Source organism: Otolemur garnettii, unplaced genomic scaffold (genome assembly GCF_000181295.1).
Source record: "Otolemur garnettii isolate 467f Iridium unplaced genomic scaffold, OtoGar3 scaffold00127, whole genome shotgun sequence".
NCBI lineage: Eukaryota > Metazoa > Chordata > Mammalia > Primates > Galagidae > Otolemur > Otolemur garnettii.
This window is the reverse complement of record NW_003852522.1, coordinates 477,670-538,570: the sequence shown is the minus strand read 5'-3', so window position 1 is coordinate 538,570 and position 60,901 is coordinate 477,670. Positions and strand designations below refer to the sequence as shown.

Genomic DNA, 60,901 nt, shown 5'->3' with positions numbered 1-60,901 from the left:
AAACCTAAGATCTTTACTGTGGCGTAGGAGGCCCTCCCTGTACAGTGACCGCTCAGGCCTCATCTACCAGTCTCCCTCTTATCACCACTCTCAGGCCCTGCTGGCTTTGTTTCCTGTCTTTCAACATGCCAAGCTTATTCCTGCAATAGGGCTTTGGACTTACTGTTCGCTATACCTGGAATGTGCTTCCCCCAGGTAACTACAAGCTTATCTCATTGTATCACTCAGCTCAAATGTCCCTTTGAAAGAAGTCTTCCCACACCACCCTATTTAAAATAGCCCTTCCTTAATGACATCAGCCTGTTTTATTATCTTATTGTGACATATCAGAATCTGTACTTAGGTTGATTTTAAACTGTGCTTATCACTTTGTTATCCCTTAGTAGATTGAAAGCTGCTTGAGAGCAGAGATCTTACCTGGTTCACATTCACCTCTTAATATATTTCCAGAGCTTAGCACAGGGCCTGGCACATAGTCTTTAGAAGATTTTTAATTATTTATTTATTTCTGAGACAGTCTGTTGGTCACCCTGGGTAGAGTGCCATGGCATTATAGCTCACAGCAACCTCAAACCCCTGGGCTCAAGTGATTCTATGGTCTCAGCCTCCCAATTAGTCCACAATGCCTGGCTGTTTTTAGAAATGGGGATCTTGTTCTTGCTCAGGCTGTTTTCGAGCTCCTAAGCTCATAGGTTCGAGACCAGCCTGCACAAGAGGGAGACCTAGTTTCTAAAAAAAAAAAAAAAAGAAGAAGAAGAATAGCTGGGCATTTTGGTGGGCTCCTGTAGTCCCAGCTTCTTGGGAGGCTGAGGCAGGAGGAGGTTTGAGCCCAGGAGTTTGAAGTTGCTGTGAGTTATGACCTCTACTCAGGGTGAGACTCTGTCTCACAAAAAAGAATAAAAGAATAAACTTAAAAAATACAAACATTTGGATCATAAAGGGGTTTGGAAACTCCCTTATCCTCCCTCACCCAAGGGTGGCAAGCATGAGTCTCCTTTTTAAAAAACATTGATTTTGGACTTGGCGCCTGCACCTCAGCAGCTAGGGCACCGGCCACATACACCGTGGCTGGCCGGTTTGAACTTGGCCCAGGCCTGCCAAACAATGATAACTACAACAAAAAAATAGCTGGGCGTTGTGGCAGGTGCCTATGGTCCCAGCTACTTGGGAGGCTGAGGCAAGAGAATTGCTTAAGCCGAAGAGTTTGAGGTTGGTGTGAGCTGTAATACCACGGCACTCTACTGAGGGTGACATAATGAAACTGTCTCAAAAAAAAAAAAAGTTAATTTTGGCTATCTTTGCAGCAATAAGCCTGAAATTGGGTGATTTACCACATGGTGAAAGTCAGAAAATTCAGTTTCCACTATCTAAACACTGCATCTCCTATAATTAGATCTACATGCTTTTTTGGTTCTGTCTTTTAACATGTGAGGGTAGAAGAGGGGGCTCCCTCTTGAAATGAGTCAAAAAATAAAATAGACTCATAGTTTAAAAGTGAAGAAGTGTCATCTGTTCTAAAAGCAACCAATGAGACAAAGGTATATAGACCCTGGGTAATACCCAGTTCCCACATCTCAAAGGGACGTATTGCATAGGCCCTAGGTTCTCTCCTCTAGCCACTTTATATTTCTTTGGTATTGTCAGAAGGCAAGATTCAGTTACTGGGTATTGAGGGAGGGGGGAGAGAGGACAGTGGCTCAGGTGCTTCCTACAAGTATAGAGTAAAGATTTAAACTTAAAATTTTCACTTTTTAAAATACTTGAAATGGGTGGCACCTGTGCTCAGTGGTTAGGGCACTGGCTCCATATACCTAGGGTGGTGGGTTCAAACCTGGCCCCAGCCAAACTGCAACAAAAAAATAGCTGGGCGTTGTGGTGGGCACCTGTAGTCCCAGCTACTTGGGAGGCTGAGGCAAGAGAATCGCCTAAGCCCAGGAGATGGAGGTTGCTGTGAGCTGTGTGACTCCACAGCACTCTACCAAGAGCGATAAAGTGAGACTCTTGTCTCTACAAAATAAAAAATAAATAAAATACTTGAAAATAAATCAAACTCCATCCTGTGCTGTACACAGCCCTTTTGACTCCCTGACATTGATTTAAAGGAAAGAAGAGAAGGTTGTCAACGTTGGAAGGGCCTCCTCACTTTGTTTCGCTGCTTTGGTTTGGCTTTTCCCTTGGGTACTGTGCTGTTAGGCTCAGAGGCTGCAGTAGCCTCAGGGCCAGGGGAGATGCTGCAAAGAAGTTCCCACTGGACATCTGACCTTGGGGTACTTGAAAGATGTGGCTCAAGAAATCCTGAAGGTCAGCAGGAGGAGAATATGGGGTGGAATTTTGTCACCCACTGGTGCCTGGGATCCCAGAAGCAAATGGGATATGATAAGGGACTCTGGATTCTTTAATGTAACCTTTCCTTTCATCAATGCAAAGTAGGTGATCTTGAGGCCCAACATGCTTAACTCTTTCCAAAAGTCTTCAGCAGGATGCAGCCTGTTACATTCAGCACAATATCTGGCACTGTTAGGTTCCCGGTTTATTTCAAAACTCCTACAGCCCAACAAGAGGATAGTTCCTTAGTAAATCCGGTTAATGGGGTTTTAATGTTAACAGTTTGAAAAGTTTATTGGTAGTTTCATATTCTACATTGCAACTGACTTTAATGTACTATAATTTCTCTGAGTTTAGGTATAGTAACAAAGTGAAATGCCAGGTTTGACAATTAAGTTTGTGAACATACCCTAGAAAAAGTGCTACATACCTTACTGCTAAATATCACTAGAGTCACCTTTGAAGTGCTCACCTTGGAAAGCTGTGCTGTGCACCAATGCCAGAGCCTAGTCTATCCTTGGAAACAGGTGGGAAGATGTCTGCCTGTTTGATGAGTGAGGAGCCTAGTGTGGCTGGAGTACTGTAAAGTGTGTGTGTAGGGGGGAATCATGGGATAAGGTTGGATGTTGTAGGACTTTGTAGGTCATGTGCTGAATTTAGCCTTTGCTCTGGGTGAGAGAGGAAACCACTGGAGAGTTGTCTTTTTTTTTTTTTTTTTTTGAGAGCCTCAAGCTGTCCCCCTGGGTAGAGTGCTGTGGCATCACAGCTCACAGTAACCTCCAACTCCTGGGCTTAAGCGAGTCTCCTGCCTCAGCCGCCCAAGTAGCTGGGACCATATGTGCCTGCCACAATGCCCGGCTATTTTTTGGTTGCAAATGTCATTGTTTGGCGGCCAGGCTGGATTCGAACCTACCACCTTAGGTGTATGTGGCTGGCGCCTTAGCCACTTGAGCCACAGGTGCCGAGCCCACTGGGGAGTTTTTACTTTTTTTTTTTATGAGACAGGGCCTTTGTTGCCTGGGTAGAGTATATTAGTGTCATCATAGCTTACAGCAACTTCACACTCCTGGGCTCAAGTTCCTGAGTCCTCTTGACTCAGCTTCCCGAGTAGCTGGAACTATAGGTGTGTGCACCACTATGCCCCACTAAGTTTTCTATTTTTGTAGAGACAGGGTCTCACTCTTGATCTGGCTGATCTTGAACTGAGCTCAAGTGATCCACCACGTTGGCCTCCCAGGATGCTAGGATTACACGTGTGAGCCACTATGTTCAGCCCATTGGGGAGTTTTGAACAGAGGTGAGACAAAATATGTTTACCTACCTCACTCTGGTTTCTGTGTTTAAAAAAAGCTTGAAGAGGGACAAGGAAGGCTACTGTTGCAGTGGCCCTGGTAAGAAAGAGTAGTGGCTTGAGCTAAAGTGGTGAGAACTAATTAATTCTGTATATTTAGAAGTTAAAGCATCATTGCATTTATTGCCAGACTAGATGTTGGGTATGAAACAAGGAGATGTGTTCAATGGAAGCTGTGAGATTTTTTAGCTTGTGTGGAAGGTTGGATAGATTCAACATTAACTGAGGTGAGGAAGTCTTTGGGAGGAGCTGCAGGGGTTGAACTGGGTTTAGGGGGTTGAACTGGGTTTAGGACAGGTTAAGTTTGAGATTATATGTGCGAGCCATGACGCCTATAATCTCAGCACTCTGTGAGGCTGAGGTGGGTAGATTGATTGAGCTCAGGAGCTTGAGATCAGCCTGAGCAAAAGTGAGACCCCGTGTCTACTAAAATAGAAAAAAGTAGCTGGGTATGGTGGCAGGTGCCTGTAGTCTCAGCCACTTGGGAGGATGAGGCAAGAGGATTGCTTGAGCCCAGGAGTTTGAGGTTGCTGTGAGTTGTGACACCTTGGCACTTAAGCCAGGGGCAACAAAATGAGACTCTCAAAAAAAAAAAAAAAAGTTTGAGACACCCAGGGAGGGATGTGGAGTAGCATATGAAAATATATAAATTTGCAGCTCAAGGTAGGAGTTCAGGCTTGAGATCTAGGTCTGAGGGATCTAGGTCTAGGGATTCATCAGTGTGTAGGCAGTGTTTAAAGCCGTGAGTTAGGGTGGTATGTCCAGGGAGTGAGAGCAGGCAGATAAAAGGTCCAAGGATTGAGCCCATAGGCTGGCAACAGTAGGAGATCAGGAGATGAGTGACCAGTGGTGGAGCTCTGGAGGGAGTGCCTGGGGGATGGGAGGAGACTTGGGGGGAGTATTGTGTCTTGCACATAGGTGTTTAAGGCAGAGGGACACTCAAAGATTCTTTTTTTTTTGGAGATAGAGTCTCACTTTGTCACCCTTCCTTGGTAGAGTGCTATATCATCATAGCTCACAGTAACCTCAAATTCTTTGGCTCAAGTGATCCCCTTGCCTCAGTTTTCCTATTTTTAGTAGAGACAGTTGCGGGGGAAGGGGGATCCTTACTCTTGCTTAGGCTTGTCTCAAACTCATGAGCTCAAGTGATCCACTCTTGGCCTCCCAGAGTATTAATATGGGCATGAGCCACTGTGCCTAACTGACACTCAGAAAGATTCTTGCACTGTGTCCTCTCTTTAAAAATTAAATTAATCTTTTTTTTTTTTTGCAGTTTTTGGCTGGGACTGGGTTTGAACCCGCCACCTCCAGCTTATGGGGCCAGTGCCCTACTCCTTTGAGCCACAGTTGCCACCCTCTCTTTTTTTTTTTTTTAGAGACAATCTCACTTTATCACCCTCGATAGTGACCTATGGCGTCACAACTCACATCAACCTCCAACTCCTGGGCTTAGGTGATTCTCTTGCTTCGGCCTCCTGAGTAGCTGGGACTACAGGCGCCCACCACAATGCCTAGCTATTTCTTTGTTGCAGTTTGGCCAGGGCTGGATTCGAACCCACCACCCTCATTATTTGGGGCCAGCGCCCTACCCATTGAGCCACAGGTGCCGTCCCCCTCTCGCTCTCTTAGTTATATTTGGAGAATGTGAAAACATGATGTAATTCCACCATGTTGAGCTGGAAAGCCCTCATTCCAGCTATGTTGTGGGAGTCTAGGAGCTCTGTTCTCATAAACACTGGGGACAGACATGGAGGCCAAGAAGGGCTTCTCTAAGACACAACATAGCCTGTTGGCCTGGCTAGAGAGATCTGGGTGTGCATCCAAGCACTGTAAGCCTCAGTTTCCCCATCTGTAAAATAGAACTTTTTTTTGGTAGTTCTTGGCTGGGGCTGGGTTGGAACTCACCACCTCCAGCATATGGGGCCTGCAGCCTACTTCTTGAGCCACAGGCGCCACCCTGTAAAATACAACCTTAATCAAAACCTCTTCCCTGGTGCATTTTATGAGGATTCAAAGAGAAACTGCTTGAGAAATGCTTAGCCTGACCCAGAAACTTACCAAGGTCTCCATTCAATACATGTGAATGATCCTGTGGTTCAACTGGCCTCTGCAGTGGCTTTTCATCACTGCAGTGCGTCAGAGCCCCAGGATACCTCTGTGCAAATCCACTCACCCATTTTTTGACTGCCACCAATGAGACATGACTCGTCATTCCAAGAAATCTTAATTTCTTTATTGTTTGACTTTTTGACTCAACATTTTTTTTAAAACTTTTTGTTTTTTTCTGAAACGTTCTTGTTATGAGCCTTTTGTTTTGTTCTCATTAAATGCACTCGACCCAAAATTGGTTTGGCATATCGAAAAGGAGACCAAGGGAGGAACTCAGGGCATGGTGGGGAGGGGGCCAAATGGACAGAGAAATTAAGGATGAGAGAAGAGAGAGAACACAGATGGCCAAAAAGACATGGGGAAAGGGAGGCAGAGACACAAGAGAAAGGGAAGGCAAGGGAAATCCAGAAGAAATAAAATTTGGAGGAAAAGAACAAGATTCAGGAGCCCAAGGAAGGGAGTAGGAGAGGAAACCCAAGACCCTTCTCTGTATTGTCCCAGCTGGGGTGGGGCATCAAGGCACCAGGTCTGGTTGGGTGGGGGGACACCTGGGCTCTCGGGGTGCTTTGCACTGGACAGCAGTGGTGTCCGGCCCTACCAGGGGGCCCTGCACCCAGCTCTGAGGCCATGGAATCCACCTTGGCAATTCCAGCTGGGATGGGAACCAAGGGACTGGCTACACCCTCTCCCCCTATGATTGCATCTGGAGATAGGAGGGCTAGGTAGGCAAAGGAAGCGGGGCTTCCTGCCCATTTTCAGTCCCCTGGGAACTCTCTCAGCCCTCCTGGTGTCAGTGGCAGCCTCAGGCTATAGCTAGGCTTGGGCCAGCTCCTCCACCTAACCTGGACTCCTGTTCTTCACAGATCTCTACCTGCCCTGCCACACCATAGGGCTGCCTCCTCCTGCCCTCCTCAGAGCTGTCTGGTGAGACTATCCCTGGCCTGACTTCTCCCATCTAGAATTCATCCACGATCTTCTAGTAAAGTGGGTTACACCTTCCTATCAGAAAAAGCTAGAGGTGGAACCCAACCCTGCCTTTTCTCCACACCTCTTCCCTTACATGGGACAAACCATCTTCTTTGGTCTGACCCCTTCTCCCCTAATTGATGGGGATAAGCCAGCCCCAGCTCTCCAGAGGACAGGAGGGGCTTTCTAGCAGCAAAAAGGGTCCCTCCAGCCACCTATCTGTCCCCTTTCCCCAGCTCCTTCTTAGAGCGCCCCTCCCCAAACCCAACAAAGTTCTTGGCAGCAGCAGGCTGAGACCCAAAGATGTTTGAAAACTCATGGCACTTGTGAGAAAAGAGGGAGGGACAAAAGAGACAGGGAGGGGTCAGAGCAGAAGTGGACCCCTGGGGACATGGCAATGAAGGGGCTGGACTAATGTGGCAATAGAGCTATTATGCTACCCTCGAGTGGAGGTCAGACTTTTGGGAAGGCCAGATGACTGGCTGGAGAGGAGGTTGGGAGAGGTACTCAGGAGACATCCTGAGCCTGGGGGTTAGGATGGAGCCCCCAGGGTGTCCTGACACCTGGCTTTGCCTCCCCTGTAGGAGGGTGGAAGGTTGGGAAGGTGATTCTTTGCCCCTTCTCCCCCAGAGAGAAAACAACCTTACCACTCCCAATTTCAGCCATTTCACCATCAAGCCCTGCTGCCATTCACTGTCCCAGCTCCCTGTTGTCCTTCCTCCATCAACCTCTCTAGATGGTAAATCAACCCCTTCTTCCCTTGGAGTCCCAGAAACAATATACAAGAAACAGGAACTCAAAGGGACAGTGCAGCCATCTTGGCAAAAGCATCTTTGGGTGTGAGGGTGTCTCCCCTGGGCTGGTGGGAGGAGAGGAGACAGGCCTCTGGTCCTGGGGCAAGCAGTGAGGTACACGCCCAAGGAGGGCCAATGATGCCAGGGGAGAAAAGAAGGGGACAAATGGTGCCAGGAAGGAAACGGGTTCTTTGTTTCGCTGTTGCATCTAGATTTTGTTTTCTGTCTCTGGAGTGTAAAAAGCTGCTCTGGCGGCCTGCCCACCCCGCTGGAGCCGGGGATGCGCAAGTACAAGAAGTCCTGGCTGCCAGGGTGGCAGCGCCGCTCTGCTCCGAGGAAAGCCTGGGCTGCAGGCTCCCAGTGGCTTCAAGTGATGAGATTTTCTTTTCTTTTTTTTTTTTTGTCTTTTTTTTTTCTTTTCCATTTTGTTGAATTATTTACAGCAATGGGGGAGGAAGAGGAGAGAGAAAGGGGCAAGAGGGTCCCCTAGGGAAAGATCCAAGCCCAGGACCCACTCCCCAGGGAGATCCAGACCCAAAATCTGCTCCCCAGATAGCCAAGCCCACAGGACTGGGAACTGCCCAAATATGGCCACCCCTGTGGGCTCGGGGCCCTGCGGGGAGTTGTGCTTCATCAGGAGTCGCCCCAAGGGAGGGGGTCATTGGGTGCACTCTTGGAGGGCTGAGGGGCAGGCTTGTTTGGGAGGCAGGGACCAAGAGCAAGGGGGAAGGAGCTTCAGAAAAAGTTCGGCCTTTAAACCACCAGCCACAACTGCCCATTTAGTGCAGAAGAAACCTATCTGTCTGTCCCATCTCATCTTATCTCACTGCTCTCTTGCAGTGCAGCTGGCAGCTTTTCTGGCTGTGGAGAAGAGCAGCTGACAGGTTTGATCCAGTGTCTGGAGGGGCTTTGGCAACTTCAAAAGCTGCCCCTCCCCCCCCCCCAGGGAAACTAAACCTCTTACTTCCCTATAGGGGGTAGGAAGCATGAAGTGGGGAATCAAGTGGGCTGCACCCTTCCAGGTTCTCTCTTCTTACTCCACTGGGGACCTCTTGGCTCCTCCTCACTGAACTTCCCCCAAATAGAGCTGGTGTATGTGGCTGGTGGGAAACCCTGTCTGTGAACCTGGGCACCTTGGGCCCCCAGGTCAGAACCCCATGTAGGGACAGTAGGGCCCATGGCTAAGGGGTACCTGGAGAGAGTGGCCCACCAGCCACTACCTCCATCAGTCTTCCTCTCCCACCAGAACCCTGCCCAGGATTCCCTCCCTGGCTTGGGCCACCAGCCCTGGTCTATGAGGTCCCCTCAGAGGCTGGTGACCAGCTGCATCTGCCCGTCGCCATCGGGCCCTGGCCCCTCAAGGCCTGGGGCTGCCAGGTAGCCCTCATGGCTAGGCCGCCGCACCTGGTAGTAGCCCTGTAGCGGGTTCCGCGCCACCAGGGCTGGTGGTCGCGAGGTGTAGTAGATTTCAGGGGGCCCAGGAGGTGCAGGTGGGGGTGGGGGCAGAGCCTCACTGGGCCCCTCAGGGCTGCTGTCCGGGTAGGAGGGCGAGTCCCGCAGGTTGGCCCCGCTGGCATAGAGGGAGTCCCGGCCTGGAGGGGAGGAGAGGGGCCGGCTGGTGGCACCATCCTCTGCTGTGCAGCTCTCTGACTCGTCCAGATCACTCTGGTACAGCACCGACTGGGCCCGGGGCAGCAGCAGAGGCTCCTCCAGGGCTTTATAGAGAAGTTCAATCTCCGCCCGGTCAGCACCCCCGGGACCGCCTGCCTCTTCCTCACCACCGCCCCCTGGCACGGGTGGCACTGGTGGCTCAGGTGGCGGAGGGCCCTTGGCCCCGCTGCTGCTCCCCCGCAGGTTGTTGTGTACCAGCTCTGAGATGATCATCTTCTCAAAGGCAGCTGCGTCTGCCAGGTTCCGACCTCGGGGTGGCTCAGGGGCCCCATCCCCTGGAGGGAAATCCCCACTTCTCAAGGAATAGCTGTTGTTAAAGTTGCCGTTCAGAGGCAGGGTGTCCATGCCGCAGGCTTCTCGGCCTCCCAAGGGGTGCTCTAAAGGACAGAAAAGGCTAGTCAGGATGATGAGAAGGCCTAGCTACACTGAGGGGTAGTGGGTAGGGTGCGGTCCACGTGGAGAAGGGGAGCTCCACTCAATCTGGTTTTCCCTGCCTTCTGGGGACTCTGGCCTCACATTTTTTTTTTCTTTTTTGAGACAGTCTCACTATGTCGCTCTTGGTAGAGTGCAGTGATGTCACAGCTCACAGCAACCTTAAACTCTTGAGCTTAAGTGATTCTCTTGCCTCAACTTCCCATGTAGTTGGGATTACAGGTACCCGCCATATTTTTGGGTTGAACTGTCATTGTTTTTAGCAGTCCCTGGCTGGGTTTGAACCTGCCAGCCCTGGTGTATGTGGCTGGCGCCCTAACCACTGAGCTATGGGCACTGAATCTCACATTCCTTTTCTTCCTCTCTGGCAGTGGAGACACCAGCCCAGTGGCAGATTGATGGAAGCACCAGTTCCGCCAGGGTACCCGCCCCCACCCCCTACCAGATGGGCATTTAAAATCTCAGCAGTGAAAGGAAGCCTGGGCAACCAGATCCATTTCTTCTGCTCAGATCCTCAGGACCTTCATTTTCTTTCTTTCTTTCTTTCTTTTTTTTTTTTTTAAGAGACAGTTTCATTTTGTCACCCTTGGTAGAGTGCCGTGTCATCACAGCTCACAGCAACCTCCAGCTCCTGGGCCTATGTGATCCTCCTGCCTCAGCCTCCCGAGTAGTTGGGACCACAGGTGCCTGCCACAATGCCCAACTATTTTTTTTGTTGTTGCAGTTTGGCTGGGGCTGGGCTGGAACCAGCCACCTTCGGTATATGTAGCCAGTGCCCCACTCGCTGAGCCACAGGCACCGCCCTCGACCTTCATTTTCCACCTGAAGGCCCAAACTCAACCAACAGCACCTAGCCAAGCCAGAGACTGGGGGAGGGGGGGGCGCGATGGCGACGGGACATTCCCAGTTCTCCTTGTCCCTTAATGACACCATCTGAGAAGGCTACTATCTTGTTCCTCTTCCAACCTTAGCAATGTTACCAGGTAAGAGTCACACTTACTGGGTTCCCGGTAGCTTCCTGCAGGTGCCGAGCCAGGAGAGAAAAGAGAGAAAGTGAGAGTTAGCTTAGAATTCCAAGTCCAGGCTCCAGTTCTGGGGGTATAAGGACACAAGAAGTGGAAAGCTGGTGGATGCAAACCCATACTTCCTGACTTGGGACATCTTCCCAGGGGGCTCTCACCTGGAGAATTGAAAACAGGGGGTGAGGAGGGGTTGAAGCCCACTGACTCAGCAATGAGGGTGTTGTATGGGCTAGTTCCTCCTCGGGGCTGCAGCACAGGGTTGGTCAGCAGGTGGTTCCCCATGGTACCTGCTTAAGGGATCAGTGGTTACCAGGTGGCCTGGAGACATGGGCCCAGGAGACCTGAGTGACTACAGCCAGTGGCAGAGACACAGTCTCACCTCGGTTCAAGGTGGGGGTGCTGTTGATGTCGCCTGCCATGAAGGAGGACTCTGTCTGTTTCCTCACGGTGTCATTCCACATCCTCCTGATTCGGCTCTGGGGATACAGCCCAGATGTAAGGGGGTCCTTGGGCCATTCCCCCGCTTGCTCTGGGACCTTTCTGAGACCACTCGCCTCATCAGCCCCAACAGAGACCCGGCTGAGCACTCCTCTGCTGCTCAGGCTTTCAGTCCCAGGAAGCCCTGCCCAGCCCTGTACCTGGGTCCCTGTGTAGTATCGGGTGTTGCTACGCATGGCTGAAGTCTTGAGGGAGCCGTGAGTACCCCCGGGTGGGGAGCGGATGCAGCAGTAGGAGTGACGCAGGCACTTGCTGTACTCCTTGTGCACCTGAGTAGCAATGAGGACAAGCAGCTCGCTGGGATGCTGGCCTCCCAGTGATTCAGCCATCCACAGGGCTGGTCAGAAGAGAGGTCAGAAGAGAGAGCCCAGAATCCAGAGTCCAAAATTCTCCACTTCAGTGACTGGTAGGCCACCAAAACCTGGTTGTCACCTGCCCCCCAGTACGTGACTGCTAAGGCTGGCTCTTTTCTCACGTTGCCTATCTTCTTTCCTACCTCCACTGACAGTTTCTCATTCACAAAGCCAAAAGAACTTCAGTAAGCATCCGCTATGCTTGGGCTTCGGGGACAAGCATATAGTAGAGAGAGACAGAACACATACAATACAAATGTGTTACATGGGTAGTCTGATAGGGTTAGGTGCTGGAAGAAAACAATGGTTAGGAAGAGGGTTCGTTAGTCAGTGCTAATGGGAGCGCAAGAGAAGGTGTGACTTTGAAAGATGAGGGATGGCTCGGTGCTCGTAGCTCAGTTGTTAGGGTGCCAGCCGCGCACACCAAGCCTTGGTGTGACGCTGTGGCAGTCTACCGAGGGCAACATAGTGAGACTCTGTCTTGAAAAAAAAAAAAAAAAGATCAGGGAAAGATGGCAGTCCCCAACCTTTCTGGCACCAGGGACTGATTTCACAGAAGACAATTTTTCCATGGACAAGGGAAGAGGGGCGTTAGTTTCTCATAAGAAGCTGCAACTTGGATCCCTCCCTTGTATAGTTTACAGTATGGTTAGCATTCCTATGAGAATCTAATGCTGCTGCTAGTCTGACAGGAGGCAAAGCCCAGGTGATATTGTGAGCAATGGGGAGTGGCTGTAAAGATAGAGGAAGCTAACAGACCATGGACTGGTTAGGGACTACAGGACAAAGACACATTTTGACCAAGACCCCCAAAGAAATAAGGCAGAGGACACTGAGGCTGGCTCTTTTGGCTATCCCCTGTGGCTATCTGGAGAAGAGCAAGACCACACCCTAAGGAGGAGCCACATCTAGGTATCTGAGAAAAACAGAAGTGAGAGAAGGGGTGCTGAGGGCCCAGGTCAGCCTGGGTGTCCCTGTAAGGATGTTGCTGACACTGTGTTTGAGGTGAGGGCTGTATAAGGATATTGCCTTTGACTGTGTGTCCAAGGGGGGGCCAGGACAATTTAGGACAGAGTAGGGACATGGTCTACCTTTTCTACAACCAGAATCCTTCTGATAGCCACCTCTGCCATCACCCTGCCTTAAACCTTACCCACATTCCTCCTAGGTCAGCAAGCACCTGACCACAGTCCTCACTGCCTCTAAGACTAAGTCTGCAAATGCCACAGCTTTGTCTCCTCCCTCCTCTCCACCTTTCCCTGCTTCTGATGCCTCTTTTGTGTATAGATTTTGGTAAGATTCAGATTTTAACATGTTTATTTAAAAATGAATCTTTTCATCACTACAAAATTCACAATTCAACATAGGAAATGTTCACTTAGGGTGGTGCCCAAAGTCCTCTCCCTTCTGCAAGGCCTCCCTGATACATGGCCCTTGTCTTGGCAAGGGCACCCTGTCCCCCATCTCACTCTCTATCCTCTAGGCTACAATCTCTTGCTTTTTTTTGCCAGAACCCTTTTACCCATGGCTAAATCTTCCCAGACTTTGAGCCAGACTCCCTTCCCAGCAGCCACAAGTCTGCCCATAAGAGGTTAGCGCCTGTAGCACATGCTGAGGGCTTGAGGGAGCGTTTGGGTCCTCTTCACCCTCACGTCCCTCTGCTAAGTGCTTAGAGAATGTCTCCAAGAGAGGCAAGGTCTAGGCCCATGCCCTAACCTTACCTTCTTTTGTAAGGCGCAGTGAAAGACGAAGATGAAGACCCCCTGGAAGGCGTTGAAGGTGGTGAAGAGATAGGCCATGACCACAGATTCCTTATTGATGAATAGCAGCCCGAAAGCCCAAGTGAGACCCAGCAGGAAGAGCAATGCGATGGCCCCCAGGGCCCAGGATCTGGTGTGGGGGGACAGACATGTCAGAGCCCCCACCCACCCAAGGAGATGACCTCAACAGTCCTGCTGTTTGCCTCTGTATGGAGCAAGGGGTTCTCTGAGTGGGCCTAGTACTGTCTGCAGTGACCCAGCCTGGGCTGAGGGGGAAAGATACTGGGTTGAGGGTTTTGTGAACACTGGTCATCATTCCCCTGCCAGCTTCATCCTTATTATTTTGAGACAGAGTTTTACTATGTTGTGGAGTGTCGTGGCGTAATAGCTCACAGCAACCTCAAACTCTTGGGCTCAAGCGATTCTCTTGTCTCAGCCTCCCAAATAGCTGGGACTACAGGTGCCAGCCACAATGCCTGGCTTAGCTTCATTATTTTTTCTTATATTTCCAGATCATTTAACCTACATTTTGGGGGGCCATTTCTCCTTAAGTTGCCCTTAAATGGCCTCCCCTTTTGAATTCAGCTTTACCCAACACAGTTATGCCCCCCAAACCACAGAGTGGACATGCTAATGATATGCTTTCTAATTCCCATTAAGTAGGTGCATAATGAGTACAATAAAACACTCATCTTGATCCTTACAATCAGGTTGTGTGTCACTAGAGGCAAAAGTATCACCTTTTAGGATACCCTGGGGAAGCTGGCTTGGGGAACACAGGGCAGGGGCCAGAGGCAGGGCTCACTTAATGTTGTCAAGGCGGCTGGAGTCAGGCTTGAGCACAGATGAACTTCGGATCATCTTGTGCAGGGTCACCATGAGGAATACCAGGTTCACCTGGGGGTGGGACAAGGGGAGGGGCTGGGCTGAGCATCTCCACCTCCTTCAGTGAGTTTTTTTTTTTTTTGAGACAGAGTCTCACTTGGTCGCCCTTAGTAGAATGCCGTGGCGTCATAGCTCACAGCAATCTCAAACTCTTGAGCTCAAGTGATCCTCTTTCTTCAGCTTCCAAGTAGGTGGGACTACAGGTGTTCACCACAATGCCTGGCTATTTTTAGAGATAGGGTCTCACTCTGGCTCAGGCTGGTATTGAACTCCTGAGCTCAGGCAATCCACCCACCTCAGCCTCCCAGAGTGCTGGGATTACAGGCGTGAGCCACTGTGCCTGGCCTTCAGTGCCTTCTAAGGCCAGGGTGCAGCTTGGTAAAGTGTCAGCTTTAGTTCCCTCCCTGCCTGCTGTGCTGTGGTTATTGACTAGCATACCTGGCTGTTCCATGTTACTACTTGCTGCTAAGAGGACAGGGCCCACAGTCTGATACACAACAGAGGCTCAGGTCACAGCTCCCTGGCCAGCAGCCCTCAGTGCCTGAGCTCTACAGACCCTGCCTGCTATCATCCTCTTAGCTGGCAGCTCAGTGTGCCTGGAGTGGGGTTACAGTCAAAGCCAGCCTGGATGAGGAAGGAGACACAGTGCTGGGGTGCTACCTTTCAACTTACCACGATAACAAAGGAGACAGGCCCTATGAAGCTCCAGATGAAATAATTATCCACTCGAAGCCAACAGCTGCAAAAGAAATGAGGCTGAGGCAGAGAGAAGCTGAGGGGTCTTTTCCACAAACAACCCAGGGAGGCCAGGGACTCTGTAGGCTGGCTGCAGCCTTAGGGAGCAGAAGGAGAAAGAGAGGCCAGCACCCCAAAGGGCTTGGACCAAGGAGTGGTGCTGAGCAGGGAGCCAGACAGGAGGGAAGGGAGTGGAAGGCAAAAAAGGGGACACTCACGCCTTCTCAGTGCCATAGCTGCGGTAGTCAATGGCAGCTGCAATGCCCACCACCAGGGCTGGGAAGCAGTAGCCGCCCAGGTAGTAGTACTTGGTGCGGGAATACTCGCTCTCAAACACCTCCACCAGCAGCAGGTAGAGGTGGACGCCCTCTAGGCACAGCCAGGAGAAGGCTGCCAGGAAGAAGTAGTGCAGCAAGCCAGCGAAGATGGGGCAGGCGATCTGGGGAGAGTGCCCACAGGTAAGAAGCTGTCCCAATAGCAACCACTTCCCCCTCTCTACTTCCAGATAGTCACTGGCCCCGAAGCCCCAACTCACCTCATACTGAGTCTTGTCAATCCCAACCAGGAAGAGCAACTCAGCCAGGAAAAGGTTGATGCACAGGTTCTTGTGAATGGTATTACGGTCAGTCTGTAGCCCCCGCAGGAAGCAGAAGGTGGAGATGCAGATGGCCAGACAGACCAGGGAGATTACGATGCCCACCCAGGTGATGACAGACAGCAACAGCTCATTGATGCGGCCCTGGTACTGGGGACAGGAGTAGGGGGTACACTCAGGGGCTCTGGCTTTGCACTCTGGGCTTGGCCAGGTGCCAGCTGCAGGCAGCGCCCTTGGCAAGGCCATGGGCCACGAGAACCTCCAGGGGCTGCCCACCCGGCCAACTTGCTGGCCCCCACCCCTCTGCAGGCGGCGTGCTCACTTCTTCATGCTCTGAAAGGCTGTGGAGAGATGACAAAGGTGATGCCAATTTGTTTCCGTCTCCAGAATGCCTTGGGAGAAGGTGGGACCACGACCAGAAAGGACCAGAGAGGACCAGGTGTATGGCTTCACACCACAGGCAAGACCGGGGACTCCCACGCCCACGAAGCTGGCCTTTTTGCCTGCACCGCCCATGCTGTGTGCACTCTCTAGAAAGCCATGCAAAGCAAGGCCACCAAGTGAGCCCACCCAGGGGTGCAGAGCGCTGGCTAGCTTACGATCTCACGGTGAGCCATGAGCACAGCGAAGTTGGTGAGGTGGCTGCAGGCACACGTGGTATGGGTCTTGTTGGACTCCACCAGGCGGCAGCCCTGGGTTGACCAGTAGCCCAGCATGGAACGTTCCGAGTAGTTCCAGAAGGAGCAGTTAGCATTGAAGTGGTTCTTGTCCTGTTGTGTGGTGGTGGCCAAGGTATCAGAATTGGGGAGTCCCATCTCAGCACCGCACATCCAGAGATTGAGATAGTGAAAAGTATTGAGAGGAGTGCCTGAGGCTTGGGACTCCATGTTATAGTCTGAGATCTCTGGGGGACAAGCAGCCCATACTACTAAAGTGGGAGAGGTGGTAACCTGCTCTGTGGGTGAACATACAGTGAGAGTGGATGGAGATATGCAGCCTGGAAGCGAAGAGATTGCTGGGACCCCCAAGGTGGGAGGGGGATGACTCAGCTCACCTCTAGGTGGGCCACGGTGAAGATGACAGGGTCCATGAGGAAGACGCGGCTGGACTCCTTGTTAATGGATGCCGCAATGACCTGTGAATTTACCACCAGGGAGGCACCACCCTGGCCACCTGCACCTGCTTCACTTGCCAGCTTCACTGTGGCATTCTCCGTGGACAGGAAGAGGCCCAGGTTGTTGTAGAGAATGAATACAACTTTGACCACCCCTAGGGAAGATAGGCACAGTTGGATGGGCCAGTAGTCCCCAGCCACTGGGACCTCTGAAACCATGCCACAGTCTAGGGAAGGGGGACTTGAGAACTTGAGGAACCCTTTCTTTCTTTTTTAGACAGCCTCATTCTGTTGCCCAGGCTAGAGTGCCATGGCATCAGGCCAGTTCACAGAAACCTCAAATTCCTGGGCTCAAGTGATCCTTCTGCTTCAGTAACTGACTACAGGCGCCTATCACAACACCCAGCGAGTTTTTCTGTTTTTAGTAGAAATGGTGTCGAGCTTCAGGCAATACACCCATCTCAGCCTCCCAGAGTGCTAGGATTACAGGTGTGAGGCCACTGTGCTAGGTTGAGAAGCCCTTTCCATGAGACCACTGCTTAGTTGTGAGCAGTGGGCCAGGAAACACAGGAGCTGGGTCTTTGACAAACCCTAACTTGGGTATGACCTTGGGCAAATTTCTAACCTCTCCGAGCCTTTGTCTCAAATGGCACAATCCTCTCTTGAGCTGTGAGGACCCACTGGGCTATTGCAAGCAGTAAGGCTCACCCCAACATTCTGCAGGGCTTCAAGGGACCCACAAATCTCCTCTATTTTTCACATTAGTTCGAGTGGATAAAAGCTGACAAATGTTCAGGACTACTGCTCTCCATAAATGGAGCAGAGATATCAGCACAGGACTAGGGGCCTGGGGGGACACTGACCATTGCGGCTGTTCTGCTTGATGGTTTTGGCAGATAGCTGGATAGAGTTCTTTCTTGGGTACTCCTCCTGGGGGAACACCAATTCCTGCACCTGGCCCTCTGTGTTCAGGACTGTGACCTCCAGGACTGTGGGGACAGGGATGGCAAGGCACAGGCACGTGAGGTCTATACCCCATCCAAGGACTCAGGCTAAAGAACGAGGCCCAAGGTTGAGGGCAAGAGGGACCAGGGCCATCCTTTGTGGTCTCTAGGCCAGCCCCCCTCACAGTTTAAGATTCATGCTTGACCTTCCCCAGGGGTGACTGACAGTAGCACTCACCTACATTCTCCTTGGCAGCCAGGAAGCGGGCAGGCTCCCTGACATTGTCAGCCAGGAGAAAGGCACCCTCCTCCAGGACATCCAGGAGCATGGTGGCTGTGTGCACCTGCTCTGTGGCATTCATGTCCTTCCAGGACTCAAGAGCCTCCGGCCGGAGCAAATTGTCCACTGTCTCTACCACAGCCTGTATGGGTGGGGGACAGCAGTGCTATGAGTCCCCCAATATCCTTTCATTCCTTGGAGCAGGCTCTGGGGCCCCACTCTCAACCTCCACCTCCCCAAGTGCCTCAGTGAACTGGAACCCATGGTCCTTATGCTGGGGACTCTCTGGGTCTCACCTTGATATAATCCTTGCAAGTTCTCTCTCGCTTGTGCATCTACGGAAAGAGATGCAGGCAGTGTTAGGCTGGGCCTCTGGGCACTGCCCCCGGTAACCCCAGCACTATCATATGTGGGCCCTGGAGAGCTTGCTCTTCTGTGGCTACCACCAGTCTGGGGCTAGACCCTCAGCAGGAGATATTCCTTAGGGATCTCCAACCCCTAGGACCACCCAGGGCAGCACAGGAACAAGGCCCAACAGCCCTTGGGGTCCTGCCTTTCTTTTCTTTTTTTTTTTTTTTTGTAGAGACAGAGTCTCACTTTATCACCCTCGGTAAAGTGCCATGGCTTCAGACAGCTCACAGCAACCTCCAACTCCTGGGCTTAGGCGATTCTCTTGCCTCAGCCTCCTGAGTAGCTAGGACTACAGGTGCCTGCCACAATGCCTGGCTATTTTTTTGTTGCAGTTTGGCCAGGGCTGGGTTTGAACCCGCCACCCTTGGTATATGGGGCTGGCGCCCTACCCACTGAACCACAGGCACCGCCCAGGTCCTGCCTTTCTGATGAAGCACTGTGTGGGTGGCAGCCTGGTCCCACCTTGTTGTAGTTCTTCCCAGCCGACTCGCGTTCAATGGGCCGCAAGGCTTGCAGCTGGGCATCCAGAATGTCCAGAAGCTGCTCCATCAGCTTCACAGATGATGAAACATCCCCCGCATAGATGGAGCCCCGAGTGTGGCGGGCCAGCTCACTGGCGATGTTAGCTGCATTCTCTCCGCTCTTGATCTGCATGAAGTTATGGGAGGAGGGGGGACCCCAGCTCTATCAGGGACCATCCTGTTCTCCCCAATGTTTCCTCTCCCCTTCCCTGTACATCCCCTCCCACCCCTTTCTCTGCTCCCCCTTCTCCCTATCGGCCCCTTCCCACCCCGTCTGTCTCTGCTCCCTCTGTAGGCCGGGAGGGAGGGAGGGACCCCACAGTCCTGCCTTCCAGACCTGCCAGCCCATGTTTTGTCTCCCCAGTTGCTCCACTACCCATGCTGGGCCCTGGGCCCAAGCAAATGTGCCTGCCTGCAGGGGGGCTGCGGTGGCTGGTACCTTCTGGGCCACCTGGTTGACCCAGGGGGAGGTGCAGTTGCTGAGGTCAGGGCCCCGGGGGTTCCAGAGCCCCAGGGCTGGTAGACACTGGAAGGAGGCAATTCCTGCAGGGACAGACGGACAGGAACAGACAAGGGAGCCAAAGGGTAGGAGAGAAGGATGGGCCGATGGAGGGGAAAAGGATATGACAGAGAGCAAGGGACATGTGGGCGAAGAGAGAGGTGAGGGGAACATGGAAAAACAGACATGAAGCAGGCCAGACAGTCAAGAGAGGTGTTGCTCTCTGGTGACATAAGCCACCCCTCACTGGTGCTGAGCTCTCTCTCTTGGCTCCCTTTTTGTCTTTGACTACCAGAATTAGAACCTTCCAGCAAGGCCCATCAGAAGGCTCCCTTTCCACAAAGCCTTTTCTGACCCTCCCCTTGGACTCTAGAGCACTCAGCCCCCATCTTCCAATTGGCTGTTCCCAGTGCTGTCCCAGGTCAGCCTGAGGCTGGGAGTCAAGTCACTTCATGTAGGCTCCCTGTAAGCTGTGCAGGTACAGCCTGGGGAATTGACTGAGTCACTGTGCTGGGAACTCTGGATGACCCCTGCTCTCAGAAAGTCCCCGCTCCAGCAGGAAAGGCCACCTGTATGTGCATCTGTACTAAGCTGCTCATGGAACATGCCCCCCACGTCCCCTGGCAGCCACAGTGAAGATAGCCCAGCTCTGTACTCACCTCGTGTGCCCTTGGGGCAGGGCCTTTCCACCAGCATGCCCTGCTGGGTGGCTGGCCACTGGACCCGCCGTACCTCTCGGGGCTCACAGAAAAGCTCAGGAGACACATGCAGATTAGGGGCTGGAGGCCGCCGTGTGCTGGGAGCTGGGGCTGTGGCTGGTGGCAGGTCAGGTCCCAGCTGGTTGATGGCACCCACTGGGTGCGTGGTGAGGGGTGCCCGGCGAAGCGGGGTGGTGGCTGCAGGTGAGGCTGTGCTGGTGAGAGGTGTGGGCCGGACTGTGGTGGTTGTGCTGAGGGGTGGGGAAGTAGCTGGGCCTAGAAGGGAGGGATATATGAGACAGGGTCACCCCCATGCTCTGGGCCCTGCCAACTAAGCATGTTTCTTGCCCCCTGAAAGGGAAAAGTGTCCTGAGAACCCCTGGGTCTAGGGACAGATCTGCCCTGGCCTCTCTGTGCCCATAGAATCCCTTATACCCAAGGGACCAATAAAGTATCAAAAGATGGTAAAAATCTACTTGTATGTCCCCTGAGGTCTGAGAGCAGTCCAGAGAGCAGAGGCTGCTTAAGAGGCATCCAGAGGCTTTGAACACCACAACCTCCCACTCTGTTCTAGCTCATTCTAGTCTCTGCAACCTCTCTCTGGGATCTCAGTTTCCCCCTTTTGCAAATGAGGTGCTATGACAGCAGCCTTGGAGACCTGAGGTTGCAGAGAGCTGGATTAGGGCAGCTGAGGGGGTAAAATGAGACTATGGGGGGGCCTCGAGCAAGGCAACAGCAGCAGCTTGGCTTTTCTGTTTTATAGACACTGGGCTTCACCGGAGAGTTTGGTGGATTTAAGGGCTAAAAAGGACTAAAGATGCCTAAGCTCCCATAAGTGGCAGTGTATGTCAGTGGTTAGAAGCCAAGTCCTGGCTCGGCACCTATAGCTCAACCGGCTAAGGCGCCAGCCACGTACACCTAAGGTGGGTGGCGGGTTCGAATCCCCAGCCCGGACCCGCCAAACAACAATGATGGCTGCAACCAAAAAATAGCCGGGCGTTGTGGCAGGCGCCTGTGGTCCCAGCTACTTGGGAGGCTGAGGCAGTAGACTCGCTTGAGCCCAGGAGTTGGAGGTTGCTGTGAGCTGTAATGCCACGGCACTCTGCCCAGGGGGACAGCTTGAGGCTCTGTCTCAAAAAAAAAAAAAAAAAAAGAAGCCAAGTCCTGGGTTAATCCCCTACCTGCCCAGTAGTACCACGGAATCTTTTGGAAAATAGGCAGGTCTAAATAGAGGTGACAAATTAAAGTCGCCCTACCCAGGCACCCCCCCCCAATGGAGCCATCCTCACCAGCGCTGGGGTCGGGTGGCCCGAACTCCAAGCTGTAGCGCACCACAAAGTAGTTATTCCACACATAAAGCTGGTTGTCACGAGGGTTATAGTCAACGGAGGAAATGAATTGGTAGGGATTGGGGAAGGCAAGGCTGACAGGTTCCTCGCGGTTGGCATTGGTGTTGAAGGCGTAGTCCACGCGGTTGCCGGCTGCCTCACTGTCATCATCCACATATACAGAGCGTAGCACGTACAAGACACCGCATACCATGAAGGCGTTGGATGCCGAACGCTTGTCATAGCCTGTCTCCCATGTGCCCTCAAAGCGCAGTGTGTAGGGGTTGAGCTGGCTCACCACTAGTCGCCCATTGTTGCCCTCGGTGGCGTAGATGACCCACAGCCCATTCTCATCCACTGCCAGGTCGATGTCAGTCTTGCCCCCCCAGCGGTAGGGTGAGGTGTCGTGGTAGTTGGCGGTGTTGATAACTGTCTCCCCACTCTTGATGCGCGTCCGCAGGTCATACTTGACAATGTTGCGCGTGCGCTCCTTGTTGTAGAAGACAGCACCATCGTAGACCACGAAGCCAGTGCCATCCACACGGTTAGGTAGGCGGTAGGTGGTAGTGTGGCGTGCTGCCACGTAGTCCTCCCAAGAGGCGTACTCAGTCAGAGTGTCCGTGCGGTAGGGGATCCAGGGCATTACGTAGATGCGGTCGCCCGCCTGCAGTGGGTCCTTGCACCAGGCGCCAGACTGGTGCTCTGACTCATGCGTGGATGTGGGCTCCAGCACCTTCTGCAGGGTCCCTGGGCATACGAAGACTGGGCAGGGCAGGAGGGCAGGGAGGGGGTAACAGAGGAGAGGTAGAGGCAGACAGGGAAAGAGAGGGGAGAAGAGGCAAGTTGATCAAGCTGCTGAGGGGGGACCCAGGTTGTCCCCTCCTGCTGCTGCAGTCATGGTTGCTTGGAAGGGCTGGTGATGGGAAGGGGGTTTCCAGATTGGGACCCCCTCCCCCTGCCCAGCCCAGCTGCCCCTCTCCCTGGAGATGTGAACCCTGGAAGCCATTAAGAATGGGATTAGTTGGGGTAGAGTGGTGCCCTTCCCCTTCCCTGGCTGCTTAGAGACCCCACAGGCTGGGAAGAGGGAGTTTGGTAAGAACCCTCCCAGAGATGGTCTGGTGTGATTTAAGCTAGGGTGGACAAAGATTCTTCCTACTGCAGTCACTCCTAGCTTTGGTGTCCAGGTACTCAGCACCTGGTCCCTTCTCCTTCCTCTTGGCCCCCTAGGGAAGAGCTAGGAGTCCAGGGTCCCATCCTTCACCAACCAAACCAGGATAGAGATTTTTAATTTTTTTTTTGTTTAAACTCCACTCTCTTCCTCCTGCAAAAATTGCAAGATAGTGATGTTCCCGTACCCATTGTGGGTGTCAGGAGCGTCCCCTATTCCAGGGTGGGGAAGGTATGGGGCATCAACTCTCTCCCCAGGTTTCTGATTATCTGTATCCCCCGATACCCAGTACCCACAAAGGCAGTAGCTGAGGAAGGGATTCCTAGAGGCAGCTCCCAGGCTAAGATAGGGAATGGAAGAGTCCAGCCCCTCCGTGAGGGCACCCAGTCCTGCCCCCAGCCGGCAGGGTCTCTCATGGGGTCTGGCTCAGCAGTAGACACTGACACTGGTGCACAGGGAATGGGGGGTGGGGACATGGAGAGGGATAGGACTCCCAGGAGAGTTGGGGAGGGGAAAGGAGAGCTGCGCGGAGGGAAGAGAGACAAGGGTCGGGGGGCTCGCGAGGTCCTGGCTCCAAGGGCTGGGTGAGGGCGTGCTGGAGACCACCTGGGAAGAAAGGGTTAGTGCTGGTGGAGGAGAGAGGGGGGTGAGCAGAGAATTCACTCCAAGGCCCAGGCCCGACTGAGGGTCCCTCAGGGGGGCAGTCCCAGGTCCGGCTCAGAGGGGGCAAGGGAGGGAACCAGGTGCTAGGATAAAGACCCAGCCCGCCCCAGCCAGGTCCCCCCACCTCCCCTGCCCGGATCCCGATTTACCTGCGACCATCCCCGGCTCGGGAGGAGGGACCAAGGCATCGCTGATGTCAGAAAGGTGGGGGGCCCCGCCCCACCCCCCCATTCCCTGAAAAGGAGGAAAACCTCAACTGCATCTCGTTGGCCGCCGCTGGCCTGCCCACCCTTGCCCCGACACATCCCAGCGCCACCTACTCCTGGCCTCCCCTTGATGATCCAGTGGGGTTGGTGTGGCCAGGCCCCCCTCCATCCAGGATGACTGGGCCTCCCTCTTATCTTTCTGTTAGCAGAACCCACAGGCAGGCTGGGGCAAGGTCTCCAGGGTAGGGGTGGGAGAGTCTGCAGTGAATTCTCTGCTCCTGCTTGGCAGCAAGGGGTACAGGGAAGGCTGGGACCTGGCACCGGCTTGGGCGGCAGCCCTGGTGGCAGGAAGGTCTTGGGCAGGGACCACTCCTCACTTCCAGCAGGCCTGGAGGGTAAGGGAGATACACAGCCCGCCTTTTACAGCATGGGGGCTGCTTGGCTTAAGGATCTCACGGCACAAAACAGCCAGAAGCATGTCCCATTTTTGTAGGGGAAAGGGAGCCTGGGGCACAGAGGTGGGCAGAAGCCACCATGGATCCTGGCTTAGACCCTAGGGCCTGGCCATCTCCCTGTCCCTGGCACCCCCAAGGGGTCAGCCTATACCCTTTGTCCAGCACACTGGTCTCTTCCCTTTTCCTCTGTGCCCCGGGTCTCCCCTCTGCCCAAGCCGGGGCCCCCTGCAGGTGTGTGGCATATGAGGAGATATGTCTGTGTGTGAAGGGGACAATGGGAGATCTCAGAGCCTGACCTGGTAAGAGGGTGTCAGGGAAGGAAAAATGTGGTTAGGTCACCCTGGGGGAAGGGGGAGAAGATGAGGAAGGGTCTGTCTGGGGCCTTGGACAGCGAGGACCCCTCCCCAGCACCAAGCTCCCAACACCTCCTCTTCTTCGCTCCCCTGCCCCCCACCTGCCCCACCCCTCCTTGAAGAGAAAATCTCCAATGCTGCTACATCCAAACCACCAACACAGGCCTGCAAGAAGAGCGGCTGGTGCCAGGAGAGAGAGAGAGGGAGAGTGCAGGGGTGCAGCGAGGGGCAGACCTCAGGCTGGCAGCCCAGGCCTCTCTGAGATGGGGATGGGGGCAGGATGGGGAGGGGAGCAGCTCAGAGGAACCCCGCCCCACGCCCCTCACAGGGGATGCTCCACAGACCACCGTAATTTCAAGTCAAAAAGGATGTCCTTGCTGTGGCCTCAGATCTGTCAGTTTCCCAAATCTTCTGGGGAGGAGGTTACAATCCCAGACAGATATCCCACCCTCAAATCCCTTCAGCTGAAACACCCACCTCCCCCAGTAATGGACAGCCCCATTTGCTGTGGAGTTCTCTGCAAGAAATTACGGTATTTGTGGAAGTCCCCAGACTGTGCCTCTCCCCCGCCCCTCTCCCTGGTCCTCTAACCACAACAGCCCAGAAGAAACCCTGACTGCAGCTTTGCAAGTGTGAAAGAAATAGAGAAAACGCTCCCCCACCCCACGCTCCCCCCACCATCAGGCCCACCCGCGCCCCCTCCCTTCATTTTTTTTTGGTAGGCTACCCCCACCCAGGGCTGGGGACAGCTGACACCCCTCCCTGGGGCCCTCAGCTGGCCAGGAACGGGGGTTGGGGTGGGATTGGGGGGGCTGGTGCTCCATGTTCCAAAACAGCTCTGGGAAACGCCAAACCACAAGAACTTAAGCCACCAGGAGCCCAAGAGATAGGAGAAATCTGCTCCCCCAAAGGAAAACGAAGATGTCCCCTCCATCCCGCCTCCCTTGAACCAGAAACATGTTATAAAAAGGTGCAGGGAAAGAGGAAGAGAAAAGAGAGAGAGACAGCTCACCCAGTGCCCCCCCCGCCCTGGAGGGAGTCCCTCCCTCCCCACCCAATTATAAACTTCTCCTGAAGGAGGCAAAAGAAGGATGAGAGAAGGTCAGGTCCCCTGCAAGGGCAGGGACCAGGAAGGAGGGACAGGGAGAGACAGAGAAAGAGAGAGAGGCATAAAGAAAGAGAGAAAAGCAGGCAGAGGGAGAGAGAAAATCCTGCCCGAGCTCAGAGAGGAGCTTCCGTAGATATCTGGAGGGTGCAGAGGCCCGTGGCTGCACTGGGGCTGGCCCCACCGGGGAGGACACCCCGGGGTGGGGAATAGCAACTGGACCAAGTGGGGGTTGGGGGAGAAGAAGGGGCCAGGAGAGTAGGGCGGGTGACATAAGTATGGCACAGGTAGAACAAAGTGTGAGTTAGGGGTTAGCATTGGTAACAGTGCGTTTACCTTTCTGCTCCACTTCTACTTTAAGCATCGGAAGAGAGAGAGAAAACAAATTGAAAAAAAAATGTGCAAGAAAAAAAGAGAAAAAAAAGAGATTAAATTGCTTTTGTTTCTTTTCTGGCAACATGCCCCCTTTTTCCTTTCCTTCCTCGTTCCTGCTTCCCCAACCCCTTCTGTAGTAGTAGCATCAGATTGTCCCCCACCCCCAAGTCCCTTCCTCTGGGGTAAAGTGGGGCGAGAGGGTACCAGGGAGACAGTCAGAGGGACGGGGCCACACAGGAGGGAAGAGACAAAAAGAGACACCAGGTGTGTGGGGAGGGGACAGGTAGGCAGGTGGACAGAGCCCTCAGGTACAGAGGAGGCAGGGAGGGGGGACCCCCAGCTAGCAGCTGGGGTCTGGTTGGGGGGACATCAGGAAATGGTGGGGTGAAAAGGCCAATCAGCTCCTCTCCCACCATGCCTGCTGCCCTCCTGCTGCTAGAACCAGGGGCCCAAGGGGATGGGGTTCAGGGTCTCCCAGGGCCTGGGTACCCCCCTGGCTTAGAGAATAGGCTGAACCCCTTTCCCTTTGTGCTTGCTGCCCCAAGTCCCGCTGAGTCACCCCCAAACCCTTATAACCCAGAAAAAGCAAACACAGAGAGAGGGTGGCAGAGCCAGACACAGAACGACAGAGAGGCAAACAGGCAGATGCACCTGGGGCTCAGAGAGAGCCAGGGCAGGGGAGACAGGCAGAGAGGTGTTGGGGCAGGTGACACAGACTGGGCAGGACAGCTGATCGGGGCACAGACACGCTCCCACGCTCCCCTGGGACAAGGCAAGGAGGCTCAGCTTCTCTGCTCAGCCCAACCCAGGGCCCAGGGCCCCCAGAGCCAGGAGCACTGCACCTGCCTGCTGCCCAGTGGGCGGGAGCACCTGGGGGAGGAAGGGGAGTGGTTAGGCTGTGCTCAGCTGCAAGGCAAATCCAGCGTTAGTTTGGCTTCTCCAGTGTGGAGGGGTCCCCACGCATCCAGTGCCCCCTACCACCCACCCTCACCAGCACTGGGGTCACCCCAGCCTCTTAAGCCCCGGGCCAGCCAGCTGCCCAGGCCGCTCCCCTCCAAGCTTTGTGTCCTGGCCCCTCAGGAACCTCTGGCTGGGATGCCTTTAAAGGGTTCAGCAGGGAGCTCCGCAGGGGCAGTCTTTGGCTCCCTTCCCAGCGCCTCACCCAGGGCCTGGCACTCAGGAGGTGCTCAGCAAACATTTCAGGTACAAGTGGGTGCCCAGCCTCCCTATTCTCTCAGCTACCTTCTGTCCCCCACCTCATAACTCCAGCCCCTTTCCTCTGGAGGATGAGGAGCCAGCGAGGTCCCCCAGCTCTGCCCCAGATATCCACCATGTGCATGTGTGCACATGTGTGTCCTGTCTTCCGGAGGGCTCAGTCTAGCTCTCCCCCTGTCCTGCCCTCTGTCCCCAGAGCCCTCCTGGTCTCTGTAGGTTGTGCCTCCTGGACCACTTTCAGGGGCTTAGTTCCAAGGTCTCTCAGTAGCTCTCCTCTCAGGCCCTCAAGATTTTTTCCTGCTTCATCATTTGGATGCTATCTACTTGCTTTAAACTATACTTGGACCAGGGAATTTTTCTTGCCCTTTATCTTGCTTGTCCCAAGGGCATTAGGTTCATCATCTGTTGCAATTTTTATTTTGATAACCACAGAAGTAAAAATATTTAATGAGAGACACTATCAGTAGTCGCAAAATATGAAATGAGTAACAAGTGTCCCATGTTTACAAGGTGCTGGGACCTATGCTAGGCACCATACAGGCAATCTTTTGAGAACTGTCAATAGACAGGAACTCTGTCTATATAGGCCCAATGAAGTGAAGCCAGGTGGCCAAGGCCACATGGCTCGCAGAAGCAGGAAATGTCTCCTTCGCACCTATGGCTCTGGGCACATGCAAACTTTACTCACATTGTCTCTACCTTCACAGAATCCCTGGGATGGCTTTTGATTTCTCCCTCCTCATCACAGGTAAATGAACGGACTCAGCTGGCTGAAAAAGCATCCATACCATTACTGAGCACATCCTGAACCAGGCATAGGTCTGGGCGCTGAGGTGTGAAGATGGAGACTCTGCCTTCAGGGAGTTTATTATATACTCAGCATTCAAAACTCTGACACTAGGAGTGGACTCTGTGGCCGGCCCTGGGCCAAGTGCTTCTCATCCTCTTACAGACTCTCGCCTCCTGCAGTGGCCCAGAGAAATTAAGTCACTAGCTCAAGATTTCAGAGCCAGAAAAATTCAAGAGCCCAGCTGAGCCTCAAACTCAGGCCCATCTGAATTTCCCTCTGTGCTAAGCTCAATGCCTTCCGCCTGCCTTCCCTGCTGCCCCAGCCATGGGGATGGGCAGTGTCCCCAGTGCTGTGGGGAGGCTTCAAGGAGCAGATGGGCGACCCCCTCAGATGGTGGCTGAAGTCCACAGGTGCTGAAAGGAAAGGGCAAGAGGTAAAAGAAGAAAATTATGGAAGCACATAAGGGATCCTATTTCCCCCAGCGTCATCGAGTCACCTGCAAGGAGAAATCAAAGTTTGGGTGGCAAAGGCTGCAGCGGGAGGGGAGAGTTACAGGGTCTCTTGGTTCCCTGCCCCTGCCCACCACACTAAGACACCCTGGTGGCCCTGCCTCCTCCCCCCTCTGCCTAGAGGTCCCACCTCCAGGTTGGCTACATGGAGCCTGGCAGGTGAGGAAAGGGAAGAGGTGATGGGGAGGAGGGAGGGAAGAGAAAAGGCAGGAAAGAAGGGCAATGTTAAGGGCAGGGTGCTGAGGAGGAGAGACCCTGTCTTTGTCTGCTCCCCTTTGCCAGGTGTAAGACAGCCAGGCTTCTGGCTCTCCATATCACATTCCTCAGGCTTCCTAGAGGCCACCCTCAGTCTAACATGGCAGCACTTCCTCTGTAGACAGGAAGTGCTATCATGGTAATGGCCAAACCAACGGGGAGATATGAATCTGTTGAAAATGCCCCAGCCCTTGGCACCAGATCTGCTACCAGCCCTCAGAGGGTGATCTGCCTCTCTACGAGTGTACAGTCCAACTTCCACAACTGGGAAGAGCAGTGGGGGCATGTGGGGAGTGAGGTGATGAGAGGAAGGAGAGGGAGTTAAAAGAAGCAGCCGCATGAATGAGAGGAAGAAGAAGGTGCCTGCAGGAGCTCAAGAAGAGAACGGTGTGAACAGGGCAGGGAGGGAGATGGATGAGAAAGATAGCAAGACCAAGGGAGAAGAGAGATGTAAATGTGCCAAGCAAAGCACAGGAGCATGGTCTGGGGGCATGTAAACGAGCAAGAGGTATGTGAAGGAGTAAGGAGTTGGACAAATACCCCCTGTGAGGCAGGGGAATAGATCCTGAGTATAAACCAGGGTATCTGGGAGAAGGAAGGTGTGAGGGAGAGAGCAGGCACACCATTCCCTCCAGCCCCCATGCATGCATGTACATGTGTGGTGGTGGGTCAAGGTATCTCCTCCTCGATTGCTCTGTGGGGGGAGGGCCCGCATCCGCACAAGGAACAAGATGACTCACTGTAGGGGACACAGTCGTACTGCACCTCCAGGTACTTGTAGGTCCCAGGACAGGGGTCAGGAAAGGCATCAGAACCAGCGACCACCACGCACTGGGTGCGATTGTTACACCTGCAGGGAAGAGACAGAGTGCTGAGAAAGTGATCTTGCTACAGAGGGCCTCCAGGGTCAAGAGAGGAACAGGACACACCCAAACTGGGAAGGTGCCATGGAGCTGGAAATCAAACTCAAAGGCCTCATGTGGGCATTGTTTTCTGTTTCCTGCCTGTCTCTTTCCTGCCAAACATAGTTTTTCTATTTTCAGCCTAGGCACAGTGCTCAGGGCTAGGATAAAGGCATCACCCCATAAGCAGTGCTTTCCTGGTCACCCCTTATCACTTTCATTCTGAGTGGAATACTATAGATATTATTACATCTTTGGAATTTTTTAAGAATTTTATTTATTATTTTTTGAGATAGTGTCTCACTCTATTTCCCAGGTTTGAGTGTTAGAGCATTAGCCTAGCTCACAGCAATCTGAAACTTCTGGGCTCAAGTGATCCTCCTGCCTCAGCCTCCCATGATTCCTGGCTAATTTTTCTGTTTTTAGTGGAGACAGGGTCTTGCTCTTGCTTAGGCTGGTCTTGAACTCCTGAGCTCAAGTGATCCTCCTGCCTTAGCCTCCTGAGTAGTGGGGACTACAGCTGCCTACCACAACACCCCCCTAATTTTTCTATTTTTTTTTTTTTTTATTGAGACAGAGTTTTACTTTATCACTCTCCGTAGAATACTGTGGCATCATAGGTCACAGCAACCTCAAACTCTTGGGCTCAAGCATCCTCTTGCCTCAGCTTCCCAAGTAGCTGGGACTACAGGTGCCAGCCACAATGCCTGGCTATTTTTAGAGCTGGGGTCTCACTCTTACTCAGGCTGGTCTTGAACTCTTGAGCTCAGGCAATCCACCCACCTTGGGCCCCCAGAGTGCTAGGATTACAGGCATGAGCCATTATGCCTGGCCTTAATTTTTCTAATTTTAATAGAGATGGAATCTCACTCTTGCTCAGGCTGGTCTTGAACTCCTGGGCTCAAGCAATCTTCCTGCCTTGGCCTCTCCCAGTGCTAGGATTACCAGTAAAATTCGACTTTTAAGCCTCAGCATTGTTTACCAAAGAAGAATACACGTGAAACCATGCATATAAAGTGGTGTCTTTGCAAACATACTCTCAAGGAAATGCTTCAGCTGTGTACAACTCAGATCATCTTGTGGACGCATCCCACCTTTTGGACAGTGCTATTATAAGGACTGGCAGCCAGAGCAGCCAGTAGAGAATGGGAAAAGCCATTCTTGAGGAATCGGACTAGAATGTAAAGGGGAACCTATTTAACAACAAAAAGTTGTGCCAATTTGCTGTGTGTCCCTACAGTCAGGGTCCTCCTCCTTTCTTAGAGTAGGCTACGTCTAGCTCAGGCAGGCTGTGGGCATACAGGAGGAAGTAGTGTGAGAGGCTTCCCAACAGGTATGGGGCAGTGAGGATCCCTGTGTCTCCCCTTCAACCCTGCCCTTAACCAGTATGTGTTAAACAAGAAAGGGCTAAGGATCCAGCATGGAGGGAGACACAAAGAAGAGGGTGGGGAACAGGACACAGGAGGGTCTGTCCATATCCACCCACCTCAGCTGGAACACAGGCCTCAAAAAGTTAGTTATCATTTACCCCAGCAATCTCACTCTTGGATGTGTACACTTGTCCCTGTTTTCTGTGATTTCACTTTTTATAGTTTGAGTTACCTGCAGTCAACCTCAGTCCAAAAATATTAAATGGAAAATTCTAGAAATTAATAATTCTTAAGTTTTGAATTGCATGCCATTCTGATTAGCATGATGAGATCTCACACTTTCCAGGACACGTTCATGCTGTATCTGTTATCTGCCCATTAGTCACGGTAGCCGTCTCTATTATTAGATCTGTCACAGTACTGTAGTGCTTGTGTTCAAGCAATTCTTATTTTATTTATTAATACTTTACTAATAATAACTTAATTATTAGGTTTTTCCTTTTTTTTGAGAAAAGTCCTGGCTGTGTCACCCCAGCTAGAGTGTAGTAGTGTCATCATATCTCACTGCACCCTCACACTCCTGGGTGCAAATGATCTTCTTGCCTTAGCATCCTGAGTATCTGGGACTACAGGAGTGTGCACCACCACAACTGGACTGGTTTTCTACTTTTTATAGAGACAGGATCTTGCTATTGTCTAGGCTGGTCTAAGTCAAGCAGTCCTCCCACCTTGGCCTCCCAAAGTGCTATGATTATAGGCATTAGCCACCAAGCTCAGCCTAATTAGCAGTTATTGCTGTTAATCTCTTGCTGTGCTTAATTTATAAATTAAACTTTATCTTAGGTATGCATGGGGAAAAAACAGTATATATACAGTTCCATGCTATCTGTGGTTTTAGGCATCCACTAGGGGTCTTGGAACGTATCCCCAATGGATAACGGAGACTGCTGTACCCTAAAGAACTTAAAGCAGATGTTTAAGCAAATCTTCATACATGCACATTCACAGTAGGGTTATTCACAATCACCAAAAAGTAGAGACAACCCAAGTGTCCACCAATAAGTGAATGGATAAACAAAACACAGCATACCCATATAGTAATATTATTCTTTTTTTTTTTAAGACGGAGCCTCAAGCTATCCCCCTGGGTAGACTGCCATGGCATCACGCTCACGGCAACCTCCAACTCCTGGGCTCAAGCGAGTCTCCTGCCTCAGCCTCCCAAGTAGCTGGGACTACAGGCGCCCGCCACAACGCCTGGCCATTTTTTGGTTGCAGCCATCGTTGTTTGGCGGGCCTGGGCTGGGGATTCGAACCCGCCACCTTAGGTGTATGTGGCTGGCGCCTTAGCTGCTTGAGCCACAGGGGCCGAGCCAGTAATATTATTCTTAAAAAGGAGCGAAGCACCAATATACAGGACAACATGAATGAAGGTGGGAAACACAATGCGGAGTGAAAGAAGCCAGACACAAAAGGCCACATGGTGTATGACTCCACTTACATGAAATGCCCAGAACAGGCAAATCCATAGAGACAGAAAACAGGTCAGTGGTTGCCAGGCGCTAGGGTTGGGGGGGAAATGGGAAGTGAATGCTAACAGGTATTGGGTTTCCTTTTGGAGTGAAGGAATGTTCTAGAAGTAGTGGTTGTACAACACTGTCGATGTGGTTAATACCACTGAATTATTTTTTAGAGGTAGGGTTTTGCTCCATTGCTTAGGCTGGAGTGCAATGACCTCATCATAGGTCCCTGATGCCTCCAACTCCTGATCTCAAGCAATCTTCCTGCCTCAGCCTCCTTAGTAGCTATTACTATAGGTACCTGCCACCATGCCTGGCTAAATTTTTAAGTTTTTGTAGAGACACTGTCTCACTCTGTTGCCCAGGCTGGTCATGAACTCCTGCTCTTAAATGCTCCTCTAGCCTGAGCCTCCCAAAGTGCAAGTATGACAGGTGTTGAGCTACTGGGCTCTGCTGAAATATTGACTTTAAAATGGTTAACTTTAGTCCATTAAAAACAAATTGCACTATCCTGCCAATTCAAAATAAAGTAAATTAGTAAATAATTAAATAGTGTTTGTTTATTTCTCACTTCACTAAAAAAGGAAAAACACAAAAGAAAAACCCACTGGGCTTCCAGCCAGAGACACCATATCCCAGACTCCCCTCCCTTGTAGGCAAAAGTGCATGCTACCTACTTCTGTCCAATGAGGTGAAAGTTAGCAGGCTAAGGGCCTTTTAAGGGCTGGGATCTGGGAGGAACAGAGACAGGGTGTTGGTGTTGGCACCTAGTGTTTTTCAAACTCTGATCTTGTTTAGGTGCATGTATTTATTCAGGGGTGTCCCGTCAGAGCAGCTTAAGTGTAACCTTAACCAATGCAAAGACCCCCAAGGTTTTGACAGTGGAGCTGTGGGGGCAGGAGACTGAAGGGAGAGGAAGCAGGACTGAGACTCCCCCAAGTCCTTCCTTCCGGATGTGGCTCCAGAGGCCTCATCACACTCCCTGCTCCCTCTACTTCCTCCGCCCCAGGAACTGAGTATTCTCCATGGGCAATAGAATTGGGCCAGATGCAGTATTAGATACTGGAGAGATGTGAAGATTAACAGTCCCCAGAGCTGTTACTGAATGAGTGAGAAGCATTTGGGAAAGCAAGAGGAAGGGATTCCAGGGAAGCAGACACAGCCTAAGCAAAGGCTGGAAGGCTGGACTGGGAATGCCCAGTCACAGGAGTCAGGAGACAGGAAGGGGGATAGTAGGGTGGGATTGCTGGGGGAAGAAGGGATGGAAGTTTGAGAGAGAAATGGTGAGTGAGGAAGTCTAGCCCAGCCCACCTGTCTCAGCCACATGACCACACCCATTCCCTCCCAAAACTTTCCTGAAGCTTGCAGTGACCTCCTCCCCCTGACGTAGTGATATATTCTGAGCTGGCCCCAGCTCTCTTTCCCTCTGCCATTCTACGCTCCAGGACCTGCACTCTCACAGACATTTGTCAAACATCTTATAGGCACCTGCTGTGTACCTACCTGCCTGTGGACACAGCAGTAATGGACAAAACTCCCTGTCTCACAAGGGGCTGACAGCCCAGTGAGGGACAACACAAAATAAACACAATAAAGTAAAATATCAGAAATGTGGATGGAAGGCAGGGCTAGGAGACAGAGAAAGCAGGAAAGAGGGTGCTGCAGTTGTAGAGAGAGTGATGGGCTCGGCGCCTGTGGCTCAGGTGGCTAAGGCGCCAGCCACATACACCTAAGGTGGCGGGTTCGAATCCAGCCTGGGCCCACCAAACAACAATGATGGCTACAACCAAAAAAAAAAATAGCCGGGCGTTGTGGCGGGCGCCTGTGGTCCCAGCTACTTGGGAGGCAGAGGCAGGGACTCGCTTGAGCCCAGGAGTTGGAGGTTGCTGTGAGCTGTGATGCCACGGCACTCTACCCAGGGGGATAGCTTGAGGCTCTGTCTCAAACAAAAAAAAAAAGAGAGAGTGATGAAGAAGCCCTTGTGAAGGATAGTTAGGTAAAGAGAGCAAAATGTAAGAGGAGGAAGGTGCCACACAGATGTCCAGGAACACAATTCCAGGGAAAGGGAACAGCCAGTGTAAAGGCACAGAGGAGGCCCTAAACAGGAAGAAGCCCAATGTGTGTCTGTCACACACAAACACTCATCCATACCCATACACCTGCTCACACTTAAACACACTTAGACACATTCACAAAACACACATTCATGCACAAGCAAGACTCTGTCTCACTAAATAAATAAATGAATGAATGAATGAATGACTAAATGGTGTATGCCAGCCAGGAGACCAGGGCTGGAAGTGAGCATTTATTGAGAAACCCTCCCAGGAGCCTACTCACCTCTGTGACATGATCTTGAAGGCGTCTGGCAGGTAGCACTGTACATTCTCCATCTGAAAAGGGTCAGCGTCGCAAATCTTGTCATCCGTCCGCCCATAGTTGGCATTCTCCACCATGATGACATCGCTGCCTGGGCACCGAAGCTCAATGGGGTAGCCTTCGCATGCCAGCTCCCGGCGCATCAGCCCGAACGGAAGCCCAGCCCGGCTCAGGCCTGCAAAGAGGATGGGGGGATGGTTGTGGTGTCATGCTTAGGGGTGCCCAGGCCAGGAGGGGAAAACCCTGTTGGCTGCCAAGGTGCCATTTGTAGCTCGGTTGTGTCTGGGATGCTGGTGATGTGAACCTCAGTTTATTCAGCTATAAAATGGGCTTTTCTGTGTGCCCACCTGTGTAGTAAGGATATACTCCAGCCAAAAGAGTCTGGCCTTTGCCCTCAGCTCCTAGGAAGTGATACCTAAGCCCTTGGAATGTCCTTCCCAATAAATGTGTCTCTTCTGTGCCTCATGGGCCACATCAGTTTGTAGTAAATTATGGGTTGAACTGTGCACCCTCCAATTCATATGCTGAAGTTTTCACCCCAGTTACCTGAGAATGTGACCTTATTTGGAGATAGGGTCTTTACAGGGGTAGTCAAATTTATTTATTTATTTATTTTTGGAGACAGAGTCTCATTCTATTACCCTGGGTAAAGTGCTGTGGCATCATAGCTCACAATAACCTCAAATTCCTGGGCTCGAGTGATCCTCTTGCCTCAACTTCCCAAGAAGTTGGGACTACAAGGTGCTCACCACAATGCCCAGGTAGTTTTTCTATTTTTAGTAGAGATAAGAGTCTCACTCTTGCTCATGCTGGTCTTGAACTCCCAAGCTCAGGCGATCCACCTGCATTAGCCTCCTAGTACTTAAACATGAGCCTTAGGGTAAGCCCCAATCAAACATGATGGGGGTCCTTATAAAAAGGGAAAATTGGGTCAGTGAGATGGGCAGAGGTAAGATGATGTGAAGGCACAGGGAGACAATGGCTATCATCCAGCCCAGGAGAGAGGCCTTAGAAGGTGCGAACCCTACTGACGTCCGGACCTCAGGATGCTCACCTCTGGCAGTATGAGACCATACATTTCTATGTTTAAGCCACACAGTATGTGGTACTTTGTTATAGCTGCCCTAGCAAATGTACACACTAACAATATAACTTAGGGTGAGAACTTTGGGTCACCTGGTATCAGCTGACCTCTGGATGGTCTGGAGCTTGAGGTCAGCCATGTGGAAAGAAGAAGAAAAGGACCCTGGACACTGAGGCTCAGGGCAGCCCCCTAGGCTGGAGGTACACCATGCATGTTGTCATATGCCACTGCCAGGAGGGTTAACACTGTTTACGGCTCGACTGGCCTGGCCGTGGACAATTGGAAGTTCTGTCCAGGAAACTTTCCTGAACTTTGCCCTGCGTGCCCCTCTTCTTTGGCTGATTATAATCTGTACCCTTTCTTTCACTGTGGTCAACTGTTACTGTGAGTGTAATATCTGCCTTGCAGAGGGTGTCAGAAGTGAGTTAGTCTAGGGATCTTCCTGACTTCACACCACCCTGCACATGGAGCAAAGCCCAAGAATGTGCTTAGGTTTCTAGACAAAACCACAGAGATTGGCTGTGCCACATCCCAGGTGACAGGGCAGGTATGGTATGGCCCAGCAGCATTGCCTGTTTCAGAATGCAGATTCTGGGCCTTGCACTGAATCTTCTGAATCAGAATTGCTGGAGGCCAGCAGCCTCTGGGGCTATGTGTCCATCAGATGATTCTGATGCATGCTCAAGTTTGCAGAGCTACTGCTATAACTTCTCTGAGTTTCAGTTTCCCAATGTGGAAAATGGGCACCTGTCCAGCATCATACCACAGAGATTCCATGTTCTAGAAAATGCTCTTTAAAGAAGTGTTGAGCATGGTACCCTGCTCAAGTGCCTTGGTGATTCCCAATCATTATCTGAGAGACCTTCTAGGTCACTGTGACAATCAAGGGACATGCCCAGCTCCTGGTGTAGACTATATTATTCTACGTCAGCCATTATCCTGTGTCGCACAGGGACTGAGAGCTTGGCCTCAGGAGCCAGACAACTGGCTAGGGTTGGAATCCTAGCTCAGCCACTCCCTGGCTGGGTCCTCATCCAAGTCACTGACTGTCTCTGTGCCTCTGTCCCTCCTGTGAGGGGCAGTGAGAACAGTTTCCATCTCACAGGCTGCTGTAATGGATCTGGGGTGTTAATGTTTGTGAGCCATACATGGTGAGATGATATGAATGCTAATTACTGTTGTTATGAATATTATTAAGGCGGTTAGTCTTTGCACAACAGCAGTGGCTGGCAGGACACTGGTCCCATCTGGGCCTTGCAGATTGATAGTGGGACATGGGGATACAGAGAGGGGCCCCGATGCTCCAATGTAGGGACTCTGGCTTATAGATGCAGGGAATGACCGCCTCTGGGTTTCATGAGGGCAGTCATGTGTGGTGGCAGCACAGCCAGGCCTTTTCAGAGATCTGGTCCTCCCAATGCCAACTAGATACCCAAGGGTATGGCAGCTAGGCCCTTGGGGTTTTGGGGGGTGAGTTGAGTCCTAGTGAGGGGAAAGTTTTACATGTGTTCCTCTAGCACCATCTGCCTCCTTATCTAATTTTAGCCTTCCCAGGGCTGGGAGGGAGGGCTGGGGGTGGAGAGATGGCTCAGATGGGCCTGGGGGTGGAAGTGGCCCCTTCTGAGTCAGCTGGGTCTATGGGGCAGGACCTGGATGGACAAAGAACATAGTACCGGCGGGTGAGGCTTCTGGCTGACCAGAAAAGTGCCAAGGCCCCAGGGCATAGCCAAAGTCCCCTCCACTTTGGGAGCTGGAACAGGGTCCACCACCAGTGCCCTTCAGATAGGGGTGGTGGAGCAGGCAGGAGGCATAGCACAGGGTGAGGGGCTAGTAGTCCCCTTCTCTCTGCCCCTCTCTTCTTATTTATTTATTTATTTTTTTGCCCCTCTCTTCTTACACTTGCCCCCACCTGAGCTCTTCATGAGGATAGTAATTGATGAGGATGGGCAGGCAGGCTTGGGGCACTAATTGTGGTGTGTGCAGGATCTCAGGGCCAGCATAGGGCTGAGCTGGGTAATTAGTTGTTTTTAAATAAACGTCAGCGAGCATGCTTTAATTAAGCCTTCTTCCCAGTGAGAGCCTTGGAGATGTAATCACAGGGAGAGAGAGACATATATACACAGGGAAGAGCATCAGCTCACCAGGAAGGCCTATCCTGGTCCCAGGGGCTACAGCGGGATGGTTGCTGGTGCCCTGGTCTGGCTGACTTGTTGAGGGCGAGGGGATGGTCTAGGACAGCCAGGGGGCCACCAGGACCCTTTGGTAGCATTAAAGGGTACACTGAGTCTTCCTCCACCCTGGTCCAGCCATGGTCTTAGGTGGGGTAGGGACTATGGCTCTTCCCCACGTCAGAGGATTTCCTTATTTCATTTTCCCTCTTGAAAGCTGTGGCCCCTCCCCAGTCCCAGAAGCACCTACCTTGGGTGGCTGAGGTGACCAGGACGGCAGTGACACACAGACTCCAGAGCACTGCGGCCAGGCGGGCCATGGTGGCAGCCAGGGGCACGTCCGGGACTCTCAGTGGCCTGTGTAAGGGCCCTTGCTCTGCATCACCTGGTGGGCACCACAGCCTGGCCCACCAGCCTAGGGGAAGACAGGGAGAGTGAGGGGGCGCAGGGGTTTCCAGGCCACTCTATTCTCCTACTGCTGGCCAAAGGCTTCTGTCCTACAGCCCCAAGAGGTTGACATTCAACTTGCAAGGCCTGTAGCCACACGGCACCCCCTTCCTATACCCTGGTGAAAAGACCCATCCATCTTGGTACCTCTGACCAAATAGATTTCTACTTTTCCCTGCTGGAAGCTCCTGGAAGCTCCTTCTGGGGGCAGTTCATCAAGATGTCCCAGGAAGGCCGTGGACATCCCCAAAGCCTCTTCTCCATCCCCAAACCCTGACCTCCCCACTCAGCACCCTCACCCATGAGCAAGGAGAAAGGTAAAACTATTGTCTTCCTGGGTCAGGACCCAGGCAGGCTGGCCCAACTTGCAGACTCCCAGTCTTGGGCATGAGTCCAACCTCTGGCCCCAGCCCCCTACTTCCTGTCTCCTGTACTCTGGTGGCTCATTAGAATCCAGCTGGCTGGCGCCACAGATCGAGAACCAAGGACTCCTGAGTCCCCTTTTTCTCTAGGGTAAACTGGAGACTGGCAGGTGGTGTAAGGGGGGATGCTGTCCTCCCTGGGGGACTTGGGTATACAAGAGAGGATGGGTGCTGTGTCCCCTCCCCTCCCCTCCTTTGTCCCTGAGCATAGTAGCTCTGTTTCTTCCTCCCTCCCTCCCAGGGGCACCTTTTCACCTCCCTCACTGCCTCGGTTTCCCCGAGATCCTCTTAAAGTTGCACACCCAGATGTCCACCCTCAGCTTTCTCCTTAACTACACCCTGGTTCCCCAGGTGTGGCCCCAGCCCAATGGCATCAGTCCCTCCAGGAACTTGCTAGACACACACTGAGTGGGGCCCTCTGTCCTCTCTGGCTGTCACCACAGCCTGTCTTATCCCAGGCTCTGCTAGTGTCTCCACCACTGAGCCGATACTTTCCAGATCTCTCATCAGAGCCCCAACTACTGTTTCCCCTGAAAACCAAAGCCCCTGTGAAGTCTAACAAATGGCCTAGTGAGCTCCCCGAACTCATTTCTGCTTCAGCCACTCCTGTTATTCCTTAGCCACACCGGGACCTGGGGCAGGGCCTTTGCACTTGTTGCTTCCTCTGCCCACCAGTTATCCACATGGCAGGCTTCCCCAGGTCTTTGTTCAGATGTAATTATTATCTGGTGTATGAAATGTTCCCTTCACAGGGCAGGGAATCATTAAATTGTTGTTCTTTTTTTTTTTTTTTTTTTAAAGAGACAGAGTCTCACTTTATCACCCTTGGTAGAGTGCTGTGGTGTCCCAGCTCTTGGGCTTAGGCGATTCTCTTGCCTCAGCCTCCTGAGTAGCTGGGACTACAGGCGCCCACCCACCACAATGCCCGGCTATTTTTTTGTCGCAGTTTGGCAGGGGCTGGGCTCGAACCCACCACCCTCGGTATATGGGGCTGGCACCGCCCCATTAAATTGTTTTATTCATGGTCATATACCTAACTTTAAGAACAGGCCTGGGGTGGCACAGTGGCTCGTGAGTAGGGCACTAGCCCCATATACCGAGGATGGTAGGTTCATACCCGGCTCCGGCCAAACTGCAACAAAAAATAGCCGGGTATTGGGGCAGGTGCCTGTAGTCCCAGCTACTCAGGAGGCTAAGGCAAGAGAATCGCCTAAGCCCAGGAGTTGGAGGTTACTGTGAGCTATGACACTACAGCACTCTACTGAGGGTGACAAAGTAAGACTCTTGTCTCTAAAATAAACAAATAAATAAAAGAACAGGCCTGGCGCATAGCAATGAATTACTTGTCAAATGAATCTCAGACCCTAGGAATCTGTCCTAATTCCTCACCTTCCCTGCAGTCCCTGTTAAAGGCACCATCAGCAAATCCTATAGGCTCTCTGCCTGCAAAGTATCTCACCAACCTGAAGGTTTCTGGCCTACAGCACCACTACCCAGGACCAGACCACCATCTTATGACACCTAGATGTTGTCCTGGCCCTTCTTCCTGGCCCTCCTAACCTACCCGCTACTCAGAGCTAAGGGACATTGACCCAAGCATTAACCGTTCTGTGCTAGCCTTTCCTAGCTTCTCTGCTAGGGTCTTGGTTTCTCACTACAGCCTCAAGGACATGAGTGATCTGGTGCCACCAAGCCCCCTGCCTCCTCCCTCCTGTTTCTAGAACATTTCAACCCCAGCCTCCTCCTTTTCCTCCCGCTCCCAAGCCTTTGCCTGGGCTACTCCCTTTGCAAGCCTCTCCCAGGATCCCCAGACATCAGCTGCAGCTTCTCATCATTCAGGGCACAAACACAAGGTCACCCCAGCAAGATGACTTACCCTGCCCCCCCCCAAACCCAGAATACACCTGCTGTCCTCATCTGCCATTCTTTTCCCTGTTTTATTTGGTTTTGTCTGTTTTTGAGACAGGGTTTTGTTCTGTCACTTGGGTTGGAGTGCTGTGGCATCATAGCTCACAGCAACCTCAAACTTCTGGGCTCAAGCAATCCTCCTGCCTCAGCCTCCCAAGTAGCTGGGACTACAAGGGTCAGCCACCATGCAAGGCTAATTTTTCTGTTTTTTGTAGAAACAAAGTCTTGCTATGCTGTGCTGGGATTACAGATGTGAGCCACTACACCTGGCCCTTTTCTCTGTTTTTAATTCACAGCTCTCACCTCCAACTAAAATGACCTTTTTTATATTGACAGATATGTTGTTGGCCTTCCTCACAAGAACATAAACCCCTTGAGGCAGGCAGGGACTTGGTATAGATCCTCAATAAATAAAGATCAGAGAGGCACATCCACAGGGCAGGAATAATCCCCTCCACAGCTTGGTCTCCTAATGTGAGAAATGAAAGGTAATATCTGCTGGGCAGCCCTGAATACCCCCTCCCCATGCCTACAGCAACTCTCTGTCCCATCTCACAGCCCAAACCTTTAGGAAGTCCCCACTCCACAGCCATGTGTCCCCTGGCAGCCCTGACCAGACTCTACCTGTGGCACTTCTGGATCATCTGACAGCACTTCACATTGGGAGTGGGGAGGCTCTCTTCATTATATTAACTTCCTTATTTCTGTCATAGCCATGATCAGGTTCAGGGGAGGTAATGACCCCAGCTTGAAAAGTTCTCCTCTCTCAGGCTCTTGAAGAGTGTTCTTTCCCCCTGTACCATGCATCAGAGCAGGAAGTTCAACTGCTTAGATGAAGTTAAAATAGTGGGGAAGCCACCAGGTAGCAGGGTCTGGAGGCAGCCAAACCACATGAGTCTAGATCCTGACTCTGCCTCATACCTGCTGTATACCCCTGAGCTTCTCTTCAGCTTCCTGGCTGTAGCTCCCCAGCTCTGCAGATTTGTAGGGTACAAGTAAGGACAGCAGTCTATCTGCATGTTGGGCCAGAACAGGATCTATCAAAGGGTGCTGTTTGTAGCAGGGTGCCAGTCAGGACACCAGGAACAACCATCTAAAAGTGGGGGGTTCTTCTGCACCTCCCAGGCTACACCCTGGAATGCTGGGACTCCAGATAGGAGTCCTGGGGCCTCTTCCCATCCAACCTCACACCTTTAGAACAGCTCCTATACTGTGATGACCACCACATTTGCCCTCCAGCCCTGCCCCTCTCTTCCCCCCTACATCTCCATCAGGGGGTCTCCAGGGCACCTTTAGTATGACCACACCAAAACAAAGCACCCACCCACCCATATCAGCCCAAGCCCCAGAAGTTAAAAACCCTTAACTTCTTTCCCTTACCCCTAAAACCCAACTCAGAAGTAGGTTCTGGTCTGTCTACGCCTCTAGAACATGCCAGCGTTTGTCCACCCATCTGTCCTCAGCGTCTGCCTCTCTAACCCTGGGCCCTGACCACTTCCCAATTGCCCTACGGCCCTTCTGTCTCCAAAGTCTAGGATCTCCTAGAAGACAGAGGGGCCTTTTAAGAAAAATTATGGTATAATTTTAACCATTTAAACCATTTCTGGCCACACGCAGTGGCTCACGCCTATAATCCCAGCACTTGCTTGAGCTCAGGAGTTCAAGATCAACCTGAGCAAGAACAAGACCCCATCTCTACTAAAACAGAAAAACTAGCTGGACATTGTGGCAGGTGCCTGTAGTCCCAGCTACTCAGGAGGCTGAGGCAAGAAGATTGTTTGAGCCCAGGAGTTTGGGGTCACTATGAGCTATGATGCTATGGTACTCTACCCAGGGCACAGAAGAAGATTCTGTCTCAAATAACAACAACAACAACAACAACAACAACAAAAATTTCTCAGTGTACAATTCAGTGGCATTAATTACTTGGTCACTTTAACCAGTAAGTGAACTACAATTCAGCAGCACTAATTATATTCTCAATGTTAAGTCACTGTCACCACTACCTGTTTCCAAAATTTTTTTTTTTCTCATCTCAAATATTAAACAATAACTCCCCTTTCCTCTCCTCTAGCCCCTGGTAACCTTGAATCTACTTTCTGACTCTACAAACTTATCTATTCTAGACATTTCAAATAAACAGAGGGGCCTTTGTGTCTAGCATTTCTCAAAAAGAACCGTCATATGTTTGAGGTTCATTCACTCTGCAGCATGGATCAGAGCCTTGTTCTTTTCATGGCTGCATAATATTCTATCATATAGATAGACCACATGTTGTTTATCCACCCACCCATTGATGAATACTTGGAGTTGTTTCCACACAGGGGTCTTTTATTTTCTCTCCAGGTTTACTGAGGTATAATTGACAAAAATTCTATATATTTAAGGTGCACAACATGTGTTGATATCTATGTATGCTGAGAAATAATTAGCACAATCAAGATAACCAACAACATATCCATCACTTCCTAGTTACCAGATTTTTTTTTTTGTTGTGGTGGTGGTGAGAATACTTGAGTCTATTCTCTCAGCAAATTTCAAGTATGTACCACGTAATTAGCTATAGTCACCATGCTGAAAGCTTGTATCCCTCAACCCACATCCCCTCTTCCCCCTACCCCAAGCCCATAACCACTATTCTACTTTACTCTCTGCTTTTGAGTTCAACTTTCTTTTTCTTTAATTGTACACATTAAGTGAGATCGTGCGATATTTATCATTCTCTGTCTGGCTTACTTCATAATGTCCTCCAGACGGGTCCTTTTTTTTTTTTTTTTGAGATAGAGTCTCACTCTGTTACCCTGGGTAGAGAGTGTCATGGCATCATAGCTCACAGTAACCTCAAACTCTTGGGCTGGCTCAATCCTCTTATCTCAGCCTCCCAAGTAGCTTGGACTATAGGTACCTGCCACAATGCCTGGCTAGTTTTTCTATTTTTAGTAGAGATGGGGTCTTGCCCTTACTCAGGCTGGTCTCAAACTCCTGAGCTCAGGGAACTGGGCCTCCCATTGTGCTAGGATTATAGGCATGAGCCACTGCACCCAGCCTCCAGAGGGGTCCTTTTAAAGATGATCTTGACACATGTGCCCCTGCTTTAACCCCTTGAACACTTTTGCTTGGTCTCCTACAGCTACTTGGGTGCCCACCTCACAGCCCCAGCCAGTGTCCCAAACCCCATGTCCCTTAGGCTAAGAAGTGCCCTAATCAGAGGAAACCCAGACACCGGCCTTGGCCATCTTGTATCATAGCTGCCTGTAGTCCACACCTGCCTCTGCAGCCCCTGTCATCCTGTAATCTCTTGTGTCTGTTTTTACACTTTAGAGCAGGGGTCCTCAAACTTTTAAAACAGGGGGCCAGTTCACTGTCCCACAGACCATTGGAAGGCCGGACTGCAGGCCCCAGGATAAGTTGGCTGCTAAGCAGGACAGGCAGCAGCGGCAAAAACACCGGGCGAGCCGGATAAATGTCCTGGCGGGCCACGTGTGGCCCACGAGCTATAGTTTGATGACGCCTGCCTTAGAGGGTATAAAAGCTGTGCAAAAGGACAGATTCATACACAGCAAATAGGGCTGGACCTGGAACTTAGCAAGGAAAAAGCGTCCCTTGTTACCATGGTCACCATCTGCATTAGTCAGCTTGGGCTGCTGTGACAAAGTACCACAGACTGGGTGGCTTAAATAGCAGAAATTTACTTTCTAATAGTTCTGGAGGCCAGATCCAAGACTAAGGAGCCGACAAATTCAGCTTCTGTTGAGGGCTCTCTTCCTGGTTTGTAGACGGCCGCCTTCTCTCTGTGCCCTCACAGACTCTCTTCCACACACACACACACACATACACACACACACACACAGAGACTGGGGTCTCTCTTTCCCTTCTTATAAGGCAGTCCTCTCACAGCAGGGTCTCATGCTTTTGATCTCATTTAACCTTAATTACCTCCCTAACGACCCTATCTCCAAATACATTGGGAATTATTGCTTCAATATATGAATTTGGGGAGGAGGCACAAAATCAGTCTAAAACCCCATCAATCACATCACTACTCTGTAACTTTCCTTGCCTACTTGTGGATTTCCTTTCAGTCCCCTAGCCCAGGAGAATGGAAACTCATGAGGGAGGGACTTGGTTTCCCTGACTGTTCTCTTGGTCCTTAGAACACAGAGTATGTCCCCAAGCAAATATTTACTGAATGAACACAGGGGTAGTGATTAAAGATGATGATGAATGGTTGCGCACGGTGGCTCGTGCACTCTGGGAGGCTGAGGCAGGTGGATCACCTGAGCGCAGGAGTTGGAGACCAGCATGAGCAAGAGCAAGACCCTGTCTCTACAAAAAATAGAAAAACTAGCTGTGTGTTGTTGCAGATGCCTGTAATCCCAGCTACTTGGGAGTCTGAGGCAAGAGGATCTCTTGAGCCCAGCAGTTTCAGGTTGCTATGAGCTATGATGCCATGGCATTCTACCAAGGGCAACAAAGTGTGACTTTGTCTCAAAAAAACAAAAAAAAAACCAAAAAAGGATGTGGCTCCCCGCCTGTAGCTCAGCAGCTAGGGTGTAAGCCACATGCACCAGAGCTGGCCTGCCAAACAACAATGACAACTGCAACCAAAAAATAGCTGGGCATTGTGGCGGGCGCCTGTAGTCCCAGCTACTCGGGAGGCTGAGGCAAGAGAATTGCCTAAGCCCAAGAGTTTGAGGTTGCTGTGATCTGTGATGCCACAGTACTCTACCAAGGGTGACAAAGTGAGATTCTGTCGCAAAAAAAAAGGATGATGGTGAAGACAGCTGGAAATAGGTATCTGTCCTTTGAATTGGCGCTGGCTACATCTGAGCTGCACAGGCTGGGAACCATTGCCTGAGGGGTGCATATGGAATTCCCCAGGACCTTGAAGCTCATCTCAGAAGCTCTGTCCATCCCCAGAGGGGACCAGTCCCACTTGATAGGTGGGAGACCCAGGCCTGACCATCCCTGTGACTTTGGTGGTGAACTGGGAGCTGTTATGGATTAATGTGTATCCACCCCCCTGCCAAATATGTTGAAGTCCTAACTCCTGATACCACTGAATATGGCCACATTTGGAGTCTTTATACATATAATTTAAAATGAAGTCATTAGCATGGGTCTTAATCTAATATGACTGGAACCCTTGTAGAAAGAGGAAATCTGGGTACGGATAGGCATGCACACAAGAAGGCCATGTGTCATGAATGCAGAAATGGGAGTGGTGCTTGCAGAAGCCAAGGAATTGCCAGTAACCACCAGAAACTAGGAGGGAGGCCTAGTAAAGATTCCCACCAAATCCCCTTAGAAAGAAATCAACCTTGCTAACACCTTAATTTTGGACTTGCAACCTCCCGAGCTGTGAGACAGTAAACTTCTGTTGGCTAAAGCCACCCAGTCTGTAGCGCTTTGTTACGGCAGCCCTAACCTATATGGGGGTCAGAACACTTAGGGAGCGAGCGAGAGGTGAAGTAGAGAACAACTTTGTGGACACCATTCACATAGAACATCAAATGACCAGGATGGGGATGGGGGTCTTGCCAGACTCTCCAGTAAGGACCGCCCAAGACACAAGGGACAGAGACTGACACTTCCATGTCCCATTTGGAACACCTTCCATGTGCAGCTCATTTAATCCTCATAACAGTCTAGTAAGGGGGGCACTTGTACCCACATTTTACAGGAGGAAAGAGAGGCCCCATAGCTGGAGAGACATACCCTGGTGAATGCCACTGTTAAGTGAGCCTTGAACCCAAAGAGGCCTGGTGATCTGGGGAGACGCTGGGAACCAAAAAGGCTCCCTTCCTAGGCCTCTGCTGCACTGGAGTGACTATATGTCCTCAGAGCTACACATGCCTAGAGGTTCTGTACCTACCAGACCAGGTGAGTCCACACCATGTCTGTCCCCATCTTGTATCTCAGTTGTCTCAGGTGGCCCCATTTCACATGTGGGAACTGATGGACACTTGACCCCAGGCTTGTCTACTTGTGGGTCACATAGTTGACCACCCCTGCCAACCACCCACCCACCTCTGTTTGGGTCTGAGCCCCAAGTTCACCTCAAGTCAAGGGTGGGCACAGCAGGGTGGGCCACTGAGGCTCAGATTCTGCCCTCGGGTGCCCTGGGGAGGGTAACAGGAGGAAACGCTGACTCCAGAGAAGGAGGGGGTGCCTCTAGTCTGCCCTAGCCTGTGGTTACCATGGCAACCCTCTGTGCTCAAGTGGGTGGGAGTCTAAGTGCCTGGAGGGGGTAGGGTAGAGGAGTTCTGAGCCCCTCACAGCCTTGCCCCTTTCTGGCAGTGGCCAGGCCCTCCAGACACAGACCTCTGGCTGTACCTCCTGCATCCTCCCGTTCCTCAAACCCAGCCACCTGTCACCCACCTCCTCCAGGAAGCCTTTGGGCATCCACATGTGTCCCTGGGGAAGTAGCAGCTGAGAGTCAAAGCTCTTGGGTCTGAATTTGCTGTGTGGCTTCATACAGGTTTGTTGGTCTCTCTGAGCCCATTTCCCCATCCCTGCATCTTCATTCCCCCTCCCAATCTTAGGAGATAGCAACCTAGCCACCCCAGACATTCTAGGACCACACAATCAGCCTAGATCCCTCTTCTCCTCTCGCACTACATCCAATCTGTTCTCTACCACCTTTCCTGGGCCTCCTCTCTGATCCAGCCCTACCACCTTCCTGGACAATCCTCCCTCTGCAGGCTATTCCTCCGTAGCCAGCAGAGGGTGCCTGTGAGCACCTGTGTAGGTCATTGCCCTCCTCTACCCACAACACTCCATAGCTCTCAACTAGCTCATAGCAAAAGCCAAAACCTAGGCCCAGTCCTACTTTAGGAACCCTCCCATTTCCTCCCACATCTCCTTTTGGTATTTACTCCAATGTCACCTGCTCAGGAAGGTCCTGCTAGCCCCAGCACTCCTCTACCCTGTCCTGGCTTTACTTCTCCATAGAATTCCTACCAGCACGGCACACATTTTACTTATCTGCTTATTAACTCTCTCCCACTAGGCTTTGGCTCTACATGGTGGGGTTTGCATACTAGGTATTGTCTGTGGCCAGATCCCCAAGGCCCAGCACAGCACCTGGTGCAAGTAGGAAGTTGATATATAAATGTTCAATGAAGATGCTTTAAAAGGTCACCCTGGCTGCCAAGCAGTGCTAGACTACAGCGGGGGGTGGGGTGGGGGTGTGGGGGTGTGGAGGCTGTTCAAAGCATTCCTTTCTCTTAGATGCCTTCTCCTGGGTTTCTCCCATCTGATCTCTACCCTAAAACCAGAATAATCTGCAAAATGAAAGCCTCATTGCATTCCTCCTTGCCTACAATCTTCTATGGCTCCCTATTGCCTCTAATGCCTTAACATGGTCTCCTGCTACCTTTCCATCATCTTCTCTGTCCAGGTACCTCCCACAGTGCCTATTCTTTCCCCCACCCCTCTCTTACACGCACACACAGAGTTCCAGGGCCTCTGTTCCTGGTCTCTATTCCTCTCTTCCTCACAAAATCTTTGCCCCCCCACCCCCACAGAACTGTGTCGGTATTTTTCATATCCACTCTCACAGCACACTGGTTCTCCATGTTCTGCTCCCCTGCTTGGACTTGGACTTAGCTATTAAATGTCTGTCTTTCCCACTGGCTAGGCCTCAAGGACAAAGTCCCATCCTGGGTGGGCCTGGCTTTCATTTCATGGCCAGCCTGAGGCAAGGAGTGGGTACTTGTTCATTTGTTTATGAAGGAAGATGAAACAAATCAAAAGAACAGACTGTGGCAGGCTCAGAGGCCAAGGCAGTGGATTGCTTGAGCTCAGGAGTTTGAGATCAGCCTGAGCAAAAACTAGCCGGGCACTGTAGCAGGTGCCTGGATAGAAGGCTGAGATGAGAGGATCACTTGAGCCCAGGGTTTTGAGGTGGCTGTTGAGCTATGATGCCACAGCCAGGGCCACCAAAAATAAAAAATAAAAAGCAAGCCCAGATCATCCACTTAGTGGGTAGTTAACTAAGTCCCCATCTGGCCACAAGTGCTATGGTGGAAAATGTACCTAAAGGAGAGAGTATGACTAGGAGTATATCCAAAAGACCAAAAATCACTTTGCAAAAAAGATATTTGCACCAGATTATTCACTGCAGCTCAATTCTTAATAGCCAAGTCACGTAAGAAGCTCAAGTGCCCACTGACCCATAATGGATTAATAAATTATGGTATATGTATATCATGGAATACTATGCAGCCTTAAAAAAGAGACTTTACCTCTTTTATGTTTACATGGAGGGACCTGGAACATATTCCCCTGAGTAAAGTATCTCAAGAATGGAGGAAAAAGTATCCAGTGTACTCAGTACTTCTATGAAACCAACTTATATTTATTCACACTTTCTTATGAAAGATAGAACACAACTAAAGCCCAGGATGAAGAAGAGAAATGGAGTGGGAAGGGAGGGATTGACAGAGGGAGAGTAAAAGGCAGGACCACACCTATGGAGCATATTGCAAGAGTACATGTCAAATCTGTCAAGTGTAGAACATAAATGTCTTAACACAATAATCAAGTAAATGAGGCGAAAGCTATGTTGACTGGTTTGATGTAAGCATATCAGACTGTATAAAAAAAATCAACACATTGTACCCTACAAATGCATAAATGTATTCATGATCTATGCTGAGTGTGTGGGGAGGTGATTGCAGTTTTAAACAGGGTGATCAGGGAAGGCCTTCTTGCCTGGGGAAGATGACACTCCCTATGAATGTGAGGGAGAACCTGAAGATTTCCAGGGAAAAGGAATGAATATCTTTCTAAGCAGGGATCACTGCCCATACAAAGGTCCTGGGGCTGGGCTGTGACTTCTTGATTGAGGAATGGGGGCTGGATTCAGAGTGACCATGGGGTGTGAGCTGGTGGGGGGAAGAGTAGGTGGAGGTGAGAATGGGGAGGTGCAAGGACTCACATACTTAATTAAGTACACAACTGCTCCCCAAATGGGGCTGCCCCTCTGCTGAAGAATGTGAAATTATAGGATGTCCCAAACTTTGCCACCAGTGGCCATTGGGGGATGCTCTAGGGTAGGGTGCTACCACTTATGGCTTGGTATCCTACAGCTACTGAGCATAGTTTTTTGTTTTTTTTGTTTTTTTTTGAAAGAGTCTCACTTTGTTGCCTCCAGCAGGGCGCCATGGTGTCATAGCTCACAGCAACATCAAACTCCAGGGCTCAAGCGATTCACTCCTCAGCCTCCCAAGTAGCTGGGTCTACAGGCACCAGCCACAATGCCTGGCTATTTTCTTAGAGACGGGTCTCACTCTGGCTTGAACTGGTCTCAAACCCATGAGCTCAGGCAATCCACTAGCCTTGGCCTCCCAGAGTGTTGAGATTATAGGCATGTGCCACCTTGCCTGGCCAGCAATGGTTTTTCCATTTTTAAAGGGCTGAGAAAAAGGGAAAAAAGAACCTGCAAGGGACCTCACAGCAGGCCATGAAACTCACAAGTTTTACCATCTGGCTCTTTGTGGAAGAGTTTGCTGGCCTCTACTTTAGAGCCATAGCTCTCAATCCAGGACCATGCCAGGTCCCATCCTAGGACATTCAGTAATGCCTGGAGATATTTTGAGGTGATGGAGGGGGCAGGATGTTACTGGCATTTAGTAGGTGGAGGCCAGGGCTGTTCCTAAGCAACCCATATAGGCATAGGACAGCCCCCTACAGAGAATGACAAGGTCCTAAAGTCAGGAGAGCCATGGCCAGAAAATCTTATCCTGGAGAGCTAACCCTGGGTCCCTCTCCTCCTGGCATCACCGGGACAGAAAAGAGAATGCACCTAGCCTCCTGATCTGTCCATTGGTGCCTGGCAGGGTATTTTTAGCTTCAGCATCTATTTATTGAATATCTTTCTCCAAATTTTGGAATGGGAAGTAGGGAAAGTGGCAGGGGAAGGGGGCTTCTGTTTGGTTAATTCCCTAGAATATCAGGGCAGACCTAAACTAGAAAGGTTTCATCCCATGATAGACTAGGGATGAGAAAGAGGGGAGGGGCAGGTGAGGCTTTGACCTCAGGGGCTCCTACCCCCACCCCCCTAGCAAGGACACGGGATCTCCATGTTCCTCCTTCAGGATCTAACCACAAGCTCAGGAGGATAACCTCACACACTTCAGCGCCATGAAGCCACCTCTAAGTCTGCATAGGTGTAGGCTCTGGGACAGGTGCAGGGTAGGGGCTGGGGTAAAGGGGAGTCACACAGTGGGGTGGGGAGGATCTCTAGCTCTTTGGAGGAGCCACCACTCATTCATTCAGGTAAGATTTCTTGAACACATACTGTGGGCCAGGTATGATTCCAGGCGCCTGACATCCAAAAGCAAAGTCAAGTACCAATATCTTCATACTCTAGGATTCTGATAGGGGAGACAGTAAACAAACAGGCACAAAACATCAGGAAATTACAGAGCATGTAAAAAGCTATCAGTTCTATGGAAAGCTGAGAGGAGTGCAGAAAACTGAGATTTTAAACAGGGAGCATGGGGTAAAAGATTACAGGGGAGATGATATCTGAGGGGGTGAGAGATTAAAAGCCTCCCAGATATCTAAGGGAAGCTTCCAGGTGGAAGGAACAGGCAGTGCAAAGGTCCTAGGGTTAGCTCTTGCTTAGCATGTTGGAGGAGCATTGAGGAGGAAAGGGATGAGAAGGAAAGAGGTACAGAGGCAGATACCAGGATATCCAAGCCTGGGACTGAGGTTGTGCCAGGGTGTGGAGTGCTGGAGGCTGCTCTGTTCAGAATCTGGGGTCACCATCCCCGGGGACCTGTCTACTCCAGAGGGGAGACACATGCCTTTTCCTCAACTCCTTTGATAGGAGCCTCCTGACTGAAATCACAGTGTGAGCTCCACAAGGTCAGGACATGGCCACTATCCCCTCCCAGTGTCCCCAGCAACGTGCCTGGAACACGAATCACAAGGAAAATGTATGTAAGTTGCATGAAAAAGTACATCCAGCCTTGCTCTGAGGAGCCCGAGAACAAACACCTGAGCACATGCCTACAGGTGCACACAAGATGCAGACAGGTCCATTTGTGCACACAGACAGCTGCTCCTTCATGGAACTCTCCTCCAACACACACACACACACACACACACACACACACACACAGCGCCCCCTCTGCAAAACTCAAACACCACCACATAAGAGGCCAAAAGATAAGCCTCTTGTGCCACACACGTGGCCACACACATACTTGGCCAGATTACCATCCAAGCCACGCACATAGAAAACACATACGCATAGGTACAGACAGACAGCTGACAGAAGACTAGATCCTAGATTCCAGAGGCAGCAGGACCACCTCCCCTGTCAATACTTAGCTTCCTACCCCACCTGGGACCCCACTTTCCTCTTTCATCAAGGCATCCAATAGCAAGCACTTTGCTCCAACCCAGTCTGGGAGAGATGCTACCTTGCCCAGGCACCTCCAGGGTCACTGGGGTTCCCTGCATCTTGAGCCCCTCCTCTCACTGCCCATGTCAGAGCTGGAGGAGGGGAAGTGTCTGGTGTCTGGAAATCTGATCCATGAGAAGAGCCCACATAGAAACCAGAGCCTTGTGTGTCCTTGGCCACACGTCTGGTTTGGGAGATAGGCGGGGGCAGAGATGAAGCTCCAGCTCCCTGCCGCCACTGCACAGGGATGGGGAGCTGCCTCTACTCTTCCTGATTCTCACTTATTGCCCCCCCACCAAGATACCTGCTGGGGCCAAAAGTGCCATGCCACATGCTCTGCCGCCAGCCTGGTGGGGCAGAGAAGACATGGATGCCAGAGACGCAGGGAGCATGCCATCCCACACCCCAGGTGGAGATGTCAAGGGCCAGGAGCCCAGACCGTTGATGCAAAACAGATTCCCATTCAGCCAAGGCAGCCATCGGTCCCTGCCAGTGTGCCCACAAGGTCTTCCTGAGCCCCCAGGAGAAGGGACTCTTCTGGGAAGGTGGGGAATAGAAGCTGGGCCCCTTCTACTGCCTTCCTTTAGGCTGCTGCCCAGGTATGCTGGTCCCCAGCTCCCCACCTTCCCCCAACCCTAAATGTTGGCTCCACAACCAGGAATAGGCTCCACTGTAGGCAATTATGGTGTATGTAAGCCCTCCGCAAGTGGGAGTTGAGGCAGGCACTCTGTGAAAGGATGGAGGGTATAGATGGTTATCCCAGGACAGAAGCTACAGGCACATGGGTGGGCCAAGTCACGTCCTGAGGGGTGTCACCAAGGGGGCAGGCAGGAGGGAGACAGTAGCAATACCAGTTGGGGGGGTCAGCAACGACATATGAGCCCAAGCACACACATATGTGGCTCCATGAATGGGTGCGATGGCTGCCAGCCACAAAATTAGTTCCCTTTTCCTCTTTCCAGATGATTTTTCATCTCTGTAATTAATGGGCAAGTCAGTTCTGAACGGCATGGCAGGCAAATTGCTAGTTAGGAAAATCATGGATAATTTTCTCGATATGATAATGAAGGTTGTATTCCTTCTCTTAGTCTCCCTGTTTTCATCCTACTTTTAAGTAATAAATTCAGCATTTGTAGAAGAGGCACAGGGAGGAAGGAGAAGTCACCTGCCCCCCAAAGCTGGGGTCTGACCTGGACCCACACAATCCCCTGGACTCAGGACAGATGAAGAAGACAAGAGGTGTGGACCCTCTGTGGGGGTATCCTGACACCCCAGTGATTGATTGAGAGTGCCAGGCTTGAGGGAACAGGTGGAAAGCAGGAAGCTCTTAGCCAAAGGGGCTGGGGCCCGTCCTGGGGCCCCCGGAGGTTACAAACTCATGTTGGCCCTCAGGGTGCTGGGAAGAGGTGTAGAAACCAGAGGCCTCTCTCTAAACAGCATGGAGGTCAAGAGGCCCAGAAGAGACATCCACTCTGTGGTATTCCCCTCACCTGTCCCCACACTGTCCAACCTCCTCTCCACAGTGAAAGAGAGACAGAAACAGAAGTGGAAAAAGGAAGAAGGAGAGAGAGAAGGAGAGGGAGATGGGGAGGAGGAGGGAGAGGGGAAAGGAGAAGGAGGGGGGCAAAGAGAGAGAGAGAGAGAGAGAGGGAGAGGAGGCGGCCAGCCATCTTGGCAGCCATTTTGAACCCCTCCCCCACTCCCCCAGGCACACCACATGTTGGGATGTGGGAAGACAGACTCCGGCTCCCAGTCTTGTATAAGCTGGGAGGAAAAGGGGTCCTGCCTCAAACTGGGATGGAGGGACACCCACACAGCTGCCACAGCTGGGGGGCAGAGGAGCTGGGGTTAGGGCACCAGGTAGGTACAGTGAGGCGCAGTGAGCTGACCTAGACTGGAAGTGTAGGGACAGGCATACACATAGAGGCTGTTTGCAGGCAGGGCACTGTCTTCAGATGGGGGCGGCGGAGGTGGGGATGGGGGTTCACTGGCCCGAGCGTGGGAGGTCATTTTCTTTCCATGGCGAGGCACCCTCCTCTTCGGGCCTGGCCTTGAGTCCCAGGCCCTTCAGGTGGGAGGATAACAACTGAATTTCACCCTCCCCCGCTCCAGCTCTATCCAATGCCCACCTGGGGAGGGGGTGGGGGGTTCGTCCTCAAAGCACGAATAATCCCGGTGGATCAAACCTGACAGCCTTCCATGCCGAACTTGGTACCACGAAAAGATGCTGCCTCGCTGCACCCCCTCCTGACAGCGGCACCCCCCGGATTGCAGCCGGCTGGACACCACAGACCCCTCCCCATCCCCTGCGCCACTGCCTCCTGGAGAAAAACAACCCCCAGCCCAACATCCTGTGGTGCCAGCCCCCAACACCTCTCCTTCGGGGCCCTGGGCCCGCGCGCAGCGCGCACACGCACCGTCTCCGCTCACACCCAGACACCTACACAAACAGGGCGCCAAGCACCCGCGCGCACACGCACCGGGGACACGCAGGCACCGCCGCGCCGCTTCCCCACAAAGGCTGGCGCGCGCGCGGGCACACGCAGCCACGCGCGGGCACACTCGCGGTCCCCTCCCCCCGCCAGGCACCCTGCGGCCACCCATCCGCACCCCCGCACCCAGAGCATTCAGTGAGGGCTGCCCCTCCCGGCCCCCTAGCCGGTGGGGGTGGGGTGCGGGAAGCCCCTCCCGCTCAGGTGAGGTGACCTGCGGCTCCAGCATCCCCTCCCCCTCGAGGCCAAGACAGGCCCTGGCTCCCATCCTTCCCACCACCCCCCTCCCCGCACACACCTGGCTCAGGTGCGGCGTCCCCCTAGCCCTGAGTCCGCAGACACTCACCTGTCCAGCGCAGTTCTGGGGTCGGCCCTGCGTGTCCCTCCTGTGGCTCCACGAACCCGTGCCCCCCGCCCGGCACATCTCCCGGAGCCCGGGCAGGGGGAAAGCGGGTGGGGGGTGGCCGGGCGAGGGCGGCCTCCGTGTCCCTTCTATCCCTTGGCCCAGCACCACCGCCACCGACCAAAAATTAAAAAATAAATAAATAAAATTTAAAAAAGAAGGACTGCACAGCTCCAAAGGCGGCCCCCTCGCGGCGGCAGAGGCTCGGGGCTGGGGGCGAGCGGGTCTGCGCCCCTCCCGGGCAGGGAGGCACCGTAGGCGGCGGGGCGGGGGCGGCGTCAGAGCTCCGGAGGCAGGGGCGAGGCGGAGCGCCCCGAGGCGGCGCCGGCAGCGGTCCGCATCTCCCCCGCAGCTCCGCGGCCTCGACGGAGGAGGCACGTGTGCGCCCAGGCGACTTCCCACCTCCCGCCGACGGCGGAGATGGCCGAGGAGCTAACGGGGCAGCCAAGATGCTCCTGCAGGCCCCCGCCGCCCCGCGGCACTGCTTCGGGGCTTGCCTGCCCCCATCCGCCGGGGCCTCCTAGGCAGACAGCGGGGCGGGGGCGCCGCAGCGCCGACAGCTCCCGCGCCGACGGTTCGGGCTCCCCGCAATGGCCGCAGGGGGCACGGGTAGGGGGAGGGCGACGCGGAACTGGCTGGGGGGGGGCGCGGCTGAAGGCGGGTGCCGCGGCGTAGCGCCCCCGGTGCGACCGAAGGGGGGCGCCGGGCCGGGCCCGTAGGCACCGCAGGACCGCGGACCTAGCCGGCGCCGGGCACCAGCAATGACAAGCCGCCTGCTCGCCCAGCTCTCCGTCGCACTCTCTCCGGGAGGGGGGCGGCGGGCGCGCGCAAAACCTGGCCTGGATTTACCGCCCGGGACTGGCCGCCGCAACCTGCCTGGGCGCACCGGGAGTTGGCCCAAAAATCCGAGCTGGAGTTTGCTTCTCTTCGCCTCTTTTCACCCCGGCCTGGAAAAGCCAAGAGAGGGAAGTAGACGTGCTGGATCCTTGCGTTAGATCGGAGAGTGATTGGGGGGGGGGGGGGGGTGACAGGCACAAGGAAGACTCGGAGCGGATTTTCTAGCAGTGAAGTAAAGGAAAGGCTCCGAGCCTGGTGAGGGGAGAAATGCGGGGTGGGGGTGGGGGGCAGGATCTGGGAGGGTTATGCAAAACCCGGGTTGGATTTGACAGAGATGGGAGGAACGGGGTGGGGGCAGCTGCGACTTGGCAAAATGCACTCAGGGCACGCAAATTTCGGGCCGGATTCCTCCTCAGGAGACGGAGTAGTGCGTCAGGCCTAATGCAGTGGAAACAAGTAAGACCCGGCCTAGAGTTCCCAGGACCTGGGCTCGCTGATGGCTCTGGGAGTAAGGGAGTACAGGCTGCTCGCATCATTGTGGCAGCGACGCGCAAGGGGGAGGGGCAAAAAGAGGGCTGGACTGGGTACCAAAGGATTCGGCGCGCTGGCTGCACCGGAGCAGGCAAGTAAAAGCGGTTTCTGGATCTAGGAGCCATGAGAAGGGAATGTGAGGTGGCCGCTACCCTGGGAGACCAGACCTACAATAAAAGGCGCAAGAGGGACACAAAGCCAGGACTGGAGCTCAGGGGAAGGGATGAGAACCCAGCATAAGATCCCAGGGCAACCGGACAGGTTTGGAGCTAACCGGGCAGCAGAGGCGGAAGGGACGGATAGGGGGGAGGTTAGTATCTATAAATGCCTCAAAGGACTTCTTTTTAGGGTATGGGGGGGAGGGTCACGCGAGAAAAATTGAATATATGTTCTTGGCAAAAGCAAAAACCCGGCACAGATTTTCACCCTCTAGCATGCACTGCAGCTGGTGGCCTCTAAGAAATAGGGCAAAGAACAGACTTGGGTTTCCAGGCATCTGGCCCAGTGAGACGAGGGACAGGTTTTGAGGCAGAAGGAGCCCTATGTCTCCTCTCTGGGGTGGGGAAAACTATCTGACCTGGCTTGGAACTCTGCAACCAGAGCTATGACTGCCAAGACCCACTGTGGGGGCTACAAAACCGGGCCTCAGGCCAAAAACAGGCACTTCTGCAGAATAGACAACTCAGTGAGGGGGGTAAATGGATGGTGGGGGCAGAATTCTGGAGGAGGGAGATAAGGGGAAGGCCCTGAGAGATAAGATCTGGTCAGGATCTCGGGAGACCAGACCTGGAAGCTGGGCTTCTGGCTCCATTTTATGAAACCTTGAGACAACTCTAATACTGAGTGCTAGGGGAGGAGCAAAACCTGGATTTGGATCCTTAGGGAAAGGAGCCCATCCAAGAAAGGCCTAGATGTTAAAAGCAGCCAGCTCAAGCAAAGTTCAAAGTCAGGCTGAATCTCAGCAAATCTCAGGGCAGACAAATTCTGATCTGGATTTTAGAGGAAGGGGAGGGAAAAACTGCACCCCCTCTGTGTTGAGAGAAAGAGAATGCACTACTAACCAGCCTTTTTTTTTTTTTTTTTTTTTTAGACAGAGTTTCACTTTATCACCCTCAGTAGAGTACCTTGGTGTCACAGCTCACAGCAACCTCTGGCTCTTAGGCATAGGCAAGTCTCTTGCCTCAGCCTCTGGAGTAGCTGGGACTACAGGGACTCTTCACAACACCCTGCTATTTTCTGTTACAGTTTGGCCCGGCCGGGTTTGAACCCACACCCTTGGTATATAGCGCTGGTGACCTACTCAGTGAGCCACAGGCACCGCCCTGCTAACCAGCTTTTTGCAGAATGGGTGAGAAATTGGGAAGGGTGGTAAATACACAGAACTTGGGGTGAGAAATTGAGAAGGGTGGTAAATACATAGAACTTGGGGCAGACTTGGATGGGAAAAATGAATATCAAAGAAAGCCTGAATTGAATATCTTCAATACAATGAATTTGGCCTCTAAGAGTTCCTTCCCAGAAGCATGTCCTGGTGGTTGAACTAGGGGAGAGGCAGGGTCACCAACTTCCAGGCTGACTGGGTGGGTGACCAGGCCCCACCTCTGTGAGCAACCATCATTTCAGGACTGGTCAGGGATTCTCGTAGCCCACAACCTAGACCAAATCTAGCTCAAAAACGTCAGGACTCCTTGGGTGGCGCCTGTGGCTCAGTGAGTAGGGCGCCAGCCCCATATACTGAGGGTGGTGGGTTCAAACCTGGCCCCGGCCAAACTGCAACAAAAAAATAGCCGGGCATTGTGGCTGGTGCCTGTAGTCCCAGCTACTCAGGAGGCTGGGGCAAGAGAATCACCTAAGCCCAGGAGTTGGAGGTTGCTGTGGGCTGTGACACCATGGCACTCTATTGATGGCGATAAAGTGAAACTCTGTCTCTAAAAAAAAAAACAAAACAAAAAACTTCAGGACCCAGAAGTGGGTCACCTTCCTACTTCCTTCACACCCATGATTCCACAGCAACAGAGCTTTCGCCCTGAATCTGAGAGGTGACCAGATAGCTGGATCTGAGGGACCATACAGTGGGGGTTGGTGGGTGCAGAATAGATCCCATCCATCTTTGGTTAACTGTGGATCTGTCTAGGATATGAAGGAGGGAGAGTCCCAACTCTCCATGCCTCAGTTTCCCACTTTGAGATATTGACAGCACTAAGACCCATGAAAGCTTTGAGGTGCTGAGGAGTGGGTGCCATGCCTCTGGGGCAACCAAGACACCCTCTCCGAAATCCAGGGAACCAGTTTTCTATAAACCCAGCAGGACTGAGAGGGGAACAGAGCTAGTGGGGTTCAGAGAAAGCTGGACACCTCCAGAAACCTCTGGCTCCAAGGCTCCACCTCAACCCACCCTCCAGCCCCCCACTATCCCTCTACCCCGCAGAGGGAGCCTAAGGTGAACCAGGTGGTGGTTCTAACTCTGACTCTTCAGAGGAGTGGCCTTTATTTATATGAGGGGAAGTGCTGGCATTCTTTCAGAGGCCCTCCCGTAACACACTTTGGAAAAATCTTGGTATGACCCCCTTTCCAGAAGCTCTAAGTGATTATGGGAGGGCCCCTGGCAGGAGTGGCTCATCAGCCTCCAACTATCCGCGTCTCCTGGGCAGAGGGCTGAGGGAGAGGGAAAGGGCGCTTAGAGGATAGGTGCAACGAGAAGACCCTGGCGCCCCACAGACCTTCGGCTGCGCAGCCGCAGTGGAGGGCGCGCCCGCAGCTGGGCTCCGGGAACTAACGCGTACCGGCGCGCGCGCGCACCGCGTGCCCTGCACTGCTCCAGTCAGTCCCCAAGCTTCTGACACTACTCCCAGGACGCTCCTCTCTTCGAGCATTCTACCTTGCGCCTCGGTTCCCTTACGTGCTCCATGCTTCGGACATCCGACGTTCTGTGCATCCCGTCCCACTGGACCCACTCGGTGCCCTGTGCTCCAAGCATACCCCCCGCCCCATTCCATGACCCCTGAGCCTGGAAACGCCACCTTATATGCACCCGTGCCAGAGAACCCCCATACTCAGGGTTTCCCACGCCTGGGGTACCCCAAATTCTCTCTTTGAGTCTTGGGGGCCCCACATTCTGTGCGCCTAACGAGTCCGGTTCCCCAGCTTTAAACTTGGCTCAGCTCACCTGTGCCCTCTTCCTCCTCCCTGTGCCGTATCTGTGTTGCACACACTGTCCTGGGTTTCCACGTTGTTCCTGGGGCTCAGCTTTCCTTTCCCTCAAGCCAACGGTCCCATCCCAGCCTAGGGTGCTCTGCCTCAGGCTGCTTAAGTCCTGCAGGTACACGTGAGGCCACACTCTGCAACACCTTGGAGGGCAGACTGGAGGAGGCTGGAGTATACGTTCCTGGAATCACCAGGCACCCCTAGCCCTGCTTTTCCTAGAGCCCACTCAGCACAAGATACATAACGCTGCTGTTCATTTAATCACTCGGTTCATGTATTCATCCTTTCCATTTATTCCTCAAACACAGAGCACCACTAATATAACCTTATCTGCCAGATGTAGTGTGAGAATGGCCTACCGCACAGCCCAACAGGACAGGATGCCTTCTCAGTGGCACTCCCTTTCTAATGGAGAAGATAGACACAGAGCACATGATTGAATTAGCCCTGGAGAGTGAGACTCTCCAGGGAAGTAGATGATGGACCTATCCAAGCTCCGCAGAGGGAGTGTGTGTGTCCCCGGCTTTCCTAGAAGCTCTTTGTTTCCCCACTTAGGGTGATTTCTGAGCTGCGTCCAGTTCCACCTGTACTATTCACCCAAGTGGAGAGCAAGGAAAAGAGGTCCAAAATTGGACTGGGAGGATAAGGTGAATTAATTTAAGGGATTAATTTAAGCTGAGATTTTTGGAGGGTGGTGAGGACCATTCAGTCGACAAACATTTATTGAGCACTTACTGCGTGCCAGGCACTGTGCTCTGTGCAGGGGGCACAGTGATGAACAAAGTGTCTGTGCTCTTGAAGGCTGACATTCTAATAAGGAAAAAAGACAGCTCAGACAGGGCTGGGCGTGGTTGCTCACGTTTGTAATTCTAGCACTCTGGGAGGCTGAGATAGGCGGATTGCTTGAACTCAGGAGACCAGCCTGAGCAAGAGTGAGACTCCCGTCTCTAAAAATAGCCAAATGCCTGTAGTCCCATCTACTTGGGAGGCTGAGACAAGAGGATCATTTGAGCCCAGTAGTTTGAGGTTGCTGTGAGCTATGACACTACAGTACTCTATAGAAGATAACATAGTGAGACTCTGTCTCAAAAAAAAAAAAGATCAAACAAAAGATACAGGCTATGAGATTGTGACAGGTGGCATGGGAGAAAATTAAGGAAGGAAGACATAGGCATGGTGGTGGCTGCAATTTCATTTATTTATTTATTATTTTGTTGAGACAGAGTCTCACTATGTTGCTCTCAGTAGAGTGCTGTGGCATCACAGCTCACAGCAACCTCAAAGTCTTGGGCTTACATGATTCTCTTGCCTCAGCCTCCCAAGTAGCTGGGACTATAGGTGCCTGCCACAATGCCTGGCTATTTTTTTGTTGTTGTTGTTGTAATTTTTTTTTATTAAATCATAGCTGTGTACATCAATGCAATCATGGG

At 52.3% G+C, this 60,901-nt stretch overlaps 1 protein-coding gene across 1 annotated transcript; it reads right to left on the bottom strand.

The window, feature by feature from the left end:
• Nucleotides 1–7,949: 7,949 nt before the first annotated feature.
• Nucleotides 7,950–55,008, bottom strand: ADGRL1 (adhesion G protein-coupled receptor L1). Its single transcript, XM_023518063.1, has 23 exons — nucleotides 54,843–55,008; nucleotides 38,059–38,223; nucleotides 34,518–34,731; nucleotides 29,126–29,235; nucleotides 21,253–22,053; nucleotides 19,925–20,239; nucleotides 19,206–19,309; nucleotides 18,708–18,893; nucleotides 18,131–18,169; nucleotides 17,793–17,976; nucleotides 17,474–17,599; nucleotides 16,551–16,765; nucleotides 16,096–16,266; nucleotides 15,437–15,646; nucleotides 15,120–15,340; nucleotides 14,839–14,905; nucleotides 14,087–14,178; nucleotides 13,243–13,411; nucleotides 11,309–11,437; nucleotides 11,050–11,146; nucleotides 10,829–10,957; nucleotides 10,649–10,666; nucleotides 7,950–9,593 (listed from the first exon to the last, which is right to left on the bottom strand). Exons 2-23 carry the CDS (start codon nucleotides 38,126–38,128, stop codon nucleotides 8,851–8,853), a joined length of 4,410 nt encoding a protein of 1,469 aa, XP_023373831.1. The 5' UTR covers nucleotides 38,129–38,223; nucleotides 54,843–55,008; the 3' UTR covers nucleotides 7,950–8,850.
• Between the last annotated feature and the right edge of the window lie 5,893 nt (nucleotides 55,009–60,901).

Coding starts and splice junctions, on each gene's coding strand:
- ADGRL1 (XM_023518063.1), bottom strand. CDS start 38,128: ATGGCCCGCCTGGCCGCAGTGCTCTGGAGTCTGTGTGTCACTGCCGTC. Junction 16,766..17,473: donor CAAGCAGAACAGCCGCAATG/GTCAGTGTCCCC, acceptor TATCTTCCCTAG/GGGTGGTCAAAGTTGTATTC. Junction 13,412..14,086: donor AGCCGCCTTGACAACATTAA/GTGAGCCCTGCC, acceptor CCCCCACACCAG/ATCCTGGGCCCTGGGGGCCA.